At 41.4% G+C, this 72089-nt stretch overlaps 2 protein-coding genes across 5 annotated transcripts in view; one reads left to right on the forward strand and one right to left on the reverse strand.

Annotated features, from left to right (window-relative positions):
• Positions 1 to 8478: 8478 nt before the first annotated feature.
• znf804b (zinc finger protein 804B) lies at positions 8479 to 44238 on the forward strand. Of its 2 annotated transcripts, XM_086311926.1 has the most exons (5): positions 8479 to 8590; positions 8751 to 9062; positions 31392 to 31529; positions 38216 to 38346; positions 39206 to 44238. In XM_086311926.1, the coding sequence occupies exons 2-5, from the start codon at positions 8910 to 8912 to the stop codon at positions 43185 to 43187; spliced, it is 4404 nt and encodes a 1467-aa protein (XP_086168052.1). In that variant the 5' UTR covers positions 8479 to 8590; positions 8751 to 8909; the 3' UTR covers positions 43188 to 44238. The 2 variants fall into 2 exon arrangements, with proteins under 2 accessions (XP_086168052.1, XP_086168054.1); XM_086311928.1 differs by lacking the exon at positions 8479 to 8590 and having other exon boundaries at positions 8670 to 9062.
• Positions 44239 to 48952: 4714 nt separating this feature from the next.
• Positions 48953 to 72089, reverse strand: part of LOC147319367 (uncharacterized) — a 28303-nt gene continuing 5166 nt past the window's right edge. For all 3 annotated transcript variants that reach the window (XM_086311931.1, XM_086311929.1, XM_086311930.1), the window contains exons 9-11: positions 66448 to 66501; positions 59728 to 59880; positions 48953 to 50825 (exon numbers count right to left, since the gene is read on the reverse strand). In XM_086311931.1, the coding sequence (XP_086168057.1) occupies positions 50649 to 50825; positions 59728 to 59880; positions 66448 to 66501 (384 nt within the window). In that variant the 3' untranslated portion in view covers positions 48953 to 50648. The remainder of the gene's footprint in view (positions 50826 to 59727; positions 59881 to 66447; positions 66502 to 72089) is intronic.

Consider the following 72089-nt stretch of genomic DNA (forward strand, 5'->3'; position numbering starts at 1 on the left):
TCTCTCTCGCTTAAGCATGAGTCTACACCTACTTTGCTCAAGCATGAAACCATACCTAAATATAAATCATTCCCCTTTCTTTTTCTGTCATTCTGATAGGCCTTCCACAGGCCTTTGAATTTCTTCTCTTTATTTTCTCCACCACTCCAATTCCGTTTTTCTGTCTCTCATATTCTCCTTTTCTTGCTCTCCACCTTACACAAACACAAGTATAATAAATTGTGGCAGTGGTAATTACATAGAACCCACCAGTAAATTTCACTTCCATTTACATTTAGATTAAGGAATATTTCATTCCCATCAATCTGCAGTGAAAGACCAATGTGTGCATGACTTTGCCCATATGCAGACGCAACTGTTCATGGCGTTTTATATTCTCACTGACGCAAACTCTTGGAAACCGACGTTGGGTGAGAGTACAAATGCTTGCACTCAAACTGTGCAAGTGCATAGTTTATGCGCACACATTTAGGTACTGTAAGTGGCAACACACACACTCATGCTCACAGATAATAATAAATACATTCAGCGGTAAAGAAAAAATTCCCACACAGATAATTGTATAAATATTTGTATCCTAATTTCATACTAATATATGTCAATTTGAATGCACTGTACGGAAATTTGATTGATAATGGGGCAATATTGTATTATCTATGATTTACTATCGTGTGACAGCCTCAGAGACACATTCAGCTTAATAATAGAGTTTAGAGTTTCTTTTTATCATTTATCAAGTAAGCAAGCAAGCAACAAAGATGCCAATTACACTAATAACAAACGATCGATGTGAATCAAATGTGAATGACGTGATCTTAGCCTTGACATCACCTTAACAGTCAATAAATGTGGTCATGAATTTAGATTAGTGTTTCGGAAAAACAAAACAAGACAACTGTGAATTCAGAATACCAAGTTAACGGAGAAGATGGTTTGGTTACTGCACGTGTGATGCTGAGCCATGGTGAGGCAGAATCATCTGTGGATCAGCATCAAGCTGAAGGGTGATGAGCAAAAGTTGCATCCAGAATGAAGGAGTTTTCATACTCAGTTTCTGTGAAACAGAAAATGTTCAGTCCTTTAAAAAAGCTTTGTACAACCTTAAAAGGAGATATTTTTGACAGTTGGCTGGTGTTGAATGTTCAGCTGTGTGTTGACACGGTCTCACAATCATCCCTGGTGCAAATGTACATGTTTGCAACAGTGTAGCTTAACAAACTACAAGACCTCTGCAATAATGTCCTCTCGACAAACGAGAAAGTGGAGCTCTTTGACCAAAATGAAATCTTTGATGAAAACCAAGCAGAGCACATCAGCACAAACAACTCTTACCTACTGTCGAGCACAATGGTGGAAGCTGAAGATTTCTGCTTGTTTTGCAGCCATGAACTCTTCTGTATTCCAAACTATTTAAAGTCAAATGTGCAAACGTCTGTCTGACAGCTAAAAATTGGTCCATATTGCTTCAGTTTATTGCTGCCAATTCCTTCCTGCCCAATAAAGAGTCAAAGGTGATTCGTACAAATGTGGCTTTTGGGGTTACTTCTAATGAAACTATAAAAGAAACCAGACCTTAGATTAATAGTTATACTGGGGACATTTTGGGCTCTTGTTACTACTATTACTACTACTATTACCATTTTGATTCCTATGAAACCAAACATCACAGGCTCATATTTAACCATTTCCAAATTATTCAATTTAGAATAATAAAAGGAGAGCGAAATCAACATCTCTCTCTGTCTGTAGCAAAGGAAATTGGGGCCCAGAGAGAGACATCTCAAAGATATTTTTAAATATGGCCACGTTTTTGTTGTAAAGTTCAATGTGTTTCAGTCTTATTGCTGAAATTCTTAAAAGTTTTGCTTCAAGAAAAGGTGCTTCTCCTTTTCTTTGTCCAGTCTTTGTTAATCCAAAGGTTATTGATGGTCATATATCTGTGCCAGAGGATGGCCTGTCCCTGGATTTTGGAGGTTAGGTTATTATCTCCATAGCCTCCATGCTCACTTTTACGGTGAATTGAAAGGGTCTTTGCTTGAGAGTGACAGCTGCACAAAAGCCTAGAAAAAAAATAAGTAAACAAAGCAAATTCAAAAAGTATTCAGGACATTATCACCGGTAATATTGCATCAGTACATCATTATTGGGATGCCCCTAACTCTATTAATTTAAACCCTCTCCACAATTGCATGAAATGCCTAGAGCTTCGTTTAGCGGTCTGTCTGCAATTTAGATCAGAAAGTATCGGTCTATTAAGAGCATGGAGAACATCTTCTATTAAGATGTCTTTATGTTTATCTGAATTTCTTCTGGGTGCTGCAAGCGATTACCAACAACATACAGTGCGGTCAGAGCGACTCACAGATGATGGTGTGTCTCAGATAATAGCTCAGGTATGTCGTGTTCATAAACTGAGTGCGGCATTGGAAAAGAGCTTCGGCTTGCCTTGAACTGTGCAATATTTAGCTGTTAAAAGAAATCACCCTTAACCACCCCCTCTATGGAACTCTGGTCTTGTTTATACGAGTGGTACAGAAATGCTTCTGTCAGAATATTTATCTGCCTCCACACGTACACAAATTTTTTGCTCAGTATTTTCACACTGATGCCACGGTGGGTGTTTAGAGGAAACCCACTTCTGGTGTCCCACACACACAGACATACCACGGGCACACAGGCGCACACTTAACCAACACTGGATCATAATGCATTCAGAAGCAATCTCATCCGCTGTGCATAAAAGACAGCAATATGCGCCCAAAAGCTAACTGTAATATTTCAAAGGTTTATAAGGAGAGAAGAAAGCGAGGAGGGGGAAAAAAGACCCAGAGGCAGCAACAGGGGGAAATAGATACCACCACGAATTTGCCTTCTCCCTCTGCTTCTCTCTCTCTCTCTGTTTCTGTCTCACTCACTGTCTGCTACTTGCTCCAACTCCCCCACCCGCCTCCCTCCTCTCAGTATTACTGCATCATTTCCAACAGTAATGAGTGCACCAGGAGCAGGGAGAGAGCAGGGGAGAGGGGAGGTACTTCAGGGAATTAGAGTGTTTAAAATATACACATTGGCTTTCCTCTTGTGGGTGATCAGTGCAAATAGTCCCCCCCCCCCCCCCCCCCCCCCCTCTTCCTGCACATATGCCCACTATTACCAGCAGGTAGTGAATCAGTGCACAACACCTCTGCATACTGTGCACCGTCTGATCCCCAGCATTACTGTTAACATTATTAATAACCGCAAAGAAGCTTGTTTATCAGACACCATTTTTAAGGGTTTGTATCACTGTGTTGCACTACATTATTGTTTAGGTTACACTGTTTTGCTTTCACTGGCACTATAAGACGTAGAAAATGCATTACTTAGCAGTGCTTAAGTGTGTAAGACATTAACTAAACCTTTTGCTAGAAGACAGCATGAAGGTAATTTCCTGTGTGAAATTGGTTTCTTTTTTCGTGTGTCAAGGAAAAAGTATTCCCAGGCAGTAAAGTGGTTTAAAAAAAACAAAGAAAGAAAAACACCGGTTTTAGTAATCAAATCCTTTACTTAAGTTAAAGTATGGATCTTTATTGAAAATATCTGATTACAAATAAAAGTCCTGCATGGCAAAAGAAAAAAAACACTACTCGAGTGAAAGAAAATAAGTGAAAGCAAAATGTAGTTAAAATATTAAAGCAAAAGAACTATTCTGGTGCCTGTGATTGGTACATTATTTTACTGAAATGACATCATTGGATTATTATTGGAGGAAGCATTAGTGTGTAAGCAGCCTGTTTCATTTCTAGCTGCTGGAGATAAAATTAGTTTGAGCTGCTTTATAAACAGATTTATTTATTTGTTTATTTATTTATTTATTTGAATACCAGATAAATCTAAGAAGTTGGGAGGACTAATGAGAGAGGAGAGCAGAGGCACAAAATTTGTTTTCATTTTATGGACTTTATGTCCAGTCCTCGATATTTTAATTAGATATCTGACCATTCGACCTTTTATTGAAACAAAACCATGCAAAAAGCTGAAAGGGCAAAACAAAGCAGCATTTGGTGAACCAACTCACAGACATCTGAAATGTGGCTTTCATTAACTACACACTGCTTCTTTGTACAATATCAGAAGCCAAAAAGGTGGGAAACTGAGTTTAACCATGTGTTGTTTTGTATTTTTAAAAGTTATTATAGCATCTATTATGTAAAAATGTCTATGGGGACTAAAACAGACTAATAAAAGACATGCAGATTTCTCTTAGTAGAAGGAAGAAGTAGCAAAAAAGAGTATAAATAAAAAGCACAAGTACCTCAAAACTGTACTAGAGAAACATAATTGGGTAAATTTACATTGTTACTTCCCAACTCTAGAAAGATCACACACTCTGGTTCATTCAGATTGGCATTAGACACATGTGAATGAACCAAGTGCGAATATCTGCTGGCATTTATGGTCATGCGAAAAAGAAAAGATTTCACATGACTGAGGAAAAAACGAAGGACATCCAAAGGAACTAAGGGGGTAAGTTGTTCCAGGTGCTGATAACCATTAGCTGATAATTAGCAAGTGTATCCATCTCTATAAAAGCAGAAGATTTGGCAGTTTGCTGGTCTGGACATAAGCTCACAATCATCCCAGAAGTGGATGTCTTAGCAGATTCATCCCAAGGTCAGACTGTGCAATGCTCAGAGAATCTTTTAAAAAAATAATCCAAAATCTACGTCTCTACAGGCTTCAGTTAGCGTGTTGAATGTTAAAGTTTGTGACAAGAAGACTGAACAAATATGGGTTGTTTGGAAGGGTTTCAAAAAGAAAGCATCTTCTCTCTAAAGAGAACATGGCAGCACAGCTTAGGTTTGCAAAGTTGCATCTGAAGGAAAACACAAGAACAGTGTCCTGGACCCCTGACAGTTGGTATGAGGTGCTTGTGCTGATATGCTGTCAGTGTGATAAAAGGCCAGTTTAGGACTGATTAATGTCAAACTTAGATATGTTTGGTACCAAACCAGGAAGCATATAAATTTGGGGGGTGTTTTAGGTTTTTCCTTATCCAATGTTACAAACATCCACTATGAAGGACACTTAAAAATAAAGCCTCATATCACAAATATATTTTACTTTGTTTTTCTGTGCAATCACACAACTGAGTGGATTGGTAGATAGGTATACTGGACACGTTTTGCCGTTCTGATTTTTTTCCTGTGCTGATTGCAGTATTGTTCTTGAAGACCCAGCTACATGCTGAAATGCATCGGTCAATTAAAAAACTTTAAGTGCTGATGGAACGAATGGCTGGAAAAAAGAAAAGAATTAAAGTGTTGAAATGGCCCAGTCAAAGTCCGCACCTCAACCTGATTGAAATGGGACCTTAAGAGAGCTGTGCTTAAACAAATGCCCACAAAACACAACTGAACTGGAGCAACATTGTTAAAAAAAAAAGAGCAGGCCAAAATACCTCACAGTGATGTGAGAAACTGATAAAATCATACATCATTAATGCTGCCGAAGGTGACTCTACAAGCTTCTGAATCATGGGATGCATACAGTTTTTCACAGGGCTGCAAAGACTTCTGCAAAAACTTTATTTTTCACATGACTGTATGTGTTCCTGGCGCCCAGTCAGTTTTATTGTCATTAGGGGGTTGTGTTAGTATTATGAGCAGAGGCAGCTGGAGGAGAAAATTGCGACAGCAGCATGATGTTTGAATTTAGACTGCAGAGGAGGTAGGGAACAGGTATTCTCATAGGGTTTTTTGCAGCCACATACTTACATACATGTTCAAACACTTACTGTTGACCCCAGGATGTTCAGAAAATAAATTGTTCACAGGGTTAGCCTCACAGCAGGAAATGAGATTCATTTGAATGAGCAGAAGAAACACTGCTGCGATAGGGAATGTGCATGCAAACTTGAACACTGGTGGAAAAAATTCACGATTAGCCAACACTTCAGAAATATTGCCTACATGAGCCCAAGTACATACTCCTTTAAAAAAGGAAAAAGCATAGGCAGACACAGACATGATTTATATCATATAATTATTTTACTGTCACCATGAATCACCAAGTTTATAAGAACAGACATGCACAAGACTTTATACGAAGTATTACACAAACTGAAACACGATTTCTGATAGATGTCGTTCATAAAGAGATAGAAAAATGTGAATTTAATGATTGAAAATCTTGACATAACTTAGATGCGTTATGTGCAAGCAGCCTGTAAGTAAAATCTAAAACATCTTCCATGGTTAGTGCTTAATCTGGAGACCAGAATGTGCCTCAGAGAGAATCAATAAGGTTTAATTTAAGTTTTGGTTTGGAAAGATTTTTGAATAAAAGTTGTGCCATAAAGAAGTCCCAAGGTTAGGTCTGTATCACAGAATGTATGGCCTCCCATTGCTTATTATGTTGATGCATGCATCAGATTAAAAACAGAGGTGGGCTGTTGTAACCAAAGATGAACCAAAATAGATTGTTTGCTTGTCTGCTGTTACTTAATAACACAAACAGACACCCACAGAAGCAAATCTCTGCCTGTGATACAGGCTTGCACTGGGTGGGTAAATGTAATTACCGATCTATCAGCCAGCCATGCCGCAAGCACTCAATTGACCATTATGGAGTTCCAGAGGACCAAAGAGCAGCATCACACTCTCTCGGACTATAATGAACTTAAACCAAAACCCAAGTGCATCTGAGACCAGTTCATGTAATAATGCTCACACATGTTCAGGAGGGCTGAGAAGTGCAAGAAAACTGGCCTCTAGGACTAGAAAGAAACTTATTGAAGAGGAAAATGAGTCGAGTGCAGAGCCACAACAGTTTGACAAAGAGTAAGAGGCTGCTGCGGACATAATGTTTGCAAATCAAGAGCACAAGGATCAACCACAGTTGTGTGCTACAAATATGTGGAAGCCCAGATGTCTCACAAAGAGTAGATTTTGCTGCTGCTTTTAAACTGAAAGTGAAAACGGATTTTTTGTGTTGTTCGGATTTCGTCATTACATATTTGTTGTCCTTAAAGCTTTACTTACCCCTGCGTTAATAACAGCAGCAACGGCAACAATATAAAGACTGTCAAAAGTTACACGATCAGCATCTGAATCTGTCGGTTTTATCATTTATTGCAAAGTAGAAGTTGCTTAAACTTCGTCGTGGGTGTATATTACCATCCACCCACACAGAAAACACGAAAAGCGAGCAAAGTGGACTTCACTTTTTTTAAACGCGTCCTTTGGTGTCCTCTTTAGTGTTTACCTCTAAAATCCAGAGCTGTCTGCAGCGCTCAGGGTTGATGTTGAGCACAAAAGGCACCCTAATCCCAGGCTGAATATGCATGACGCGCCGTGCACTGCTGTGGGTGTTCGCGGTTTAATTTCAGCACCGCGTTAAGGAACAGCGCCATACGCCGCTGAGACACACCGTGAGCCTCAGCTGCTGCTTGTTCCAGAGCTGCTCTTTGACGGCAACCGGCGCAGTTTGACAGGCCGAGCCGGGGAAATACGCTTTTATCTGTAATCAAATCATCAGCCCCGAGATTGCAAGTGAGAGAGATTTCCTCTCCCCCACCAGACGATGCCAGGATCTTATAAAACCATGACGCTTTAACTTTCGCGCCTTCAGTGTGTGTGTGTGTGTGTGGGGGGGGGGGGGGGGGGGGCATGAGAGGGAGAGATGGACGTCAACACGGGTTGCCATCGGTGGGTTTAAATCTTTAAATCACATGAAGGATATACAGTTCAAAATAGATTCTCCCATTTCCTTGTTGATGCGCACAATAAGAATTAAAGAAAAGGGAAGAGAAGCTGGAAAAAAGAGAAAGTGCGGGGGGGCTTCAGTTCGGAGTTACTCAAGCACAACATGCACTGAAGTGATCCCCGTCCATCCCAGACCCACGCGGACACGGACTGCATATTATAGTCTACAGCAGACAGAAATCCGGTCCGGTGCAGCCCCCTAGGAGAGAAAGCAGGCACACACGCACGCACATACAGATCGCGGGGGTGAGGAGGGGGGAGAGAAGAAGAGAGAGTGTGTGTGTGTTTCTGAGAAAGAATCTGAGCCACTTCCACCTGCCTGTGCTGGAGAACGATAATAACAACTAGCTCTGCTCTGGATGGATTTACCGTCCCTCCCTCCAAGCATCGCGGAATTTCATTCACAAGACAGGTGACTGTAAACCACTCTGCCAATAAATATAGAGCAGAAGGGAGGGAGGGGGGGTGTGTGTGTGGGGGGGGGGGGGGGGGGGAGAGACAGAGAGGTCAGATGTTTTCCCTTTCTTTTCTGTTGGAGGTGCGTGAAGAGAAGGCGCACCTGCGAGAGTGTCTGCTGCACTCTTCTTTACTGAGAACTCAAATTGGGGTGCCGCTGTTGCTGTTTGGCTGAGGCTGCCTGCACTTTACAGACTCGACCAGTGGACGGGGGGGGGGGGGGGGGGACGGGGAAGAGAGAGCGAGAGGAGGGGTGAGCGAGAGAGGGGGTGTGTGTGAAACAGAGACTGGATGGATCCCTCTCTTCCTCTGGCACTCCACAGGCGCTCATTCATTTATTTAAGCCTGGCCGACGACAGCATGCCAAACGCAGACTCCAGCATCAGAGCTCGGTCAGTAGGCTCTAGCATCCTCATCTATGAAACTGTCTCTCATTCTTTTTAGTCTTTTTGTCTCTTCTGTGTTCACGCATTTACACGAACGCGCGCATCTAAGAAGCAGGTACAGTCTTAATAAACAGCAATTCTCCTCTCTTGTCTTTTTCTCGCGCAGACAGAGACTTTCCAACAGAGGACAGCAGGAGTGAGACCCCCCTCCTCTTCTCGCACCGCTCCGACAACGTTCCTACCTGCACAGCCTCCCAGCAGGACTTGACTTGGCGCTCATCGGACACCGCCGACACCCAGGACCAACGTGGGAAAAAAAACATTTATGGGCCCCAAACCTCGCGAGGCCCCCGGGATGGCGTGCAGCGCGTGCTACTACCTGGTTATCAGCTCCACACACCTGAGTAATGGACACTTCAGGCGCGTCAAGGGAGTCTTCAGAGGACCTCTGTGTCCATCCGCAAACAGTGACTCACCGGTAGGACAGCATACAGGCTCTGACAGATTTCTCTAGATGTGTGTGGGTTTGAGCAATCAAGTTTGAAAGAGTTCAAGTGAAGTGTTTTTTTTTCCCTCTATTTTTGGAGATATGGGATTTATAACGTATGTAAAGTTAAGTGATGTCATAGGAAGTCCAAGTATAGGGAGGAAAATGTGTGTGTGTGTCCGTGTGTGTAAACTGTGGGAGAAACACTCAAGTGCCCAGCAGACCCAGCCGTGCTGTCATACGGTACTGAATAGGTGAATATTTCTGCAGAGGATGATAATTTCCTGAGCCTTAAGGAGATTTTTTGATTGGGGGGGGGGCAGGAGATGTGAATATTTTAAGCTTAGGGGAAAAAATTGGTGTATCCAACCATGAAGCCATTGTCCCTCCTTGCCCCCTTCTCCCTCTCATGGCTATGGGAATTAAACGAATCAAATTACATTAGTTCTTTGAGGAGGAAATGAGTTGCCCTGACAAAAATAGGCCTAATTACCTGGGGAGTATTTGTACGTGTTTGTTTTCTCTCTCTGTGTGTGTGTGTGTGTGTGTGTGTGTGTGTGTGTGTGTGTGTGTGTGTGTGTGTGTGTGTGTGCGTGTGTGTAAGAAAGAAAGAGAGAAAAACCAGTCTAGGCTTGTAGAGTATAGTTTCCTGACCTTTCCACGCTGCTCATGATTCCTTTGAGCCAAGAAACTGGCATTCAGTTGTAAACTGTCTTTCAGTGTATTTGAGGGTCTGTGCATGTTTGTGTGCACACCTGTATGGATAAAGGAATATGTGTAGTAGAAAGGGTTTTTAAAAAAAAAAAAAAAAAGAGTAAGAGTAAGAGAGCAATGAAAACAAGGCATAGAGAGAAGCAAAAGAAATGGCAGCAAATGTAAATATGTATGTGATATTTTAGACCGTGTGAATTAGGGTGGTCTCTGCATCTCCATATCTCTCGCCGTTTGTAGCCTACGTTTTGCGTTTTGTGTGTTGTACATCCAGGAGCTGCTCCAAGGGTCTCTGGTAATCACACATTATTCATGAGCTCTTAATGTGAGACGAGACAAACTGGCGGAGCTGATGACAAGTTTGATGAGAAAGGAGGAAAGGAGCAGCTGGTATGTGTGTATAAGTGCGTGAGTGTGTGTGTGTATGTGTGTGTTCATACTGAAGTCATTACCAGTCTGTCATGTTCGGCCCGCGTTCACTGTGTGATGGGAATGAGCGAACAGTGTTGAGCAGACACAGTCAGACTGGCAGAGATGGTGCAAGGAATATTCTTGCAAACTTTTAAACACACGGAAATGATTTCTGTGCGTCTGCCACACAGTTTAGATTCAGCATGCGCAGCACATGTTTCCATTTCTACAAATTAGGGCTTCTTCTGTTGTATTTGATCATTTCTCAGAACCCTCTTATCTTCTTGTAAGATCATTAAACACTCAGTCTTTATTGCTCCTGCAACAAGTTTAACCTCCTCCCAGAAATCACTCTAAATTCTCAAAGGAACTCTTACTTGAATTCATTTGAAGCTTAATGACTATTTTAGGCATATCTATATTTTTAGACTAATGAATGCATAGGCTCCCGGGCAGCCATTCTTTTCCAAATTCGGCATGTTATGAAGAATCGTTGAACTACTTGTCACTTGTTTGGGATAAGTAATCCGTTAGAGTGTAGTATGTCTTTTAAAGATTTGTCAAACTTTCATGACACACATAGGATGAGCTTACAGTTGTTTCCCGCACACCAAAATCCGTTAGTATCCTCATCCTTAGCATTGAGAAAGTACGTGTGAAGCAGTTTAATACCAGATTATACATTGGGTGCAATTGGCCTAAGTATAAAGGATATATTGTATCCAGATATATGTTGTGTAATATCAGAGTAATTTAGAGGTTTCTGGAACAGTTCTGGTGCAGTTTTACCTTTTTCCAAGTTGTATGGAGGCGAGGAAAAACTCTAAAGAGGTCAAAGCTCCTGCAGTGGTTATGTAGTATATAGAACAACTTTACTGCGTGAATGACGCATATCACCTCCCAGGCTTCATTGGGGTTATTATGATAAAGGTTTAAAGCTAAGACATATCAGATGGTGGCAAGGATGTGTTCAAAGTTGCTAACTAATCAGTTTTATATGAATTGATGGACCCGTGGGCTATGCTGAGATCTCTGCTATGTTATAAAGTAAGACTCAGAGTGAAAGTTAAAAGCAACATAATGTCTTTTACCTGCACCCAAGCACAGAGGCTCTGTCTGGGTGCCCAGTCACTCAGCAATAAAGACAAAGAGGTGCGCCTCTCTCCCCGAGCGACTGCAGAACAATATTGGAAACAGATTTGTCACGAGGTGGTTAATAAGATAAAAAAGTGGAAGTAAAATGTCATTAAAACGTGCTTTGAGAGAGCAGCACTCAAGCTGAGATTGGATACATTTCCACATTTAAGGAACAGATATCACATCACAAAATCAATAAGTAATAAACAACAACCCATTTGATTCTCTTTTCAATAAAATGCTAATAAGCTGTAGGTTTATATGTGTATATACAACAAACCTAAGCCATTATGATATTGGGAGTTTTCACCCTTTTGAAAATTCACATTAAAATAGAAACACACAGGTGCGATCCTGGCAAAATGCTACTTGATTTATACCATATGATAAAAGCAGAAACAATATGAAAACAGCAAAACTGCCATCATCATTTTATTATTCACACCTGGGATTTACCTGATGTGATACGGCATCATGGCTTCAGCATAAAAGCCCCATGATTATAAATAGTTGAACTGTTACAGTGAACCATCAAAACAGATATGACACTGAAAATTAGGAATCTCTACAGGCCACATTTCAAATCTGTAACCCTTCAAATATCATCAAAAAGAAGAAATCCCATCAAAGAAAACCATTCAAGCAAAAAACATGAGCAGCAGCTGCTCTGAAGATTCCCTTTCACCCGTAGTATACAGTAGATTCAAGCGTTCCTGACAAAAAAAAAGAAGAAAGAAAGAAAAAACATTGAATCCATAGCAGCTTACAGGCTTAACTGTAGCTGACCTCCATGTGAACAGACAGAGACAAGTAAAAATAGAAGTTAGAATTTTACTGAATACATTTTTTAGACTACAAGCTCTGTTTTTCAGGTGTTATTCATGGTACGAAGGACATCATTTACCTCCAAGGCCATGTCCAAACTAATGAACATAAATCTACATGTGGAAAGTTCAGCAAAACGCTGGCCAAGCATGTTTAGAAGGTCAAAAAAAAAACCTCGCTTTCAGATTTATCCATATTAGTTTAGACAAGGCTCGAGCCTGTCAGCATGATACAGAATCTGCGGTCGTGGTCAAGGAGTTCAAATGTGACTGCCTGCGTTAGGTGAAAGTTAGCCCTTCAGTCAGGAACCAGTGAATTGAACGCATCTCTTCAAGGTGGTTAAACATGCTGAGCAGCATCTTTTGCCCCCGTCCGTCCTGTTGTAGGGAACGCCACGCCAGGCAGAACAGCAGACGCTCTTTGATTTAGCTCAGATCAATTGACTACAAAGGATTTTACAGCTGGGATTTGTCAGGAGTAACTTCTTGTGTCTACACTTTGATAAGGCGGCATTAAGCAAACACTGGGTGCCAATCAATGCACACATTGCCCCCTTTTTTACCACAAAAAAAAGAATTGTGTTTGTTAAAATCCTTTTGTTTTGTTGCTTAGTTAGCATCCACACAGTGTAGCATGGGAGATCTAGATTGGGATTTTATTTATTACTACTTTATTGCTACCAATTAGTCACTGCGATAGGCCCCTTGGATGTTTCTAACTTTCGGATCCTGCATGTATATTAGTACTTAATCATCACTGATGAGTCACTCCTAAATCTCTTGTTAACACCTCAAAGGTTTTTTGGTTTTTTTGGTTTCGGCGTCAACATTGAGGGAGGACAGCAGGAGCGAAAAGGTGTGTGCAAAGAGGACAAAGTCATGCATGATGCTTCTCTCAGTTCCAATGGATCCAAACTGTCTTTCTCTCGCTTTCCTTTACACACACACACATACACACACATTCACGGCTATAATATTCTACTAGAAGTGGGGGTGGACTGTGTGTATGTGTGTGTATGTGCATACTTACTGTTCATCCCCTGAAGACCACTTTGATGTATATTTCACTGCCGTTGCAGGAAACAGATCACTGGCTATCCAGCACGGTGTCAAAGTGAGTGCCAATGCGGCAGTGTGTGTGTGTGTGTGTGTGTGTGTGTTTGTGACTCCACATTTGCTCCCCCCTGTTTTCATTGATTCCACAGGGAGCTGAACAGTGTTTATGTAAATGAGGTGGCATTTAAACATATGCCCCGAACAATTACCTTGAAACAACTGTTTAGCTGCACAAAAACAGTGCCGTGTTCAGAGCGAGCCAAGTGGTTAGCTTTAAATATTAAGCCATAATAAGGGGACAGAGGTGAGATGAGCCAGCCGGTTGGCTATTTAGCTTGCTAGTTTTCTCGTGGACGCTAATGCATTCCACAAGAATCTAACCCAGGGGCCTTAAATGATGATCATAATAGTAAGTGATCCAGCCTCAGTGTTAAAAGGACTCAGAAGAGAGGATCAAGGTGGTAATTGCGGTTCAGCAAATGTCAGAAAGAAAAAGAGTTAAACGTTAGCTTGAGATGAAGAAATGTCTGTGAGAAAAGCTCAAGAGCAGCTGTTGACTTGCTGTGTTGTCACAGCTGCGGAGTCAAGGCTCTCTTTGCTGCAGTCGCTCACACAAAGTCTAATGTTATTGCACACATACACGTGCACACGCACCAAGTCAGCCATTAAGTGGCATTAGAGCCGTTTGAGAGTGAGCAGGTGAGTGCTGCTGAATGTGAAAGTTCTGTATGACTGGACCATTCCTGCTGACCACTGCAAAGTGCTCCCACTGATCACCGCTAATGTCCTCCATCACAGTTTACGCTCAACACTCTGGAGAGTGTGTGTGTGTGTGTGTGTGTGTGTGTGTGTGTGTGTGTGTGTGTGTGTGTGTGTGTGTGTGTGTGTGTGTGTGTGTGTGTTGGAGAGAAAGGTGGATAATTGGGACAGATGGGTGAGATAGGATGAAAAGAAGGAGGAGGGCGAGCAGGAGAAAGAGACAGTTGGCATCGATTTTAACACTCTCTCAAGCCTTTATTGACATTTCATTTAGCTAATGAATTCATTAGTGCTTCATAGCATAATAACCTCTACTTGATAACCAGGATGATTCCCCAGAGGAATAGTGCTGCCTATACTCTGCTGCTTCTCTATTTTCTGGCTCTTCCAGTTTGATTCTCAGCTTTCTTCATTTTATTTTTTTTTATTAATCCACCTTAGCTTTTTTTCCTTCTACCCTGCAAGTTTCTTCCCTGTTTGTTTGGAATGCATTGTGTAGCTTGTAAATGAACCCAGCGTCTGAGGTGACATAACCTGCCAGTCTCTTAACAACAGCGCAGCGTGCCCTCAGGAATGGAGAAATGAAGGAGATGCAAGATGTTTGAGCATCCTCAGCCTTTATTTATCTGTAGGTGCCTTTGTGCTTCTACTCCTGTGTGCGCGCTAGCTTTGTGGCGCTTGTTCATTGGAGATGGAGATGATCTTTATATATTTTACTGACAAGTCTTTATTTGTGCATCTTTGACTTGCTACCTCCTGACACACACACAGATGTACACACACGCACACACAGCTTTGACTTGAATGAATTCAACGACCATTTGAACTTCCACAAAAAAAGTATTTTTCAATCACAAAACGTTTGATGATTCATCCCCGAGAGATTGTATTTTTACACATTTACAACCTTCCATTTGGACTAAAAGTTCTACCTGACCTCTTTATAATTTGGAAGAATTTATTAACTCCAGTTTGGGTCCGATGTCTATGGCTTCGAGGGCAAAGATGCCTGCAGGGCTGATTTAACTTGCAAGGGCTTTGCGTAGGAGTGTGCGAGCATATCTAGAGGGCAAAGAGTGGCTGAGCGTTTGGTAATAGTTGTGGTAAAAGAATAGCGAGGGCCTCTCGTGCTGATTTTATAGCCACAGGATGAGCAAGCATCTTTAAAGCACAGATCTTGGCATTATACGCATGTTGTGGGAAAGACACGAATTCTGTAGACTCATACGTGTCTGCTCACAGGCACAGCAGATGGCCAAGCTCTCATTCTGTATATTACCTGGGGACAGATGTTTGTCTGTGTGGTCATTAGTGATCACAGCTTCAGATAATCACCTGGAGACACACCAGCACATAAACACACACTCACGTACAATTAGTGAGTGTTTGATAATTACTGGATGTTTGATGAACCATCTGGAACAGCAGCTCAGGCGGAAATTGAAAGACACGCTCATAACAAAATCATACACACAAATACCCAAATCATAGTAATCAAACGTGTATCATTGAGCTTGTGCTAGAAAAAAAATATATATGTGAAATTGCAAAAAATAAACTAAGACAGGTGAGAGAAGAGAAGATGAAAGCATTTTTGCTTCACAGTCATTAGGATGTCACGTCTCATTCTGGGTTCGGTCTTATCCTCTTTAATTCCCTTGACATGATTTTCTCTGAAGTATAAACTTTGCTCCCCGCCCACCCTCCCTTTTTTCTTTTAAACTATAATTTGCAGCTAGCTTTTGTCTTCCCCTCTAACCATTTCTCTAGCCACTACCTTTGCTCTCAGCCCCTTCTCCCTGACACACCTCTTATATCCATCTCCTATTGCTTCTCATCTCATCTCTGAAGCCCATTCATTTTTTAGCAGGTCAAAGGTTCATCTGTTTAGGCGTTTGAATTGTGTGTGTATGCGTGTGTGTGTGAGAGAGAGAGAGACAGAGGAGGAGCGATAGGTATGCTGTGTGCGTGTTTGTGTGCATATCTGTGTACAGTATGCCTGTACGGGAGCGTGTGGGTGATGGGAGTAATATTGCAGTAGCAATATTGCTGAAAAATCCTTCAAGGGACGAAAGTGCAGAGAGGGTGCGCTTTATTTGATGGTCGGTTTCTCTGTTCTTCAATAACCTCCGTTTTACTCCTCTGCCTTTTATTCTGCCACTCTACCTGGATTCATTCTTTCATATAGGTGATGTAGCTGCAACTCGCTAAATACAGCCTGCATATTTGCATGTGCATTGCCTTACAGAAATTTGCACCTGCACTCTTGATTACCTGCGTGCGTTTTGGCTGCTGACACGGAGGCCAGGGTTAAGAGCAGCTCAGACAAATTAATTATCTCTCCTCTGAAGAAGGGATGACTCACTGAAAGAGAGGCTATGAACCAGCACCTCCCAGTTGAGCAGAAGCCCTGGAAATTCTCCCAGCTTAACGGGGACCAAGGGGCTCCTTCTGAATAAAGCAACTTGGATTTCTTTCACAGCTTGATCTTCACATCTTTTTTTTTTCTCCACTTTTCATGTGCATAAGGGTGATTTATAAAAATAACTACGACTGAAAGAAATCGAGCAGGCACTTTGCATTTAGAGATCAAAGTGGCAGAGGAATTTTAATGCATATGAACAAGTTTTACTTCCCTGGATTCGTTGACATAAGATCAAGGCTTTCATGTTGTGCTTTGCTGTGCCTTGAACAGAATAGGCTGTTATGGTGCACTGCGATCTATGTGACTTATACTGGTGTACTGCTGGTACGCCAGTATAGTCACATAGATGGCTCAAAGTCATACCACATATTAAATTAACGGAGTGACTTAGATTACTGTAAAACATATGAAATTTAAAGGTTTCTCCATTGTCTAGAAAATAGGGATGTAGTGCTCTGCTATCAAGTTGCTATGATGGCACATGTACAATCGATCTAGTACAACATGGTTAGAAACCTTTACTTACTGAAAAAAGTCATTGTTGGGATCAAGGATTCAGAACGTTGAAAAGGGTATTACTGAGCTATTACCTTTCTTTTAAAGTCTCTGTGAACCTGATAAAATCATAGTACAAGCAGGGCAAAAATACATGTAGTATTATCATAACATCATATGAAAGTCCATGTGTGTTCATTCTTATGTGCTCTCATGTTTATGTATTACAGCAGATAGGACCTACTAGGACATTCTGATAGTGCAGTCGGTCATGCATCAGTAACAGTGCATCGAATTATATCAGAGTTACCTCCACCAGCAGCGTGAGCCATGATGCAGACACTAATAATTCATGCCGTTTGCTTGCGTCTTCATATCAACAGTGATGGAGCAAACAACCCGCCGTAATTATCATGAGCAGCTGTCACGGCGAGTGAGAGGAGCCGTGTGGAGGAAATGAAGGGGGATCCAAACGCAGGCAGTAGTGGAGAGGTGAAGGTGGTTTATTGAACACAAAATGAGGACAAACAGCAAATGGAGCTCGAACTAAACTATACAGGGAAACAGCTAAACTATAGCGCAGAAACCAGAACATGAACATGAAGCAGGGCGAGCAGAAGCAGACGATGGTTAACAGCAGGGTGAACACACGAGCGAGACACGGTGGTTACACAGACGGACCAGCAACTACAATGATGGAGGACACGACTTAAATACACACAGAGAAACACGGGAATTACACACAGGTGGTGGACACAGCTGGGAATAATCCGTAAGACGAGACAGAGGTAAAACTGAACACTCACATAAGACGCAGACCTTCACAATAAAACATCACACGCAGGCTCGACATAGAGAGACAGACAGGAAATGACATATGAAACTAAGCCCACATCTTAAACCCAGACAAACAGAAACATGGAACTCTCATAATAGACATCATATTCATCACCATAACACGACAAGAGAACAAGAACACAATCCCTGATGCAAACTTAAATCAAAACACAATAAACTCAAAATACAGAACCGTGACAGCAGCAGCATTCCTGCGTTTAGCAGATTGGAGATGGCAGGCGCTCAGCTTAGCATTGTGCAGAAATGCCCTGGCTGCGTGCTGCAGGGATGGCAGGATCACAGTGGTCTACGAGCAGCCTCCAGCTACGCACTAGGCCTTGGCTAACGGCTTCATGGGCAGTGTGCCTGTTTCCTCTGTCTGATTGTGCATGTATGTTTGGCATGTTTGTGTTTCAGCATTTTTGGACAAGCCGCCCCTGGGGTGGGGGGGGCTTTCTTACCCTTGCTGTGAGGTATATTCTTACCCTGTAGTACTGGATTAGTTTCAACAGTGAATGGGAAGACATGGAAACAGCAGGAGTGGAGGTGAATGGAGAGGGGAGGAGAGGAGATGAAGGGAAACCCTACAACGATGAGAAGAAATATGTTGGTGGAGTGCGTGTGTGCCTGCATGGCGTGGGTGCTCATCAGTTTCCCTAAGATTCCTCTGCCATATAACCCAGAGGCAAACTCAAACTCTGTAAGATCTATTTCTCTCTGCTTGTTTTTGTCTCCTTGTCTTTCACTCTCTCCTCTCCACTTACCTATGCATTGTTATACGATTGTTTAGCTTGAGTGCAAAACATGGTTGTCTTTCAGGAAAGGCAACACATGTTCTGTGCAGTCCATGGGATTTTGAGCATATTGTCTTTAATCACTGGGTATTGTAGGGTTGCAGCTGTTGAGTGCTATTGTCATGTACAGTATAACCTTTATGAATCTGTATTCACAGCTCAAATGAACTTGGCTCTTCAAGGTATGACACAAATGAGGTTTTTTGGGGAGGTTTTTTTGCAGAAAGCATTAAAAATTGTATGAGCCATGCCCATCAGAGAGCAAGCCAACATGTATGAACTTTGTGTATTTGGCTGTTTGTGGGTGTGTGTTTGTGTTTATGCGCAAGAGTGTGAAAAATAGCAGCGTGTGATTTATGTAAATGAGTGTCATCGGCCGAGGAGAAGGCAGAATTCCCAGGCCTGATGAGTGGCTTAATGATTCATCAGCCTGGCTGAGGCAGGCATCAATAATGGATGACAGAGTGGGTCATGCAGGATTGCTCGCCCCTTGATTAAAGTGCTCCACAGCTAAACGCCTCACTTCCTCCCTCTTCTCACCCTACCTTCTATAAGGATAAATACAGAAGTGTGCGGTACATGCACATGCACACACACACACACACACACACACACACACACACACACACACACACACACTTGTGCATGTGGTCACACACCTCTTCCTCAATCTCTTTCTGTACAGCTTAATGTCATCTCACCTCTCACATGCTTAATAAGCTCTCATCCCCTCCTCATCTCCACACTCTGTTTCTTTGGTCTTAATCCAATCATAGTGAGTAAAAGAGGCAGAGAAAGGGGTAGAGAGCGAGAACAAGAGGGGGGAAAGAAGAAGATGGAAAGTGCAGGAGAAAAGAAGAGAAAAGCACAAATTAGGGCTTTATGATTTGTACAGAAATGGAAACCTTCTCTCTGGAGATAAGACAGGAACATAAATGTTCCTTCTTTACCCACAACACACAGAGTGGAAGGAGCCATTCTGCCTCTGTCTCTCGCTGTAAGCTCTTTGTGGGTGTGACAGGACAAATCTCTGTCTATTAGGGGACATAAACCTCTAAACCCTGAGCTACACGGCCATACATACTAATGCAGCCGTACTGAGGGCTGGATACAAGTTAGGAATGATAGCACGGGACACCCAGAGAAAGAAATGAATGTGGCAAGCAGGATGTTGAAAGCAGAGAAGAGAGTCCTGACGGGATTTCAATCCTGGCCAGCTCCAGGTCTTAACTGCTACAAAATCATATAGCACAGCAAAACCAGCTTTCAAAAAGTTGGACTGTTGTGCATGACAGAGCAATTCACTCAGCTGGCGTGTAAGTCCCCAGACAGTCTCCAATTTCAGCCTCTGATCTGTAGTATCTCTAGCCATCCATGCACTCGCACTGTAATGTGCCAAAGAAAAGATCACTCACTTATTGGACACACTCGTGTTATCCTCTGATAGCACAAATGAGCCAACACACATACAGTGAAACACTCACCTACATGAAAACTTCAAAAGAATCCGGAAGCACAATGTCTGAAAGAAAGCAATCATTCCTCAGCTACTCTTTCCTCGCGCGTACTCGCCACTCATCTTTGCAAGTTTCTGACTTGGCGAGACTTAGTCGAGCATTAAGAGTAGTGCGTAATCTTCGATCATATCAATCCTCTCTTTTAAATCTGTCACTTCCCAAACTGATTACCTTCATCTCCTTAACTTGTCTTTCACTCTAATCTGTATCATCGCACTCTGACAGATTACAGCCCTTGTTTGATCCCTTTAACAGATCCTCCTCAATCCCCTTTGAAGCAGTCAGTAAGCTGCCTTGTCTGGAGTGTGATTGACAGCACACGAGTATAAAGAAAACGTGGGTGTGTGTGTCTGCTTTATGTTTGCAGGTCTAATAACTTAACAGTGCTGTATATCCATTTATCCATGCAGAGTCTTCAGTTGTGTCTGTAATTTAAATGTCAAGAGTGTATCGTCCATATATTTCTACTTTTTTTTCTTTCTGCTATCTGGGAGGAGAAAAAAATTAATTTTGGAAGTGACATTTAGCAAGAGAGGAGAAAAGCCTAATAAGCCCAAGGTTTGAAAGACATATGACTGACAAGTGTTTTTAGTGCATAAAGAAGAACCAATAAGGAGGAAAAAATTTGGAGGAAGAAAAAATATAAATAAAAAAACTGACAGAAATGGTGGGTGGAGCAATCAGAGAGAAAACAGTGAAAGAATAAGAGATCATCACATCTCACCAGTCTATCCTTCTAAAGCTCTTCTGATATCATTTTCACCCCTCAGAGCAGCTTTGGAGAGAATCAAAGAGGAAAACAAGAGTTGCCAAAAAAAGAGACGGCACACAAAGCATTGACAATATACGCATTTAGAAACAGCAGAGACGACGGGTAAAGTTCAGCTCACCCACCATTGTTCTCACCATCCTTTGTCTCCCTGTAATTGGTATATGATTTTCGTTTTGATGTGCAGTGAAAGAACAGGAAGGGAATCTTTGTCTTTTTCACAGAAACAAATGCAAGTCCTTGAAGAGCACAGCGAGTAAGTGAGAGGTAGGATCATAAAAAATACATTCAAAGCCACAGTGGAGACCACAGTTTGTAGAACACCTGGGTATTCCAGGAATTTACATGCAGGCGTTCACGCTTTTGTGTTTGTGTCTCCCAAAGAGCGCAAATTGAATTCACAAAAATCCTAGAAAGCACCTATGGGTTATGTTTGTTCAAGTGGCGAAAATGTCTTAAGATGTCCTCTGCTTTTTGTGTCTGTAAGCTATGCTCTACCCGAGTGAATCAGTTTAACTCATGCCGCACAAGCCAGAGGCTAAGTTCACATTGTATTCAGGATAGTATGAACACAGAGAGATTGAGTGAGGAGGGTGGCGATGTTGAGAGGTGGACAGATTTTAAATGTGGGCACAGAATAGGATTGATCAATGGTAGAGCGCTTGAATAACTCCGTGAAAACAAGGTAGCCCTGTTGAATAGGGAGGAGAAATAGAGAGAGACAGAGGGGATGAGGGCAGGGAGGGGTGGACACATCAGCAGTGGGAGCTTTTTGGCCTTGCATTGTGATGGACAGGGAATTAAATTTTGATTGCTTGCTGAGTGATCGTTTGGTTGGGCCTTGTGACTAATCATAGATTTATGGCTTCAACAGGAGAGCACTGCAATTTGTCGATGCTACAGACTCCCTACTGTAGCCCGACACAAAAGCAGTGCAGCTATTTTGAGGCTTTTGAATAAAGTTCTTTTATTATTTTTTTCCACTTCTTTTATGTTTGGGTGGTATTGCCTTTAAATCTATCAACAGAATATATATTCTTACAGATATGTTCAGACCAGTTTTTGCTTACAGCTGTAACATTGTTTAGAAATGTGTGAAAGCCAAACATACAGATAGACTGAAAGTATTTACATAGTAACAAATTCTAGGCTTTCTGATGTGCATTTTAATAAAACATAGACTGCAAAACTAGAATACTTGCTTCCAACTAGCTTGAAAGTCAAAATTTGCTATGGCCACTTTTATTCTTCAACACAGCCTGAACTCTCAAGCTTTTTTCATCATTTCTTTAAGTAGCTCTCAGGAATAGGTCTTCAGGCTTCTTGAAGGACTTTTAAAGCTTTTCTTTGGCTGTTTGCTGTCTTTTATTCTGCTCTTTGTCAGTATGATCCCACACTGCTTCAATTATTTTGAGGTCCGATGCCAATCATGACTGCAGGTGTTCCACTGTGTGTGTGTTTTTTATCCAGGTGTGCGTTTAGTGCAATGGCAGTGTGTTTTACATGATGCTGTCAACAATCAGGAGACTCTTTCCAGATGACATTGCATGATAGATCAAAAGCTGACAGTATTTTTTGTTGATTATTCAGTCCAGTTCTGACATATGACATAGAAACTGAACATTTAACAGTATTTCCTGAAAACCGTCTTTTGTCTGATCATTTCCTAATAACATTTACATTTACAATAATGGATTACACAGAGGTACGGAAAAGATTTCATCACAGCAGCTGTCTTTCTGAAAGAGCTGTAATTGAGTTTAAGGATATAATTCATCTACTGTTATCTTCTTCAGTGCCTTGCGCCAACACAATTCAAAGCGGCTATCTGAATGCTACTCCCACAGAGGTTGATTATCTTGTTAATATTTATACTTCTTCACTGCATACCACTTTAGATACAGTAACTCCTCTGAAAAAGAGAAGTACCTGATTTCCTAGTGTAACTCTCAAACACTCACCTTAAAGCAGATAACTCGTAAGCTGGAGAAATCATTTCTTCACAAATAAAATTCTAACCATTAGAGAAAAACTTGCTCATAATCATCTCACAGATGTAACATTATGTACAGTTAACTTCAATAATTACTTCCTCCAAACCATCAACGTGTCTTTCAGACCTCATTCCTACAAGACTGCTCAAGGAAGTCCTGCCATTAATTAATGTTTCAATCGCAAATATGATCAACCTATCTCTAATAATCGGCTATGTACAGGCCTTCAAGTTGGCTGTAGTTAAACCTTTACTCAAAAAGCCATCTCTAGACCCAGCAGTCTTAGCTAATTATAGGCCAATCTCCAACCTTCCTTTCATATCAAAAATCCTTGAAAGAGTAGTTGTCAAACAGCTAACAGATCATCTGCAGAGGAATGGTTTATTTGAAGAGTTTCAGTCAGGTTTCAGAGCTCAGCACAGCACAGAAACAGCTTTAGTGAAGGTTACAAATGATCTTCTTATGGCCTCTGACAGTGGACTCATCTCTGTGCTTGTCCTGCTAGACTATTAGAACAATTAGAGCACGCTGTAGGTATTACAGGTACTGCACTGAAGTGGTTTAAATCATATATAATGAATAGACTTCAATTTATTCATGTAAACGGAGAGTCCTCTTCACACAATTATAGAGTTCCACAGGGTTCCATGCTAGGACCAATTCTGTTTGCATTACACATGCTTCCCTTAGGCAGTACCATCAGAAGGCATAGCATACATTTTCACCGTTATGCAGATGACACACAACTTTGTCTATCCATGAAGCCAGATAACACAAACCAATTAGTTAAACTGCAGGAATGTCTTAAAGACAAAAAGACCTGGATGACCGCGAACTTTCTGCTTCTTAATTCAGATAAAACTGAGGTTATTGTACTCGGCCCTGAAAATCTTGGAAATATGGTTCCTAGTCAGATGCTTACTCTGGATGGCATTACCTTGGTTTCCAGTAACACTGTGAGGAATCTTGGAGTTGTTTTTGACCAGGACATGTGCTTCTATATTCAACTTCAATATTCCTTCAATATTGAACAATTATGTAGGACTGCTTTCTTCCATTTGCATAATATATTCAAAATGAGAAACATCCTGTCTCAGAGTGATGCTGAAAAACTAGTTCATGCATTTATTACTTCTAGGCTGGACTACTGTAATTCATTATTATCAGGAAGTCCTAAAAAGCCTCCCATTGATCCAAAATGCAGCAAGAGTACTGAAAGGTACGAGAAACAGAGAGCGCATTTCTCCTATATTGGCTTCTCTTCATTGGCTCCCTGTTAAATCCAGAATTTACAATCCTGCTCCTCCTATACAAGTCTTGAAAAATCTTACTGACCTTATACTACCCTATCCAATCACCCCATTAGAGCTCTTTGCTCTCAGACCACAGGCTTACTTGTGGTTCCTAGAGTATTTAAAAGTAGAATGGGAGGCAGAGGCTTTCGTTTTTAGGCGCGTCTTCTGTGGAACCAGCTTCTAGTTTGGATTCAGGAGACAGACACCGTCTCTACTTTTAAGATTAGGCTTAAAACTTTCCTTTTTGATAAAGTATACAGTTAGGGCTGGATCAGGTAACCCTGAATTATCCCTAGTTACATCGCAACAGGTCTAGGCTGCTGGAGGATTCCAGTGATGCACTGAGTGCTTCTTCTTCAGTCACCTTTGTCATTCACTATGTGTTTATACACCTTTCTGTATTTAACTATTTGTTATATTCATCTCATAAATAATAACATATCATTGTTGGGGTTTTCTCTGTTTTCTTTGCATTATTGTAGGGTGCCGTAAAATACTTACCCTACTTACTTACCTTACAATATAAAGCGCCTTTGTTGTCATTTTGCATTATATAAATTTCATGTGTAATTTGTCATACCTCAGCCTTTTCTCCTCGTTTCCCTTCCTTAAGAATGGGTTCATCCACCGTCCACTGAGATCATTTCTGACGGTGTCAGATGGGCCAGATGCATCTCTCAGGTCCTGTGTCAGGTCTTTAATGGATTTTTTTTTTGTTTCTGAAGGACATGATTTTCAGATACTGTTTATCTGCATTAGATATTTTTTTAGGCCTCTCACTTTTTCTTTTGTCCACCACTTCTCCAGTTTCCTCATTTTTTGTGCGTCTAGACAAAACAGAGGTTCATTGTTATTGTGAATATTACATCCAATGTGTAATTAAAACTGGAATTTTATCCTTTCCCATTTTTCCTCATTCAAAGTCCATAGAGAGACCATACAAATGTGTTGTATATATGCTATATGTGTGTAAATATTTACTGGACTGAAATAGCAACAATTAAAAATAAGAATCAGATTTAAGAGTAAACATAAATGTCCATGTCAGCTACAATGGATGCAAAGAAATTAAGGATTGAATCTATTCTTTGTTTCAGAAATGGCAACAAAGGGGGCAGGAGAAATAATCAAATAAAATCTCTCGCTATTATTTACTTATTCAGTTTGGTTTGTGCATGCAGCTCAGCTTAAAAGGTCAGAAGGAGCGGTAACAATTTGTTATACTTCACGGTACTCACTGATGATGTCATGGTGTAGAGGATTGTGCTTTAGATAGTTACAGTTTACACACACACACAAACAATGAAATATGGCACACCTGACAGAAGTTTACTGGAATACACATTGTGCTTTTATTTGCTGGAGTCTCACTTTGTGAAATATTTTAGCCTTTCTACTTTCTCTTTAACAGAAGTCGCTGGTAGTTTGAGAGATTATGAAACTCACTGGTACTAAAACATCTGTCCTTTTGGCTGTGAAAAAGCCCTAATGACCATATGTATGGTCAACACATCTGTGATTTTGGCTGTGGTTATTCCATCTACTTGTTTTGGCCATACCTCTAACTGGCAGTAACGATCTGGAGTAAACAAAGATATACAAACACACGTACAAACAACATCAGACAGTTGCGCACAGACAAAAACACCGTAAAGCCTGGGCGTAGATTTTTCCACAGTAAATGGAAAAATGTTTGGGTAGCACAGAGCACGCAGGCATATTAAAGGCAGTCAAGGGAGATACATCGGGGCTGCAAATATCAGCTCATTAACGCTAAGCTATCCTGCTTGGCATGCATGTTTGTGCACAAAAATGTCTGCCACTGAGCTTTACAGGTCATTACAGTAATGAGTAATTTAGGCCTCGGGTCAACAACTGTCACCGGCTACCGAAAAAAATGCAGGAGTGTGAACGCATCTGACGGAAACACGTCACAGCTTTAGACACAGGTAGAGAGAAAAAAGAGTGGCAGATTAATGTAAATGATTTGAGAGAGCAGAGCGAAGCACAAGGCAAAAAAAAAAAAAAAAAACTTGCTGAATTATTTTTAATTTCAATTCATTTTTTTTCTGTTCATTGCCGTTGCTAAGTTAGGGTGATAATTATAGCGGAAGATAATTAAAGATTTAATTGGGCTTGATAAAACTTTTGGAATTGTTTATTGAATTGTTCTCAAAACCAGAGGTAACAATTAGAAGTTCTGTAAAGTCACATGTCTGTTTGTCATAGTTTATGCTTCTCACCTCGTCTCCTTTTCATCTCTTTACCACTGAAACATCTAAAACCTCCAGAACAAACGAGAAGAAGAAAAAGATTTCAGCCAGTAAGAGAAAGAGAGAGAGCACTTTTGGATATCATGCTTCATATAGGCCATACACACATTCATGTGAATAACAAACAGGAGCATCAGCTGATAACATAGTGATCAGTCCTTTTATATAAGTCAATTAAAAGAACAACAGCACATTATTGAAAAATTAAAATATACTCTCTAATAGTAAGATTAAGGCATCATCACAGATGGCATGCATAAGCGAAGCGAAATTAGCAATAACGAGAAAACTGCTAATTGGCCTGTATTTTGTATGCTCTGTGTCTGCAGCTGCTCTGCGACGGTAAATTCTATAACAATAGTTTCTTCAAAGTTGGTCATACTCATCAAGTTTTTACCATATTTTTTCCTCCACCCCCTGCAGTAGAAGTTCTCTTCAGTGGAAGTTAATATATATGAACAGAGAGAATCTGTTTCTATCAGTTCTGTGCTACAAGGCTCGCTCTCGCTCTCTCGTCGTGGATTTATTATGCATGCACGAGTGTTGTTTCGCCCTATTTTTTGGATTTCACACTGAACCGGGATTGCGATTAAAGCTCGTGTTGCAGTGCTGTTAACAATTATCACATCTGATCAGTTACATTCGAGTAGGTCCGAGCCAAAGTGCCTCGTAATTTTGAGGAGATGCAAAATTTGCACTTGTTTTCCAATACTGTTCAAGTGCTCTCCACTCAGATTTGTATCTATTCCCGTTCATTTTTAAGCACACTGACGAATATACAGAGAAAGGGAGAGGCAGAAAATAAATAAAGTGAAAAAGTACATGAAATGCTTCCGAAATTTTCAGTAATACAATTACAATATTTTTATATCAACATCTCTGTGTTGGCTGTGTGTATATCTCAGGGTGTCATGTGGTAAGTGTAAACATATTGCTTTTTTATTTGGCCATTCCACTTCTTTAGTCAAATAAAAAGGTGTTTCTTATCAAATTTAGTCTACAGTTTTAACTAGTGGGGCACAAAGTAGGTGCCAGCTTCAACAAATGCCAATATCCTGACCAAATGTCCAACTGGGTTATTAACAAATAATAACTATGTACAACATAACATCAAATAGCAACTTACAATAAAGCCTATTAGAGCTCAGCACATGCTCACAATCTGAAACAGCTGGTGTTCTTAGCACACACCCTAAGCAGGGCCACCATTAGGGAGTTTTCCCACTAAAATGTCATTGCAGATTGGCGAGGGATAAAATCTGTGGTCCCCCTTTGGGCCCGGGTCCCCAAGCAGCTGTGAATAGGCACGCCTATTCACGAGACAGTGTGACTGGCTTCATCCCTCGATCCTTATCAAAAATGAATGTTTTTCCTTCGACCATGCTCCACTTGGAAACTTCCCTGGCAGTGAATTCATCATGTCCTTGGAGGAGGTCATGATCTCTCCGCATATGTCTCACCCAAACAACCACTTTTGTTTTACATTAGATCAAAGAAGTGAATGGCTCTCAAAATAATGTTACAGTATAGCTTTAATATAATACCAGTGCAAAAGCCTGTAACCGTTCTTCATTCTATCACTGAGTTGAATCTACAAGAATGTTGTTCAATATTTAATTACAACTTACAAGAAAGTGACCAGTGAGGAGGGAGAAACAATTTAGCTCGAGGGCAGCAGGCAGGGAATGAGATTTTAATTCTTTATTATAATGCATTTGATTAAATCATAACAAACTGTCACGTCAGTCACGCAGACAACAAATTGTAAACGACTACAGACTATTTCTCCCACTGTTTACCACGCCGAGCATAAAATGAAAGCTTCAAGTAAAGTGTTTTCAGCCCGAGTTTTCTTTGATTTTTCAGAATACATAACCACTCATACACTCTTACACAGACACCACATAAATTTGTTTTTTGACTCAAAATATTTGACTATCCTATTGAAATTAGCTCAAGTGGCTTTCAAAGAGTCATATTTAAGTTATAATATATTTCAGAGATATGCCACCAACTCCATTTTGTATTTTTAAAGGGTCCTAATTATTCTGCAAGAAGTTTCTCATTATGGCCTGCATGGTTTGCTGCTGTAATTCAGCTCAGTCAGTGAAGTATCCTATAGCTGTCTTTAGCTGGAAATCTTATTAATTAATTACTTGAAAACCTCATAAATTCATCCAGCTTCCTCTTTGTCCTTGACATGGTTCCACCTGAGTTCAATTCAATGTCAAGATGTAAGAGTTACATTATGACACTGATAAGCATATTATCATATGGTTCTTTGATTTATGGTGCTGTTCAGCAGTCTTGAAGGTCAACTCAGAGATGAAGAATTTAAAAAAAACAATGTAGTTACAGTTATTTAAAAATCATCTCCACAAGCCTCAGTGCAGCATGTTCACTGCTAATGAGCATTTTTTGATTTTATATACCATAGGAGTCATCAAAAAGAAAAAAAGGGGCAGTCTGAACTGTAATGATGGCAGTGAATGGTGCTGCCACAGTTTAAATCTCTAGAACTCCCAGACGTTCCCAAAAGGATATTCATGTTTGGGGGCATTTTTCATGAATATATTGTATATCATTAGTTTGCAGTGCACATATTCTCAAATGCTGACAAACCACGTCTGTAAAACACTTTAAGCGTGACGTGTTCATTTCCACAGCAGCTCAAAGACATTAAACTGTGTGTCTGAAACTCTGGTCATGGTCCAAAACGACTCCTATTTGTGGCACAATTTCAGTTATAAAAAGGGATAAATTGGCACTTCTCCTACAAACTGTGGATAAGCGCAAAGAAAAAGAAAAAAAGCATGGAAGCTCACAGCTCTGCACAAACACTCACACGCATAATCATGCAAACAATCAATGTCCATTCAGGTCTGCAGATACATCAGTTGTGCTTATTCTGCAAACAGATTCATGCCAGTGAGGTAAATTGAGGTCTAGATTAATTTGGCACCAGTATATCAGGTTGACACATTATGTGTGACTGTGCATGCATAAGTGTGTGTATAAGAGGGGACTAACTATGTAGAGGTGTTTCTATAAGAGTGCCTATAGTGGAAACTTGTATGAGATGTGAACATTTAAACCAAATGAAAGCTAGCGCGCTTGATTTCAGCATTCAGAAGAAAAATGGGCAACCTCTTGCCAAGACGCTTCTGACATAAACAAATGGCCTCCGAGTTGGCCCACGCACGCACACTTAAGTGCACGTTTCGGCTATGATGCGTTCACACCTTTTCTCACGTCTTTCTATGTATATTTTTCTCGTTGTTAAAAGTAATTATCCTGACAGAGTCAGAGAGGTGAGAAGAAAGGGTTTGGGAAAGGCAAGCGCACAGAAATATACAAAACCTCTCATGTACACACATCCACTGACATTCACTTACACGGTTCCTATGTAATCTTGCATAAGCCATACAGTTGACCAATTCACAGCATTCATTATCTCAATCTTATCACACCGGCAGCGCTCAAATGAGCACTGCTCCGGGTGATTGGATCATTTTCTTGCAGTGACTTAAGCCCGCGAGGCAGATCAATACCATGCACTCTTGGAACGTCACAGGATCAATGTATATTAGTTACCTTTGTGTTGATTTTAGTATAGGAGAGTCCTACCACCCTGTCCTTCAGCCTCCCTTACCCTTCACACATACTGGATAAATTCCTGCACAGCCAGAGGAAGAGCAAGTTATTTTGCAGGTTAATGTATGTGAGTAGAGTACCTGGATGTAGCAAATAACGCTTAATGATGATTGTTACTGGCAATAATAACGCTGAGGTGCTTGTGAGAGTCTGTATGTGTGTTTGTGATGCAGGCAGGGGTTATTTCTCCTCTTGCCTGCACTCTTATCCTCCCCTTCTTTTCCTCTCACCTCTGTTCCTGTGTGCAGGCATATTACGGAAACAAATTGGGGCCAATAGACTCTGTCACTGCCTGACCTGGGACTCAAACAGAAAAAAAGAGGATGCCAGAAAGGGAGAAAAAGGCAAATAGAGAGGATGAAAGGGAGTGGGGAGTGTGAAGTGAAAGAGAAGAAGAGTGATTTGAAGGAGGAGCATAAAAAGGAGGGACGGAATAAGTGCTACAAAAGAGAGGGAGCGAGAGATAGAAGATGGACAGAAGGAAAGGAAAGAAGCAGAGAGAGAGAGAAAGAAGTGACAACCTCAAATTAAATTCCCATCATGTCAGTGTAGAACAGAATTCAATAGTGTTTATTGGCAGCCCCTAGCCTCAGGGAAATTACATTCTGAAGCAGAGCATGGCATGAATGCACACACTCCTCAACACACACACACACAGTCACACACAAGGAAGCAAACACATCTATTGTACACAACACTGTGCATGTATTCAGACCATAAAAAAGGCCCTCTGGCTGATGTGAGCATGCAGACAAGCGATTTACTCCCTAAGGTCCGTGTGCCATTTGCATAGCGGTTGTGTATCTGTATCTCTATCCATGTGCTATTTACCTGCATGTCTCTGTGTGTATTTGTCTGTACAAAAAGTCCAAGTTGTGCGTTTTAGATGCTTAGGGGTTTTTTTTGTTTGGGGGGGGGGGGGGGGGGGTGTCATTTGTCAAACATCAGTTTCCTCACAGAGAGATTCAGACTATTTGCCATTTTAGCACATACACAAGTTTCTATTATAGCGGCTGTATTAAACGTGTCCCCCGGCTCAAGTTGCCATGAGCACAGGGCTTTGTCCAGCCTCCAGCAGTGGCAGCAAAGGCATCATGCATTAATGGCAAGCCGTTTAACAGTTTTATGCAGAGCACATGCGGAGGCTAATATTGCTGATTTCTCTGGGATGCAGATTTCCTCTAAATGGCTAACAATTTTCCATTCTTGATCCCCCCCCCTCCCCACTCCCTGACTCCTCTTGCTCTCTATCTCTACCTCTCTAACCCTTTATATCGCTGTCTGTTTATGCCTCTAGCTTGAGTCTTTCTCATTTCTCTTTCCCAATCCGTCCAACACGTTCACTCATTCTTTCCATCTCTTTCTCCAGGAATGCACGGAGAGGGCTTTGGGTTGCTCGGTGGAGGATCTGAAGGCTCTTTTCTACTGTGAGCTGTGTGACAAGCAGTACCTCAGACACCAGGAGTTTGACAACCACATCAACTCCTACGACCATGCACACAAACAGGTACACGAGATGCACACATACACACTGTGTAGGGACACAAAAACTAACACACGGGTTCTCTCTCTCTCTCTTTTTTCTTTTTAACCGTATTTTCTTGTAGAGTTTGGGTGCGTTAGTATTATGCGTTTTGATGGAAAGCTGCTTTACATGTCCATGTCAGTCTGCCCATTGGGCACAGTTTCTCACCAGGTAACAGTAGGAGTGTGACAACCGCATCATTTCTTACAAGCACACATACTGAGGTGCCACACTTCAACTTGAAGAAAGCACACAAGCAAACACAAACAGCCTATACGCACACACCCAGCACTCCAATTATATTTTAGATTTCCAGTTGAACAGGCTGATATAAAATTAAATAGCCCACATTGATCCAGCACAGGGTAATTGAAGTCGTAGCACCTAAAGCAAATATCCAAAGACGCTATAATAAAAACAAGATAATAATAAAAAATGAGTCTCTAGTATAAATGCTATAGTAGAGTTAATAAAGTAACTGTGGTGCTGTATATACTAGACATACACAGTAAATAAGTATTTTGCTACAACAAGTTTTATGTTTACAGATATTAATAAATGGGTCATTTTGTCTGACAATGTGCGTTATAACTTTGCAAACTGGGCATGAATCAAAAAAGGTAATATTAATGGGAATTATCGGAAAGTAAAAAGTTATTCACAAAGCCTTTCTTATTGTGTGATGGCAAATAGGGACATTGTTATGACCCAATAGAGTTGTCAGTGATCTGACAAATGTTAAGAACTTTATCCAAGCAGCATGTAAAAACCAGGGCGAAGTCCAAAATTTTCTTGTACTTTATCTTGTTTCAAAACTTCTAGATTTTCAAGCAAAAAAAAGGGTGGGGGGTCATTTATCTACCTATTGATTTTTATCTCAAAGAAGTCAGACTGTGCATTCTTTGAAATACTGTAGCTCAATAGCAATGCCAACAGATGAATACTCACTTATAGCACCTTTTGTAAATGATCACATTTCTAGTAAAAACTCTACTCGGTTTACAAAAAACACTCAATCGATTGCAATCCACACAGCACCATCACCACAGGCTAAACACGGAAAAAGTCACCAGCATCATCACTAATGGGGCAACTTTCACTGACTGACTGGCCGGCCCGCATAGCCGGAGTTTTCCCCTCGAAGCTGAGAGGTTTGCTGGATGAAGGTTTGAAGCAAAAACAGCATGTTGTTTATTTTCAGTTAACACATCAGAAGCTGTTCAAAATACATTTTTCAGATATAGTTTAGAGAAATATTTGCAGACAGTGAGGTTAAGATAACAAATATTGGAAAGTTCGGTGTTCTTGATGGTGTCTTAGTTTTGGTATGCAGCTGAGATTCTAGGTCTGTGTCTTTGGCTGGCTTTCATTGTGTTGCACATATCAGAAAATCACCGATAACAGAAGTAACAGCACACTAATTTGGTAATTTGGAATCTAATGTCTCCGTGAACCAAATAGGGAGAATGATTTAGCAGAGCATTAAAAGCAAAGCAAATCTCCTAATTTTAGAAATAAGGTGATAGTACAGTGTGTAGTATGAGTGCTTAAAAGGGTCTCCAGGAATTTCCAGGAAAATTTCAACATAGCTTCTGAGTTATTACTGCATGAAAAATAAAATGACTATTTTAAACAAATACAACACAGTATTGCAGATGTACACCAGGCTTGTAAGCCATAAATTCATGATAGAATAGTTCTTTTTTACCTCTAGGCCAAATCTCAGAGCTGTTGATTTGTATGTCACTGGTACATAAAAATGCATCTAAAATTCACTTTATTCCTCAGCTTGTACTTCCTTCAAAAAGAAAAATATTCAGTACCAAATAACACAGAGCTATTAGTCATAGCTTAAGTATGATTCCATTATTCCAGTTTGGACAAGATAAGGCCAATGGACCATTAGAAAAAGCCTCAGCAGCAGGTTTTCTTTTGCATTCTGCGTTCACATCCATTTTCATACACAACCTCCACTCTGGACTAACAAGCTGTAGGTTCTTCTGATAGCTCATTCTCCTACAGCTATCTGTTGTCTTGCCAAGGCGTACACTTGCACGCGCAAACATACAGACATGCACTTACCCGTGTACACACTCATCTTCAAATGCAGGCAATTTCTCAAACAAGCCAAGCCGCTTCCCACTTCTGAACACCCACACTATGTATCATGAAATAAACATTAAATAAGGCTGTTCCTCCTCTGTCATTGTTCTTTGAAAATAAATTGAGGCAACTGCAGGCCAATGTTAATGCTTTGTTTTAGCCAGCGGCAGGCACATGAAACGAGCTGCATGAGGCACTGAGCTGACAGTAGCCACTGGCACTGTAGGAACACACACGCGCACACACACAAGTACAGAAATGCATGTACACTCTGCCCACAGAGCAGACAACAGATGAAATTCTAGCTGAAGACAGTTTCCCTGCAGGAGTATTGGCTTTGGAGAATGGAAGCTGATTGCGTTTGCTCTGTCTTCTTTCGCTGTCATCGATTCAGGGATAAACATGTCTGAATACAGGGCTTTATCAGCATTTACTGCTGATTACAGAAATTGCTCATTACAACAGAATTACACTCCCTTTTAAATAAAAGGCAATCAGCCCATTAGCATGGCCACTCAAATGCTACCTAAGAATACATCATCCTTCATTCTAGGGCCCTAGTGGATATGAATCAACTCTGACTCATCCATAGTTGCCTCAGCCTGAGCACTCCTTAACACATCTAAAGGAATATTGATCGAAGCTTTGACAGACGCATTGAGCTTCACATAGGGTTGCCAACTCCCTGAAAAATAAATAAGGGACACCTCGTGGCCAGGGCCGGGCAACCTAGTTGTCTTCACCCTTCCCAGTGTGGTAGCTCTTTTTTGTGTGTGTGAAATTATTTTTTAACCATTTGACTTGAATTTGATTTAAGCAGATGCATATTCTTTGTGATATGACCATATGGGAAACAAATGATCATTTAGCCATTTATTTTTAGCTCAAAATGACAACATTAACACAATAAAACAGGTCTCTTTCTTAAACAGAAGCCTGTCATGCTTAACTTTTGAGAATAAAAGTAAATCTTTCTTTAAAAGAACTCTGTCCTGCTTAACTTAAAATTATATAAATTAATAGAAAGCAATAGAAAGAAAAATATTCTTGTAACTGTGCACATTTAGTGCATTTAGTACAATTGGCTTCAGTTGAGGTATTAGTTCAGCTTTTCTAATGCTAATCAGCTGCTCCCGTTTGTAAACCCACTTGTTCCCATGATTACGCATCATAACTCATCATCATTATTCATCTATGTATTACTTTTATGTATTAGTCATCTATTTGTTGTAATCATCTATCCTTGCAGTTGTTTATTACACAAAATAAATTATATTATCACACTTCTGGCCACATAGCGCTGATATTCACTGCACATGCCCATATTAACCTTAACCAGAGGGTTTAAAAAACAAACCAGTGTTTACATACCATATCTGCTTCTACCGTGGCCTGGTGGACAAGAAATTGGTTAAGGGTTCCCCGAGCTTTCACGCCCCTCATGTTCTTCATGTGCCCACCATTAGAAGCATGCCTATGGAAAAAGTGCGCCGGCACACAGTGCAGTGCGCTTTATAGGTGTTATGGTGACCTTTTCCAGCCAGGTGTTTCCCTTTTCCCATTCCTCCCTGTGCTTTTGCAGCCTTTTTTTCTTTCTCTGAGCGAACAAACATTGCTGCTCTAATGCTGGGCTCACACTGTGCGATTTCTGGCCCATTTTGAGACGATTTTTGAGTCGTGCGACCGATTTGGTGATCGGCCCAATTTTGGCCTTCATCGTGCATCGTGTAGTATACGTGGGGTAACGAGAAGCGATTAACACCTCGAGCAGCTCCCGATCATCAATCGCTCGTGAGCCGCTCACACTGCTCACGCGCAAACACGTAAACGTCGGTGAAAAAGACGGAGCAGCACGGCTGTGCAGCGTGTGATCTGGACACAAGCGATGGAGGCACAACTTGTAGAACTTCGGAAAGCTCATCCGAGCCTTTTCGATGTGGCATCACAAAATTATCACGACCACAACAACCGTGAAAATAGTTGGATTTACACTGCTGCTCATTCACAGCTGCCTGATCAATGTTTTTCATTAGCAATTTAGCAAAGTTGATGGTGGTGGTTTGTGTGTCTGTGTGAGTGAAAGACAGAGCGACAGATTTTCTGTTATAACCTTCATTTTATGGAGGCACAGTGTGAGCACTCGGGTCGCATCAGAGCATCGGGCCGTATAGTGTGAGACCTGCATCGTGACCTACCAACTTCTAACCCCTGCGAGTCAATCGTGCAGTTTGAGCAGGAGCTGAATAACGCGACTGAAAAAAATCACACAGTGTCTGCCCAGCTTTAGGTGTACTGTCGTCCGAGACTTGCACCGCAGTGTCGGCGTTTGTTTCCCTGTTGGCCATGCTTCTTGTTGTGGTCATCTGTTGTCTTCCGGTATTTTCTCCGCAAGCGACCTTTCCTCGACCAATGAGATGAGCGGTAATCTGAATTGTCATAAGTGTGCTGTCAGCTCATTGGTCACAAAGCAGGAGAGGGGCTGGGAGTTATGCTTTCAAACAAAGCGTTAATTCCATTAACATTTATAGACTACTTTTGATTCTCACTGTATTACGGGACAAAGTGCGTCCCTTATTAGCTCAACACGGGACGTGTACTTTTGTTTCTAAATACGGGACGATTCCGTTTTTTAAGGGACGGTTGGCAACCCTAGCTTCACAGCACATAGCAAGGCTTGCATGTTGGAGAGCAGGAACATCATTTCCTGCAGTTGGGGACATGACATCAACTTTGAAGACAAAAGTAGCCACTTTTAAAGTTGAAGTATGTCTGTCCTGTGTATTGAGCCAAAATGGTACTGTGTGCAATATTTGATTTGTCTCTAAATATAGTTTCAGGTCTGCCTGCAGTAGGACATGGTTTAAGAGAGAACAATAACCTGGAAGAGTGCAAATGCGGCAGGAAGCAGGAAGTATTTATCCTCATATATTTCATCTATTACAGACTGCTCTCTCTCTCAGGCATTGCCACTGACATTTACAGTACAACAACTCTTTTTTTATAGCACAATGCAGTGCAACAAATTTTTCATCCTTAGGCCTGCTGGCTCCATTCACAGTTGTTCATTATGAATGCCTCCGTGCTTGAACAAGATTAATATTTCCCATAGAATACCATTGGCATCACAACGACTCAGGGCTTTTTGATGTACACTAGCATATGATTGCTCACATCTGCAGACATTCCACAAGAACTTAGATAGTGTCTTTAAGGAATACGAACCGCATGAGTGTTGATTCTATGGTATATACCTAATGCTGTCTTCAGTGAGCTGACATGGATGCTAAGCATTGAGTGATAATGTAAAAAGACACCAGCTTGTGCAAGACTCAGCTGGGATTAACCTGAAAACTGTCCACTCCTGCACAGCATCTGGGTGTGAAAGAGAGTGACTGTATAAATAAATCTGATGCGTAAGAGCCTAATCTGATGCATGCGTGCGTGTGTGCATGTGTGTGTTTGAGTGTGACACATATTGCGTGGATGGATAAGATAATGGTATAACATAATCTAAAAATGAGTGCAGTGTAATCCTGTCGCAACTTGCACTACAGGATAAGAGTATATATTGTAAACAACAAATCTTGGATGCGTAAGCTATGGAGCAGCTGAGATTATGAGAATATGTGATTCAATAAAAAGGGGAAATAGGATGGATGGTGGTGCACAATACTGCAGCTATCCCCAAACTCCCGAGTCCCTCCTTACCCTTCAGACATGCACAGACAAAAAGAAAGACACCAGCATCCGTGCACATATACCTGCCAAGCATGGATAAAGAAGGGATTAAAGTGTGTCAGAAAATGGAAACTGGAGAGAGGCGCATGAATCATTGTTTCCCCAAGAGAACTGGTGCACCTATGGCTATAGACATATAATTTCATGTAAATACACACATGTGTAAATTGAACTAATTAATAATTATCCTGTAATATAATGGAGGTAAAGACCAACCAGTTTGCTTACAAAGTGCCCACAGACACACACAACACAAAAAGCAGTCTAGAAGAAAATGTCAGGCCTTTACAGCATTTAATCTTGTGCCTTTGTGTTTGGTAGTGTGTCATTCTAACATCATCAAACAAAATGTCTTCTTCCCTGTTTCATAGATTCAAAAGTACTTCTATTTGAGCTGTGATAACTAATAAACTGAATCTATGGCACACAGTAGGACTGAAGGGCGCTAACCAAAATGAAAAATGTTGCTCTAATGGTTCAGAAAGAGCAGCAGCATCATGAAACTGCCTATTCCGCTCATCTCAACCACACATGTAATCTACTATTCACTAGTTTTGGTGTTTGGTTTCAAGCTGTGTGTTGAAGGAAGGGTCCTTTCTTGAAGACTGAATGGAGTTAATTGGACATGAGGTTTGGAGGAGAACATCTGCAAACACTGCTGACTGATGTGTATGATCTGAAAGACAGCTGCCTGCAGAGAGCTTCCTAAAACTAACTCTTTCTTACTTCTCCTCTTTCTCCCACCCTTGCATCTCCCCTCTCCGTCCACATATGGATTCTGTCCCTCTCTCCATCCCTCTTTATCTCTTTATTGCCATTTCCTGCAGAGGCTGAAGGAGCTCAAGCACAGAGAGTTTGCTCGTAACGTAGCCTCAAAATCATGGAAGGACCAGCGCAAGCAGGAGAAGGCTCTTCGGCGTCTGCACCAGCTCGCACAGCTGCAACAGGAAACTCAGCGGTGAGTGGGAGGAGTGTGTATTCGTGCATGTGGCAGCATGTGTGTAATGAGACCAGGGGCAAGAGTCCTGGGGGAGGGGGTCAGAGTGCGTCACATCCAGTCAACAATTCGTAGGCTTGATGGATGCGTCCACAGATGTGAGAGCGCTCAGCTGGCTTAGCTAGGCCACAGGTCCACAGGTGAAGTAAATATATCATGAAGACACACTCTTGCTGACACTCGGAGCATCTGATTCATTTGTAGGTGGAGGACATGAGGTTTTAGTGAAAAATTAGCAGCAGAATAACCATGAGTAAATAAAATGAGCAAAGTGAATTGTGAGAGGAAACTTGCTTCCCGCCTTGCTCACCTAAAGCAATCAAAACAACTAATACAATAAGACAATACATCATGCAATAATCAACTTGATTGCAACTATTCCCTGTGCAATTAAATGTGTTTCCTATAATCAGGTAGCAATATGTGAACAGCATTACTGTGACTACCAATAGAACGCACCTTTCCTTTCCTTCTCTTCTTGCTTTCTTTCTTTTTCCTTGTTAGGTTATAAAGATAGAGTCTATACTAAAAATTTAGGTCCCTTTCCTTTTTATATACTCTGCCATCTATTAGTCTAAAACTCTATCGATTTCCATATTATTCAAACAATTAATGTTTTCATGACTGCATTAAATTTAAGAGTAAGTGTCGTAACAGCAGCTTTGAGCTGTGGTAGAAAAGTTTGCATTGTTGCATAACCTCACCCAAAAACGATGCCACAGTAAGTGGCTTTGTGTAAATCTAGAGTGATGCCAGGAAAACTTAGACAAGTATTATCAGCTAAAGTCACATATGCTTGTCCTATCACATCTCGTTGCAGAGTCCAAAGAAGGACCTATGGCCTAAGACGCACAGTCAGAGCTGTGAGTCAGAAGCGTGATAAAGATGTGACACAAAGAGACCGCAGCCCTAAGGACAGACCTGAACCCTTGTGCCAGCCCCAGCGATCCACTTCTACACAGCCCAGGACAACTACTGTCAGCTACCCGTCAGAAAATCTGTGCAACTCTGTTTCCCAAGTACCACCGGCCACTGCTCTAGCAGAATCCCCACTAGTGACTGAGACAGCCGATACAAACACTCCTGCAGTGAGCCCCCAGTCTTGCCACAGCCTGTATCCTCAGCTGCCTCTCTCTTCACAGGGGAGAGTGGGAGGCAGACTTGGAGTATCCTTCTGTTTCTCACGCAGGGGGCCTAGGCTGGAGCCTTCTGCCTCTGTTTTTTCAGACCTGGAGGAGGAGGAGAGAGAGAAGAGGGAACAAATGAAAGAAAGGATAAGGGGAATAATTGAAGATATTGACAGGGAAATTGAGGTAGCAGATGAGAGGAAACACAGCGCAAGTGAAAAAAAGGATAAGTCTGGCACTGACAGTGTCTTACCAAGCGACATGCACCCGTTCCCAAGAGAGGCCATAAAGGAGGAGGAACAGATTGAAAAAAGAGACTTAGTAAAAGAACACTTTCCTATTTCCACATCAGCACCTGATAATCAGAGTCATGATTCGCTGTTCTCAGCGTCTCAGGTGACCGTATGGGGCATAGGATCAGCAGTAGCACACACGGATACCAAACACACAGAAGGCAAGTCAGAGGAAAAGCAAGAAACGGAGAGCGAGCGGGAGGCGAGTCAGGATGTGTGTGTGCTCGGGAAGGATGGCTCTACCCGTCTGAGATGGCCTGTCAGTTTGCTTAAGTTCACCAAGTCTCAACCACACATCTCCTACAGCTGCAACCCGCTCTGCTTGAACCTTCAACGGCCAGAAAAAGTCGCAGAGGATCTGAAGGACTCACAACAAAATCAGTTGTGTTCCCTTTCAGATGAATCAAAACTACGTGTACCAGCTATTCTTAAACCAGACACTCAATCGTGTTTACAAAGACAGATAAGACAAGAGTTGAGAGCACACAGGGAGAAAAAAGCTGCGGAAATTTTCAAAGCAGAGCAACATATCGATGTGGAGACAGAAGCACACCTGTTCCTAAAGAACAAAAACCTTTTATCATCAGAAAGAAGACCAGAAAAAGAACGATGCATGCTAAGTATGGAGAACTGCATGCGGGCAGCTCCCCATCCATTTGACCCCACTCATAGTGACAGCTCTGACACAAACTTCCAGAATCCTCTGGGAGGCAGATTAGAGGGTGCGAGAGGGATCAGGGAGAAAGCCATCACAGCCCTGAGCTGTAAATTAGAGTCTGTCACCCAGCCTGGCACACAGGAGATGTGCATCAGTCCATCCAGGTGTGAGTGTGGGAGTGAGACAATGTGCAAGTGTGCCAGTGCTCCACAGCCGTATGTGGGTGTCTCTGAAGTATCACACAAAAAGAGGAAAGCCAGCACAAAGAAACACAAGCTGGGGAAGAGAAAGATGGCTGAGAAGGAAAAAACTTCAGACAAGCGCCAATCAGCAAGGTGCAAAGTGAGGAGTGTTATCTCTACAGTCTCCACTGGAAGAGAGAGGAGAGGAGAAACTGGAGGGAGATGGGGAAAGAAAAGGAGGCAAAGAGAGACGAGGATGAGGAAGGTGGGGGGAGCAGGGAGCAGCTGTCTCCTGGGGAGATGTGAGGCTGAGCCAGTATCTGTCTCTGTCAGGAAGAGGAGGCCTCATAGGAGCCACAGCACTGAATGCCAGTCACAGCCAGACAGAGAGCAGGCAGAACACTCCAGCGTCTACTCCCATCTCAGCAGACACACAGCAGACCGAGACACCGAGAAGGAGGGAAAGCGAGACGGAGACGCGGCGACTTTTCCCTGGCGGTCTCACTTCTCCTTACATTCCTTCTCACCAGGATGTAACTCAAAGCTGTTTTGGGAAAGGGGTCACCATAGCAACCCCAGGAGTTTCATTGACTGCTGTTACCCTGACAACAGCTGCTGTAACAGCTCGATGAAAAAGCGAAAACTCCTCCACGGGGACAGGAAATTCATTCATAGTAAGAGGAAGAGTTTGAGGCATCGTGAATTCTGGGAGGAGAGGGGGAGGGAAGCACAAGGGCATTCAGGTGGCCGAGACAGAGGCCTGACTTCAGGTACAGAAGAGTGGGAGTGGATGAGAGGGGCCTGTCCTGGAGGTAGTGAGGAGGTGAGGTCAAGGACTGGGTGGAGCTCGAGGAGCAGAGCAGTGGAGTGGGATAAGGCTGCAAGGTTTAGCCCCAGTCCTAAGCGCTGGGGCAAAAGGCGCAGACATCTTAGCACTGAAGATGTCGACTGGGATAGATGGACATGGGGCAGCAGTGACAGCTGGGAAGACAGGGGGACACACAGGTCCACATCAGGCTCCAGGACAGGAGCTGACAGCAGAGACAGCCCGGGCGGTGCAAGGATATGTGCAGGCACCAGACGCTCAAGTTCAACACACTTCTCGAGCCCTGAGTGGTGGACAAGCAGACAGACGTACAGCTGCCAGAGTGTGATCAACACACAGGACAGCAGATGCCACAGCCCACGCTCTTGCAGCCCTTGTAGCAGCACCAACATGTCTGAGCTGAGCTGGGAGTGGAGCAGGAGTAGCACCTGCTCAGGAGTCACTATGGATGGGTTGACAGTTAGCTCCTGCAAGACGTCCTCGGGGGCTGCAGAGGCCAGTCAGCAGGCAAAAAAGCAGAGCAGCCTCACGTCTATTTCATCTGCCCTCTCCTCGAGCCCGTTCACACATTCATCTCCCAACAGATCCACTTTTTCACCGACAGTTCCAAGTGTCAACACACATAATTGTGACCGAAGTCTTTCACAGCTAAAGGATTCACAGTCTAGCCAAGGGCCCTCTGCCTCTGTCAACACGAGGGGCCCAGGCGCAACCCTTTCAGCTTTATCCCCCAGTAAGTTACTGCTACAAAAACCATCTAGGTTGCTTCTGCCCCTTATAGGAAAACTACCTGCAATTCAGCGAAAGGCTCAGAAGAAAAAGGGGCTGCTTGAGAAGAGTCAGGAGAAGGAGAGAGAAGAGGAAGAGGAAGCTAAGAGTTGTGGCACAGATCCTGGAGCAACCACTAACAGTCAGAAATGCTCTCCAGTTGGGTCAAATCCCAGCAGCATGCCAAATGCCTGCCCATCACAGATTAGAACTGACGATGAACAGACAGGTGGAGAGACAGCGCCGATCAGCTTTACCGCTGAAGAGATGGACAAATATCGTCTCCTGCAAGAGCAGGCAAGAGAGCACATGCAGAAAGTCCTGGAAAACATACAAGAAAACACAGACAAAAACACGCAGGCAAACTACACACACAACCTGCAGACAGAGAACTGTGGGAATTCAGAGGAGCAATACTCATCTCCGCAGCCTCAAGCCCAGTTAATTCACACAGACACGATGCATAAGCAAGTACACCACACCCTCCAGGTCAGTCTCCCACTTCCACACGTCAACCCACAAGAGAACTTTAGTCAGCCCATAGCTCTGGGTGTCCCAAACCTCACCCCACTCGCACCATCTTCCCCTCTCTCGAATCTCCATCACATCATTTTACAGCACACAGGCCTATCCATGCCCCCTCACTCTTCCTCGACTTCCAGCTCACCCCCCTCTCCTGCCATCCACCCACAGCCAGTTCCACTTCCTCACCCCCTCACCCCTCGCCACCCTTCCCTCCCTCATCATGTTCACTTCGCCCCTTTCTCCATCTCCTCCCTGTTTCCCTCCATCCTGCTATCACATCCTCCCACCCTTCTCCTTCCCCAGTCGCCCACTTTCCACGCAACCCCAATCTCTCCACTCTCCCCAGTAGCTCTGCAACCTTTGAATCCACAGCCTATCATGGACAGATCGTGGCAAGTGAAGTTTCAACAGAAGGCGTTATGATTTTGAGAGTGGGTGCCGTGTTTATTAATCTTTCTTGGCAGCACTGGCTTGTGGGAGAGAGAAAAGAGGAATGTATGGTTTGAAGAAAGGCCTGCTATTTGAAATCGGGATGTATCAGTGCTTTTAGTAGTATCAACTCCAACTCTTATTGCACATATGCCTTCAGACACAGATACACACCGAGACACACATGCTCGTTCGCATGCATACACACAAACAGCCAAACTATTGACTGTTTTCAAATGAGAATTTGTTTCTCCATTTAGCCTTTGCTGTGTTTAAACAGACAGTGAAAGAACAGACTTTGATCCCTTGCTTTTTCCATCATTCCTCATTCACAAGCAAAATAAAGAGAAAGGTGCACCTGCTATTCAAAGACAAGCTAAGCTTGTGTCATCTTCTCTCTTTCCTTCTGAACCACAGACAGACCAGCTGCCTTTTGAAGTATCCTTCATGCCAGGGACAGAGACAGTGATAATACTCTCCCCTTATCTCCATTTCATACAGGTTATCTGAGTTAGAGAGTGACTTTCAGCTAACATAAATAATGCTCCAGTGGCCGGTGAATATGGCAAAGACATTTTAACCTTCTTGTGGACTGTATGTGCGGGTGTAAGGTAATTCTGATGACACACACTCATTCACAGCAGGAAGAACAACATCTAATTTCCATATCTGACACGTGTAAAGACCTGCTTTCTCTCTATAGTGTAAATATTCTGACAGTATATGATAATATTAGAATGATGAGAAACACCAAAATAAAATGTGAATTTAACCTTGACCAGTAGTACAATGCTTACCCCACACTCCATGGCTTCAGTGATAGACCTTTTACACAACCTTCCATGTGTGACATTAAAAACTGTTTTTTTTTCCTCCATGAAGCATTTAACAAATCAGTTTGTAAGACAGAAATGAATGAATCTGATAAGTTACAATAAAGAGTGAGTGAAAATAAATGGGCTTTCATGCTTTTTTTTTCTCCCCCGTCTCATTCTTGTTGATAAAGTCCAAATTAAGAATTAATACTGCATGGTTTTTCTGCAGTGGTTACATCTTTCATGCAAGCCTTTGTCAAAGAGTGCACATGGATGATTTTAAAATGGTACAAAATTATTAGATTTTTATTCTATCATAATGTTTTTTAGAAATGCAGCAATTTGTTGATTTGGAAAGCAGTTACTGTGTGTCCTGACCATCCCAGAGGCACGAAAGAAAAACTAATTGTGACTCTTTTGTCAGCCGTAGAAGAAGACTCGAAACATTCTGCACATCTTATTATCCTTTACAATTTTTTAAAGATCTGTTTATTCTTTAACCAAATTTCACCATCTAGCTGCTTCAAAACAACACTTTTTAAAAGTGTATATAGAAGAAAAAACTTATTTAATCACTAAAACAAGAATAAACACACACACACAGATGACTTTCTTACATATCTCGCCAAGGGATGCTGGTAACTGTTGCTATGTATTCAAGCCTGGTGATTGGTGATGTGTCAAAGCTGCTTGCCAAATAGTTGATCACTGCAGCGGCCGGCACTCGGGGAGCAGAACACAGAAGAGAACAGAGCGGTATCCAGATGGTCTATGGGCTTAGACTACCCAGAGCGCTTTGAGAGATTGGATTGATTTGCCCTCCGTGATATCAGTGAACACAGCCCAACACATGAGGGGGGCTTCAGCAAGGGGTGACATAAATACAGGCTCAAAAGCAATACACAAAATGTACACTTTCTGTCCTGAAGCGTTGGCTACAAATAAGTCATCTCTTGCAGAGATTCGGTAATTAGAGCATGGGTCTGCTTTCTCCTCCCTGTGACCCTTGAGCCTGTGTGTAAAGCGCGCGAATTTGGGAGAAACAGAAACCGAGAATCCCTATCTCTCTCCACAGGACCAGAGATCAAACAGACTGTGTGAAATATAGAGCAGCAATAATTAGCAGCTGTTACAGCATCAAACCTTTCTATCGCTACCTCTCCCTCTCTGACACGCACACTCACTATTACCCCATTCTTTCCCAGAGTTTAATTTGGAGACACTCAAATGTGCTGCAACTTCTGCGTCCTCAAATGCTGATAATCACAGAGATCATATAAAAGCAAACTGCTCCAGTTCATAACTCCGACTCTCTAATGGGGAAATCCATGAAAACAGTCGCACACAAAAGAACCTAAGAGGTGGAGATTGAACGCTAAACACAGCGTGTCATTTCAAAAGCCTATTTATCCATGAATAGCGAGGCAATAGCGGAATCTTCACATTATTATATCACTAGATTTTTAGGCTCCCACGCACACACTTATCCAAACTGGGGTCACATGAAAATTAGCAATCGCAATATCACTGTACTTTCTGTCAGTGACTGATTAAACCATTACCTAAGCCCCAAGATTCGCCCCCTGGTGTGTACATGTTTTGCTGCTGTGTGAGCACACACACACACACACACACACACACTCAGGAGTGTGAGTTGATTTATGATGGAGAGGAAGCGGTTTCTTCAGTCAATCGCTTCTGAGAATTAATGAGGAATAAAAACTAAAGCTGGCACTCGGTCAAAATACACCAGCAGTCACAGAGAGCTCACTGCTGAGGCAGGGTCGCCTCTATTGGCACCGCATTTGATTGTTAGATTGCGGGTAGGCTATAGATTGCACTGAGCAAAAAGAGCCCCTTACGGCTACTGAAATGCTCCATCGACCTAAATTGCAGTGTTGTATAAATGAGACACTTCCCCGTCTCTTGCTCGCTTCCTTTCTTTCCCTTTTTTGCGATCTCGCCTCCTACCCTTCTCTTTGATTCAACCAGGTCAGTGGGGCTGCCTTCAGCTCCCCCGGCTGTTCTCTGACTGTGCAGAAGGAAAGGCACCATTACACTTTGTCATCTCAATTCCCTTCATTCAGACCATATCTTTTACATGTTTGAATGCTGTTGTACTGCACAGACCTTTGCAGCGCAATGTGCTTTTGTGGTGTTATTATTACAGCGCCCTTCCTATTCCTCTTCCCCCCACAGTGACATTCATTAAAAGTTTTCCTTGTGCTGTAAAAGAGACTGTAATACAGTTTCTCTCCAATTTTCCCTCTTTTTACTGGATCTCTGTACACTCCTAGGTGTAGGTGTTATAATAACAGCAAGGGTATTATTCTAACTGTTTTATTCAACCACCAAATGACACTGAAGCAAAAAGGAAAATAATGTAAAAAAGAAGAAGAAGAGGGTAGAAATTCTCTTTTTCGTGAGTTGAATAGCGAGATGATCCTTTAATCACATATTTTATCATATAGGACTCTGAATTTTCTGTGATTTTGATGCATCACCTTGTTAGCTTTTGTGAGCTTTTGAACTTCCATAAAAGAGTACACTTCAAAGAGTAATCTGTCACCACTGATGCATAAGAGATACTGCTCAGACAGGTGTAATATATGGAAAGCTAAGCGGATCCAGGCTGTTTAGAGCTTTTACATCAAAAACGTTGCATTACTGTGTATAATTCTGAACCACGTAAAGCCAATTTATCATAGAGATTGCTAGTCTATTTTTTTGTGTTATTTCAATTATTTACTTTTTGCTTGGCTTTCTCGTTGAGTCAAAACTTGTTTGCGTAAGACTTGTATTATGTGGAAATGACTATGTGAATTTTGGTCTACAATGGATTTAAGGATTAGGGAAGGTGGTGGGCTAAGCGATACTCTAACATGTGGCACAGTCCCCCAAGGACATGACACTGTCAGCACATTGCTTACACTCATCTGCACACATACACACACACATATACACAGAGAGGTATAATAGGGTATAATTTAGGGGGCTGTAATAGTGAGATGTGATGCTCGGTGGTAAGACAGCATGCCTAATTCCTCGGTTATGTTATCTCTGAGAGACAGATGTTCCCACCAAAGATTACTATGCACACACACACACAAACTGCGAGCGTGCAGAGATGCACAAACCCATTCAATCCTCAGACAATAGCAGCAGTGGGAAGAGTCTAAAATAGCCATATTGACCAAAAACACAGATCAATGATGAAGATGACTTTTCTGAGAGTTATTTACGAGAGTTTCTCCAGAAAACTAATGAGGAAAAAAACCCCTCAAAGTTTTCCCTCAACAAATCTTACATTTAAGAGTCAAATAAATCATAACGGACATAACCTTGCGCCTCACTGAATATTTTAATGATCACACAAGTCCCACAAAGCTGTGGGGTTTGTGTGTCAATTCATCAGCGGGGTTTTCCAGGCCGTGCACACAGTTCATCTATTAGGAAACTGTTCTATAGGCGAAATGGTTTCACAGCAGAGGATAAAGGTCAATGTATTCATGGCTGTCAGGAAAACCCTTTGGTTAGATAACATCACTTGCATTACGTTGTTAATTCACAATTTGGATGCACAGCCACAGCGTTAAGAACATGATGGGGATGAAGGACGCACAGTTCCTGTCAATCCTAAAGTCAGTCGAGACGATTTTGTCCGATCGTCTTTGTCCTGCTTATCTGATTTTCTGTCGCCTCCTAGGCTCTTGCTTAGCATCCCAGAATATCCATGAGCCTCTCCAGCATCCCGAGTGCCCAAGACTCAAAAAGAGCAAAAAAACAGCAGCTTTGAAAGGGTGAACAAATTGCTTGTATACCCTAAACCAAATATGAGTGCTTAAGCGTGACTTCAAGGGGACAGTTTACATAAATGAACATGTGAATGTGCGTATAAACAGTCAAACTACCTCTCAAACTCTTTTCTCCTCTGAGCTTTGATCCCCCTCCTCCTGCTTCCGTTTAACTGGTTTCAGCATTAAGTCTCCAGATTCTGATAATTTCCCCCTTAATCCCTTCAGAGGAGCACCCTGCTTAACTCTCTAATTAAGTCAACGACACATTCACCAGCACAGGATAAACAGCACACGCACACAGCTAGGAGTATCTAGCGATCTGATGCACGGACAACTGGTGGTTCCTGGATTGGGGAGTTTGTGTGTGTGTGAGAGAGAGAGAATGAGTGTTTGTGTGACTGTATTTCAATGATTAAGTCCCAATCAGGAGGTTGTTATGACAACACATGCATTTTTAAGCTGTTAATCCAGGATTATTCTCCCCTCCGCTCATCTCATTACCGTCGATTATTAAATAAAAAAAAAAAAAAGAAAGAAAGAAAGAAAGAAAAAAACCCACATACAAATGCACACAGACACACACCCTAATTATGGACTGGTTTCTCTGGAGATTGGAGACCTTTGCACTGTGTGTTCAAAGACATTTTTGCACACAGGTAAAAACAACTTACTGCATCTCAGACATTACCTATATACACAATGAAGCGATCACACTTCATAGATAAAAAGGCATGGCCATATATTAATAGAAGTATGATTATTACTGTATTTTTGGCACACTCAGAGACCAATTCTGGCCTTTCAGAGAGGAATTTCCAGCCAGAGCTGGAAAGAAAGCAAGCAAACAGTGAGTGTCCTTTACCGGTGATTGAATGTGTGTCCTTGTGTAGTATCTGCACACCCCTCTCTCAGCGAGAGAAAGTATTCCTGCGGTGCTGAAGCTGATGCACAGGTGAGAGAATGGCCAAGGATTTTGAGATCACCTAAGGCTTTGTGCCGACTATGGCCCACTCACACTAGGTCAGCTCAGAATAACCAGAAAGGGCTGACCGCCAGTGCTCACTCGCCCCTGGAGTCATTAATCACACCACACCACAAATGAGCCGCATGGACGGACACACACACACGCACAGAAAAAAAACACACACACAGTGGAGCTTGTTTTAATTATAAAAGGCAAATGCTAGATGACAGCATCGCTCCAGGTAGTCATTCCTCAAGGCCTGCACTGGTACATTACCATGTACCAAACATCACAGACATTGAATATTTCTGAGCAAAGCCCAGTCCACAAATAACAACACATCAGATCACATTAAGCTACGATAATCTGCTGCATATACAAATACACACACAGCATTATATCTGTAACTTTTCTCCTGAGCTGTATTTTATGCTCCTTAAACACTAACGCGCACTATCAACTCACACTATCTGAACCCCCGCATTCCCAAACAGACCTCTCAGCTTGCAGTCGGGTCACTATCGGGATCGGGATCTCAGATAACGTTCCCATTTACCGGTTATGAAATTCTTCAAAGGGGCCATGCAGCAGCGAAAGCCTGTGGTGTGTCATGTTTGTTAACAGGCATGGTGCATGGAGAAATACTCCGTGGAGGTTGTGCGTTGGTGAATGTCTGTCGCATGGAGCAGTCCCTCCTGCTAAAGGCATCTAGGGAGAAAAACTCGACACGCACCAAAAATATATCAAAGCGCAAAAGTCACAGCTCATACACCTACATAGAGACACGCATTCTCTATGCTAAAAAAATCTAATCAAACAGATGCTTAAAACTGAGGCAGCTAAGAGACGCCGACTGACTGCCTGCATGTTTGAAAGGCAACAAAAGGATAATACGATGTTGCAGTGTGGAAAAACTCTATCCAAATTTTTCATACATTAGCTTTCAAACATGTCATCATCTAGTTAACTGCCATGTTGTGAATGTTTCACACTTTGGGTTTTTCTGCTGTTGATAAAACTGTTCGAGCGACATAATTATCTTGCCACACACATGCACGCACGCACACAGTCACCCACTCAGATTTCAAAGCACTCTCTTCACCTTGCTGCACTCGGCTCTAAAGAAAGTGAAAAGCTTCTGTCCGTTATTGAGGTACGACAAAACATAACCCTGCCTGAGCATTTAAAAGCTAGTTTCTCCTTTCTGAAAGGGCTCAAGTCACTTTCAACAGTCAAGCTCAGAGAATCGCTTTCTGCATCAGGTAGTCAAATTCTCTTTTATGTCTTGTTGAATTAAATGAGCTCTAAAGCAGGAGAATGAAATGAAATGCACATAAACTTAACATAACAGAGCTGCATGTAAAGTTGGCATTTCGAGTAACTCTTACATGAGATGGCTCACTCTGCACTCTCAGAGGGGAACGCTCCTGCTGTCGTACTGAGGAAGAGCTGAAGTAATTAACATGCTCCCTTTGTGTTGTTGTTTGTATGTGTCGTGTATGTTCGCTTGTAGAAACCGAGCGTGGGTGCGCATAAGAGGTAAAAAAGCCTTCAAAGGTGCTCAGCTTCTGCTGCTGCTGAGATGTAAAGCTTTAAAACTCATTTCTTAATAAACTTCTGTCAAGGAGATTAAGGGAAGCATTACTCAAGTACGGACTTATTTCAGTGAAAGCATTAAACAACTGGCTGAAAGAGATTGAGGAGACTGCTGCTTTTAATGCCGCTCTTTTGTGCATATCAGTGGATTTCAGATTTAATCGTTGATAAGCAGGTGGAAGAGGAAAACCATTTAAAAAAAGGCACCTTTGAGATCTCATGAACTAGAGAGAGACATGATGGGAGAAAAGTGAAATCACAAAATACAAGCAGGGAGGTGCGGTCAGTGTTCCATGGGTGCTTCTGCATCCTCCTCTTCATCATCATCACTACAGGGTTCAAAATCTTCATCCAAGGCTGGATCTGCATCCTCTCCCTCCACCTCTCCCCCCAGCTCGCCCAGAAGCTGCTCCACGTGCTCCAACATCGGCTGGTCGTCACATCGAAGCTTATTGTACAGCTGGCAGAGCGAAAAAGACAAAAAACAAAGAATGATGCAAGCGTATAATAGAGTCGTGGGTACACTGGAAAACATGAAAATGTTGACTAGAACGTAGGTTATAAAGCAGAGATCCAAACAGAAAGTGCAAAATTATACTGTAGAGGCAACTGAAGTAATGATATGGTGAGTGAAAGGCTCTCAGCAGAAGCTTGGTCACTACTACATTCATAAGCAGGAGATTTGAGTTGAGGGAAGTAAGCAGCCCTCAGGTTTTAAGTCTCTAAGTGCCGGTTAGGACATTTGAAATATCCAAAATCATCTGCATTCTGTCAGCACAGCAGCCCACAAAACGCTGGTAAACAGTTTTTGTCTTTATTTTGGCAAATCAGCACATTTGATGCACAATCCAGCCGAGGAGGCAGAAAGACCATTTATCTTCCTCTTTCAACATGCATGCACACACAGACACGGAGAAATGTATCCTGAATCGAAGCGCATATGGTTGTGTTATAATCAGAGTTACCCCAGTGAAACACGCTGTGAGAAAGCAAGATAGAAAACTCCCATTCTCCAAGCAGCTAGTAGATTTATCTCTGGTAAAATACTCTGCTTGTGTGTAATTGCTGAACTTAAAATGGAGCTGGGTGATAAAACTACTCGGGCTACCAATAAGGACAGTGAGCACAAGACTACGCTTCTGTGTGCAAATACATTACATAAACACGGGAGAGAGGATGCAGCGATTCATATTTTTGCTGCTCTTTCCAGAAACAAAACTAGAGAGGGGGGAAAAGGCAGTTGGTGGATTTATATAATCTAAGAATATAACTCTATTTCGTCTACCAAATGCAGTTAAAACCAAGCACACAGTGTTTTATGCTCACGGACAATCAGCAGCTGAGTGCCATCATTCTTACTAAAAGTGTAACAAGGCCAGGAGAGTGAAGAAGAGTGTGTGTGACTGCTTTGCCCCAGGACCAGTCTCTAAGCAACAGCAGGTCCTGACAGGAGACATGCAGTCCCATGGGAACTCATTTGGAGCGTTAGAATGTGCAGAGTGTGTGTGTGTGTGTGTGTGTGTGTGTGTGTGTGTGTGTGTGTGTGTGTGTGTGTGTGTGTGTGTGTGTGTGTGTGTGTGTGTTTGTACTTAAGTGGATGCTGTCTCTGCAGGTTGGAGCTCCAAGGAGGTGGAGTGTGACCTAGGTCCAGGCACAGGGTCTGATGCAGAGGGGATTTGACCCTCTCAGACTCTTTAGAGACACACACACACACACACACACACACACACACACACACACACACACACACACACACACACACACACACACACACACACACACACACACACACTCTGCCAGTGTCACTCTGAAATGCCTAGAGATGTTTTTCTACACCAAACAAAGTTGGGTTGGGTTTATACTAGATTTGCCTCAATACCCAGAATAATTGCACACTGCAGCCTTGGGTAATAAGTAGCGGGCAGTGGATGTCTTTCAAAAAGGAAATAATCTAGCAGATACAGTGAACATCTGCAAAGGTGCTCTATGTTCTACCATACTGAGCGTTACTTGGAAATTGTATTTATATGTAGATATACGTACTACAAATCAATAGCACATTGTGTCTGCTGGACAGGGTGCGATTATTCAACGTGATACTTTCAGCTAGCTAAACAAACCAGAGCTATTCTTTACACATTCCGCAATGAGTGCTGCTGAGATCAGCACTGCCGTCGCAAAAAAACAAGCATTTCTCATTTACAACAGCCTATGTTTTTTCTTCTCCCTTTCACGGCTCAGAGAGCTGCCTGAAGAGGGAGGGAGAATGCGGCTGATCGTATAACTTTTTCATGGTCCACTTTGCTCTACTTTCAAGCCCTAAGTCACTGCCCAAAGCACGCTTGAATAGGGACATAACGACTCAGACACACTCACATACATGCAGCATATTATACACCTGCACATACAGAGGTGTACCGACAGCGATGCGCGCTTGCTATTCCTTTTTTAAGCTGTTGTTCAGAGGTTGGTAATGTTGATCTGTCTGTCAGATGTGAATACAGCTCCATCTGATGTTTGTGGGTCCAAATATCTCAGCAATTATTAGATTATTTGCCATTACATTTAGTGCATGCATTCAAGAGGGTAATGACCAAAGACTTGGCTGTGCCCCATATTCAAAGATATATCTCAGTATCTATATAAAGGATACGTACCAAATTTTGTTCTACCAGGGTGTGATCATCAAAACAAAATGTAACTTCTGCCAACATATATTGGTTTATAGCAGCATACCTGCAAAAGTAATGATACTCTTCAGCCTGTTAGCATCTTTACCAACACTGACAAGTGCCTTAAGTATTTATTTTAAACTGGTTGTTTTCCATCAACTGGTCGTCACAGCGGTTCATCTGCCTCACCCCATCCCTAGCATCCTCTTCTGTCAAACCAACTCTCTACATGTCCCCTCTCACTTCATCCATAAACTTTCTCTGAGGTCTTTCTCTTTCCCTCCTGCCTGGAAGCTCCATATTTAACATCCTTTGTCCAATATATCCACTACCCCTCCCCTGCACATGTCCAAACCATCTTGCCTCGCTTACTTTGTCTTCAAACTGCTCCGCCTGAGCTGTCCCTATGATGTACTCATCTCTAATCCTGTCCCTTCTGGTCACTCCAAACTAAAATCTTGGCATCTTTAAGCTTAAACCAGTGTTATGACTAAATAGAGCCTCAAAGAGTTCAAAGTGTGGCCACATATTTTGTTATTTCATCATGGGACATTCCTGAAATGACAATTTTAATTAAAAGATGGTGAGTTGTAAATTTGATCGAATATCTTTAGAATTAACTTAAAAAAAATATCGAGTGCACATAAAATGTATTAGTATTGTATGTTATTTCTTAAGGTTCAAGAATGTTTCTGCTGTGCCTGTTGCCAGTGCATGTTCACCTGGGAACTGGAGAAAAATAAATTGAAAGTTATAATTCATCACTGAGCTCCAGGTTCTCCGACATTTAGTAACGCGATCCACTATAAATCAACATGGCAGCACTCAGTGAAGAAATTTCTGCTGAGAAGAGTTGGCAAGTTTGAGCTCATGATAACGACAGCATCAGCTCCGATCACCGGTAATAGAATTGAATGGGCCCATGAAATTGAATTCAAAACAGAATTATGTTTATTTCAAGTAAGCAACGGTGCTTTGGGAGCTGAATGAAGCCTCATTCTGTTTATGGTCATTAAATAAAACCTGCAGGGGCCTTCTGCTTGTTTTGAAATATCGAACAGTAAAGAAGAAAAAGTCAAAAATGCATTAACTCAACACTCCAATTAAGCAAAGACAAAGATGTCTGATGTGTTGTTCCTATGGTAGGAGTCAGCATAGATTAACAGGATTGTCCAGCACGAAGTGGACGAAAGTCTATTAAGCACAAACGTACCCTTCGCAGAAAATATATTTTCCTCTCATTTTTTGGTAGAAACCTTTTTTTTTAGAACTCGCACAAAAGGACAGGCTGATTACGCAGTAAAAGCCTAATCATTCCATCATTGTTCAACTTTTGCTCCACACCTGTGCTTAACTTCCACTTTCATCTCAGCCTTTATTTCATTTGGTAATACCTTCATTCTCCCAGCTTGTGTCCTGACTATTTTCCCTCAGTGCACTTTCCTTTTGCCTTCTTTCACTTACATTCTTGCCAAATGACCTTCCTGTCAAGGAGGCAGACAGGTCTTCTTACGCTCATCAAGCACTTGTACTGATGCGAGCGCACACACACACACACATATACTATTTTGAAGAATGATGGTAAAATCTTACTCTTCTTTTAAGTTTCTCCGTGACTACAATCAAGTTATCACCATCTTTTTCTTTGCCAAAACACAGCACTCCCAAAAACATGAGAGCTATAATTAAAGTAATTGTTTCAAAACATTTTCTACCTTTTAACTTCTCTGTATCACTGTCAGCAAAAACATCAACACACTCCGTCACCAGCAATGGTGCTTAGAGCTCATCATATCATCCACGATAACAACCCCTAATAATTTCAGACATGATGGAAAAGTGTGCAGAACAACCACATGTCAGCCTCAGATGACAATTTGCTACTTAAAAAAGAAGCTGCTTCAACAACCCCCAACATCTTTCGTGGGAACCCAGAAAACAGTTCCCATGAAGCAAACATGCTTCAAGGCAAAAATCACTGTGGATTAGAACCACACTATGAAGGACGAGGAGCTACTAGCAGCTGCAGATGCGCGACCCAAAGATAAACAACCAAGCATTGCTAGCTACTGATGAAGCTACATGGTAGTAAAGGAGGGCTTCAAGCAGCTGGTTAAAAAGATAAAACATTCCCAGGTATAAAATGTTTCTCAGTTGTATTGCATAGCTCCTGAACACTCACAAGGTTAAGTTACTTTAGTCATTGTTTTTCTAAAGTGCTACAATTTCCAGAAAAACCCATAAATTCAGCTACTTTTATGCTTACATTTAACTTGGATATAATGGTGTGTCACCACTAGGGATGGGTATCGTTTAGGTTTTATCCGATACCGGTGCCAAATCGGTACTTTTGAAACGGTGCCGGTGCTCAAACGGTGCTCAAACCGGTGCTTAAAGAATGGAGAACACAAAATTGGTCCAAAAACCTCTCATGTTCAGCTGTTTTTTGTAAAAATATAACAATGTTAGCCTTTTCTGCAGCTATGGGGCATATATGGTATCACTCTTGGCTGGAAGTAGTGCTTAAACAATGGAAAAAACACAAACTTTGTCCTAAACCTCTCATGTTTAACTGTTTTCCACTTTTTCTTTGGTCATTTTAGCCTTTTTAGCCAGGGTGAAGGGAGTATCTGCCATCAAACAAGAAGACAGCAGCATGTAGCTATGATGATGTTTGCTAGTTCACCTTACATGCATTAATGTAATAACGTGGTTAGCCTACTCACGCAGAGAAGAACGGCTGCTGCTGCCGTCATCATCCCTGCTACACTGGCAGGGCTAGGGGCCAGGACTCTCCTCTTCGTGTTTTTGGGGGATGTTGCATAACAGGCAACCCACCCGCAGTAGATGCGCTCGGTGTGAGGTCTCGCAGCAAGCTATCAAATACGGCGCATTTCTGGGCTTTTTAAAAAAACGCTATGCGTCGCCAGGTGTTTCATCGGATTTGAGGTGTTACCTCCTTTGACAGTATCACAGTATCAGCTTAAAGCACTTGTTGCAGGCTGCTGAGTTTGCATATTTTGCTATGAAGTACAGCCAGACTTTTAACCGCTTCGCCTTGGGCATTTTTAATCTGTAGCTCTGCTTTAACAGAACGTACGTACGTACCTGGCCCCGCCTACTATCCTCGGAAACGTAAAATGATTGGCTAGAATCTAAAGTGTATCACAGCTCAGGAAAAAAAAGCACCGAAATAAAGCACCGAAATGTGCGCTGCTTTTCGGTCTGGTTACTACCGTTTATGTCAGAACCGGTGCCATCATGCACCGGACCACCGGTACCCATCCCTAGTCACCACTAATGCTGCTGCTGCTGGTACCTTGACTGAACAGATTCACACTTTGAATTAGGAAGCGTGCCATCAATGACAGTAGCTCATGTGAAAAGGAAGATGAAAATTGCCCTTCATTTCTTACATACACAAATGCTGGTGTCTGCAAGCATCGATAAAACTTTGATCAGTATTTTTTGCTACATCTTTAGATAAATAACCATAAATAAATACGTTTTCTTGTAATATTGTGATATAGTTTTGAGGCTGGCCCCTAATTAGAGCTCCTTTGAATGTGAAGTGATGGCCAAAAACTCACACACACACATATGCACACGCACACGCTTACAACTTAACACCTCAGTCCCCCAGTCACAGCCTTGCAGGGAAAGGCATTAAAATTACATGACAAGCACACCTTACACCAATCCTACCCACAATCTGTGCTCATGGGATACCGTCTCAGACACTTCAAATAGTAAAGCTTTTGACCTCTGTTTGCCCTAGCTGCCTTGCAGCTTCTTTGCACACGCACACGCGCACACGCACACACACACACACACACACACACACTCACACTCACACACACACACATATATAACATTGTCCTCTGTGCATACACTGCAGATCCCTCTTCAATCGCACCCTATCTGGCTGAGACTCAAATTCCATTTCACGTCCGGTTTACTATTGATTTTACCCTCGCCACTATTCACCAGCTACACGCCCCGCACCTACACACACCCAACATCCAATCTGTTCCCTCCTCACCCCCCCATTTTTTATTTTTCTACTCCTGCTCTCCCTCCTACACTTCCTATTTGTCCTCTTGACCCATCCATTCTTGCCCATCATTCCTTTGTAGAGCCTCACAGCTGAATATAGTGCATGAGAGTGAACAAGTATCGATCAGGAAAAAAGATGAATGACAAACAATTTCTTAACAAATAATATGCATGCAAGCTGGCACACACAACTAAATTAAATGTATGCATCAACATAAGAGCACCTATGAATGCCTGAATGCTCAGTATATCATGCGCGCACACACACACAGACAAAGCCATAAAGTATGCACAGAAGTGGACCGGCGCCAAAACAAGCCATTGGGCTTTGAGGCCTCATTTCCATGTTGGAGACCATTTTAACTAGCAGACTGACTCATCGTTAATTATTAACACTCACAGTAATGCTCAGAAACAAAGCTCGGATATATTAAAAAAATGTTTTTATATCCAAGCTTTGTTTGCACATCGCGGCTACACAATGCACAGATGCACACATCTGTACATTGTGTACCAAGCTGTGGAATTAAATGTACCACGAGGGGGCTGTTTTCCCTCCACATTCCATCTCACCTTTTCAAGGTCTTTGTGCATTTACCTTTCACATTATTCTGCGCCTGTTGCTTCGCTCACTCTACAAAGAAACTGCTTTGCTGTTTACTTGTCATGCTCCGATGCCTCACCCAATTCTTTGCCAGTTTTTCACCTTTTTATTCCTTTGCATTCTTTTTTTTGTCCATGCAAAGAATGGCTTAGTACTTAAATGACCCTATTTCTCAGTTCCATTTTTTTTTCTGATTGTTTTATTTTTTCTCCCCAGTTATTAAATCTCACACACTGCACACACTTATTTTTATCCTGATAGATTCTTCCATTCTCCTGCTTGGCAGCTCCAAGTCCACCTCGCTCCCATCTCAGTTGTGGACATCACCAGTGGAAGCCTGTTAGATAGGCCCATCAATACACCGCTGGCCACAGAGACAGACGTCAATATATTGTCACTAAGCTGTCCCTACTCATCTCTAGAAGAACACGGCGGGGTAGGAGAGAAGGAAAAGGGGTGTGTAGTTGGGTGAGGAGGTGAAATGGAGAGGAAAGCAAAGAGTGGAAGAAAAAAAGAAAAAAGAAAAATCAGAGGTGGGGCCTGCCATCCGTCACTCCGTGCTGTCTGATTTACAAGCCTATTGGATTTTAGACTAACATGAATCACTGCTCCATAGAGGCATTACTCCCTGACAGAACGACAGAATGAATTAGACAGTGTGCTCGTGTGTGTGAGGGGGAATAGGAAAGAGAGTAGGGGGTATATTTACACTTCTTTGAGATTATACAAAGACATTTCCGCAGCAACAGTGAAGCTTAGCTAGGATCGTCTCACATTCGCAGTACTGCATGTACCCTTTCTATGACAACCAGCTCTCAGAAGAATTAACTATTGTGACAGTGTGCTGGATATAACCATCTGTACCCACAATTACTACTCAGAAACTACGAAAGGAAACACATAACTAGAATATAAAAATACAAACTGTATATTGGTCTGCAGCTAATCATGCGTTAATTATAGATTGATCTAAAGATTGTGTTCTTGATCTATTTGGAAGAATTTTATTTTTAATTACAGAAAAAATAGGAAGAAATGTTCATCACAATTAGTCAGACCTCAGAGTGGCATCTTCATGTTCTTTGTTTTTGCCGAACCAGAAAAACATTTCGTTAACTGTAATGTAAGACAAATAATCACCATTGAGAAGTCGGGACCATAACATATTTTGTTCCATTTTTGCATGTATACGGCCAAAAGACAATGAGGCACTGGCCATGGGATTCTGATAACTAAGATGGATAAATGTGATGTACTAGAAGTTAAAAAAAAAAGTCCTGAAAGGACATGCTTTAGTGAAGTACACACACATGTGTTACAATGGCAGTGCAGTGTCAAAGAATCATTTATTTTGAGATCACAGATAATTGACAGCTATACTGAGCTTTAGATTTAATGGCTCATATTACAACCCTGTTTGCTTTTATGTAAAATGCACATTTAAAAAAATGACTTGCATCATCAAATAGCTGAATAATTGTAGCACACAGACTTTCAACAAATGTTTAAACCTGCTGGAACACGTCTTAATTTAAGTTATGTGGTATTCCAAGCAGATTCTAAGGTGGGTTTGGAGTTCTTTACAACTCTGGTTGAATAAATGATTCAAAAGTTTAGGAACAGTGCTTGAAAAAAAAAATGGTGGATTTCATCATCTACGCAACATAACATTAAATTATGCAGAGAATCTGAAGGAATCTTTCTAAGCAAGGGACAAGGCTAAAAATCAGTGCCGAGTTGCCTTGCTCTTCAGACCTTTAGTCAGTACTACATTAAAAACAGATGCGACCGTGTAATGAAAAACACTGCATAGACTCAGGGACACTTCCAAAAACCACTGCCAGTGAACACATGTCATCAGTGCATCATTAAAGCAGTCATCTTAACCTTTTATTAACTTTGTGTACCAAGTTTAATAAAAGGGTTTGGATAATTTCAAATGACAGCTTTCAGTTTTTATTCACTCTTTCCACTACACCCCAGCTTTTTAGCTTAGAAACATATATATGAGGTCATTATGACTGGACTACCTTCTTAGCATTAGTCAAGTATGATCTGGCAGCTTCCTTCAATGCCGTCCCCTCCTCCTTTTCCTCTTCTGTTGCTTCTCTTCCTTCCCTCTCCTGCTGCTCCTTTGCCTTTTCCAACTGGAGGTAGCACACCCAGCCAGAGAGATACCACACCTGCGAGGCAAAGCGACACAGACAGTTTATGTGTTGTGAGGTGCAAAGATTTAGAGTGACAGTCAGTTACGACAAGGGGAAAACATTTTCTGACCCTCAGAGAGAATGAAATCCAACATCCGTCTTTGACAAACGGGTTTCGCACATTTTACATGGAACCAGAAATACACAGTCTCAGACACGCACAGGCAATCAGTCACTCACATAATAATTCACCCTGACAAAATCATGACATAATGTACTCATTTACAAATGATAGCCCATAAGTGTAGCTTCCCATTAACTTCAAAATTCTTGTTTTCACAATTTTCAGTTTGTTTTCCCCCTCTCTGTAGCAAAAGATGCAATTAGTAAAATAAATACTCAACTGTAACATAATATAACATAATGAAAAAATGAATTGCCTCAGGAAAATAACATCTGGGCCTTTAAATTCATATCATGTTCACAATTTAGACTGTTGGCAGTTTTGCACTAGCCATTACATTAAATGATGGTTTTAATATGGTTTGATTCCACAAATAATTCGAGTGTTGTACCTTATTATTCCTCACAAGTATGTTTTTGTGATCCCAAACATATAGCAACAGACTCCAAGAACTATCACACTAAAATAAGAACAAGGAGTCTCAACACTTTAGACTCTATCTGTGACTGCATGATATTTCACAAAGCAGGACGTTCTACAATCTGTTGATTTTTGTAAGCGACAATACTGAAAGGAAGAAAAGAAATCCCTAGGAATAACTATAATTGCTAGTTTAGAAGTTGTGATGATTAGGGTATCATTTACACAAACATCATAGATGTTTCTGTTTATCAAATGCTCAGAAAAGCAAGAATATACACAGATTTCCCTCAAATAAAGTAACACCGACTCCCTGCCTTTACTGTGTCGTGGCTTTTTGAGCCTAAGCATGCAATCACATCCTAAAGGTTTATTCTGAGACAGAATAAATCCTGATGTCACAGATAAACAACAGCTCTAATGCATCTAAATCATAGATAAGCTGTTCTTTAGCACAGGCTGTTATTAGGCTACCACATCCAAATACCTTCTTAGAATTAACCAGGTAATCTAGCTGCCAACTGAATGGCCCCATCTCTTTCACTTGGCTCAGTATACGATCATCACACTAGTCAAACAAACTGAGATGCATCACCTACACATTGGGAATACATGAAGAGCCACTAAATGAAGTGAACTGATAAACAAAAAACATTTGTAGTCGTGAATAAGTCACAGTCATGAGGCTTATTAAAACCCCTCCCTACCTGGGAAGTTGAGCAGGTTATCAAAAATTAGACTGTTGATGGTTCGACACCTTAGAACACACCCACACCCACCCACACACACTTCCAAATGCATCCATCCATAAGTGTATAATAAACAAAGCACTGTACAAATTCAATAAAGACCTTTATAAGGGCGTGAATAGGAGTAGAACAATGCAACATAAATGCCATTTCATTTCTTTAAGTGTCTAAATGTTTTCACAGCATGGTATTTTTCTTGCTCATAAACTGCAAAGAGGGATTTTCTACCACTTACTACTTGCGTCTGCTTTAGAAGAAAAACATCTGTTCAGTTGTGCAATACTCATTTACTGAGTCAAGCTTTTAAATACCATACAGTTTTAAACCAATAAATATGATTGTGGATTTTTGATTTGCCCACCAGAGAATTACTAGCTCACTATCAATGTGAGAATATTCAAATATGTGCTTTAAAATATGTTTTTATCTTTTGACACAACACCAGATTAAATAAACTGCATTTTGAAGTATTACTTAATATGCTAAAACAATTATTTATCATGTATGAATCAGAGTTTTGTACCATATACACCAGACAGTTTATTAGGTACACCTTGCTATTACTATGTTACTCCACTTCACAGATTCAACAAACGTGCTGGAAACATTCTTCCAGAGATTTTTGGTCCATATCGACATGATAGGATAACACAGTTGCTCCAGATTTGTCAGCTGCACGTCCATGATGAAAATCTAATTTTCCACCACATCCCAAAGCTGGTTTACTGGATTGAGATATGGAGACTTAGGAGGGCAATTGGAGCACAGCGAACTGTACGTCACTGTTCACGTCACACCACAATATCCTGGTGGAAGCAAACTGTGACATGTAAAAGATACTCATTTGGTACCAAAGGGCTGAAGTGTGCCTAGAAAATATACCCCAAAATCATTAAACCCTCACCAGCAGCCTGAACTGTTGATACCAGGCAGGATGGATCAGTGGTTTCATGTTGTTTACACCAAATTCTGACCTACGATCTAAAAGTCACAGCACAAATTGAGACTCATCAGACCGGGCAACATTTTTCCAACCTTCAGTTGTCCAATTTTGCTGCTGCAAATTGTAGCCTCGGGTTTCTGTTCTTAGCTGAGCAGCTGGTGTGGTCTTCTGCTACTGTAGCCCATCTGCTTCAATGAAGAGCATTCAGGGATGTTCTCTTCCATACCTCTGGATTAATAACTGGGTATTGAGTTATTATTCCCTTCCAGTCAGCTCGAAGCAGTGTGGCAATTCTCCTCTGAGTTCTGGCATGAACGAGGTATTTTCATCCAGAGAACTGCAGGTCATGTCTTGACCGTGTCTACATGTCCATTAAGCTGTGGCCACATGACTGGCTGATAAGATATTTCTGTTAATGAGCAGTTGAAAAGGTGTACCTAGCAAACTCACAGTATTAGAATCAGTTCACTAAGATTCGTCTCAGCTGAATATATATCAAAAAACCTAGAGCAATATTTTTAAAATAGATCATTTGCTCCACAGAGTTCAAAAAGGGAATGATATTTTTAACTGTAAGTTACTTTGCTGTAAGACACCAAAGTACCTAATTTTCTTTCTTTTTCACAATAACACATTTTTGCCTCTGCATAATCTCAAACACTAACTTGTGCTTCATCCTCTACCTCTAAACACTCTCACGTTCAACTCTCAGTGAACTTGGAGGTGTGAGATCGCCTCTCATCACAGGCCAAAGATCACCCACCCACTGTTCTTCAAGCATCAAGACACAAATATTAGCTTTATTCATTATTCACTGAGAGCAGAGGCAGTAGGGACCAGCGCCCCTGCCAAATCAACCATTTAGCTAACAAACACATCAAGGCATGGCACACTGAATTCAGAATTGCCACTCAGCATGCTGAGTGGGAGGCTACCCCCTGCAGCCATACTTATCAGAACAACAGCAGCATTGGAGAAATGTAGTGTTGTTGCAGGCTCAGCGGTACGACATTTTTATCACTAAAACATTTCCCTGAATGCAGAAGTTAGAATAAAATGTGTAAATTCAAGTGAGACAGTGTAATTGGGTCACTTAAATTCAAAATTTTAACTTCAGAAATAAGAAGCCTGTCTTTAAACACTCAGAACAATGCTAGGAAATTCTGTGCAGATGGTCCACTGTGAAATATTTGCGTCTGTAGTATAGTCTGCCTGAGCATCTGCACTCAGAATTAAAACATGTGAAAGTTTGCTAATTAAGAACTTCAGAGAATCCACTGTGTCCTACTCCAACCCCAGACCGAGGCACACGTAATAAAATACATTTTGTGTGTGTCAATCAAATCGCTGGGACTATTGAAATTTCAAAGTGAAGGCACATCTCAGTTTCCATATGGTGCTACTGAAGGAAGAACAAAAGCATCATGAATCAACAGAATACCTTTGAAATAAGATTTGCAAGAAAGTAGCTCACTTGTTTTTGCAGACTTAACGTTATATAAGTAAGGTTCCAACTTTGAGATATGCAAGAGAAAGAAGAAGGAGTAGAGCGCTAACCTCTTATCTGCTGCACTTAAGAGAGAAATAAGAGAAAAAGTAAGACAAAGAGGTGAAAGAAAGGGAGAGAGAGAATATAATGCTTTTAAATGTGTCTGTCATACATTTCTGACATCACAGATATGACTCTAACAATGTACCCATGTTGTGATCAGACGATACACTTTCTGACCACCAGAACTGGTGACAGTACCAATATTTGATTGGCTGTGGGCATGCTCAAATTGAGTGTCACAGCAGTGCGTCTCTGAAGTGAGTTTAAAAGTTCAGCCCCCTGATGACTGCTCTCAATCTGTCAGCTGAGGGGTGTGTGGGAAGCTGAGCCTGAGGGGGAGTGGGGGAAAGAGAGAGAGAGAGACACGACCGTGCTTTTCTGTCTGACACTTAGTGGCACACCTTCGCTTTCTATTGCAGCGACAGTGGGGATTTTGAGCACACTGACAGCACAGAGCTCATACTAAAGCACAGAAAAATACTGCAATTCACTCTAATAAGTTCAGCGCCAGACTCTATGTGTGAGCACATAAGTGCTGAGATGAAGCAATGCAAATGCAGGGAGTACACAGAGCTCAGCAGAAGGAACTAAGCTCTAGATGTGTGAACCGCTATGACGTCATCCAAAGATTACTGTATTTCTGTCTTGAAGCCTTGAGGTGAGCATTTTGGTCATTGCACTCTTCGCATTTTGAAACTGAATGTGACAAGTTCTTACTATAGCCAACACAAGATACGCTCGCCCAAACTGCTTTATCATAAAGTCCAAAATTTACAAAATTCAATAATTTTGCGAACCTGGAGTCTACATTCATTTTTTTAATATACTGTCTAAGCATATAAACTGAGATGATCCTTCCCACTGAAATGAAAAAGAGTTGCTTTTGCTTTATACCTACCCAGCAGTTTCTACTGTATTATAAAAAGACTGTATGCAAGAGGACCAATGACTGTATATAAACATCTTATCAACTGGACTCAAAAATGACATCAAATCTTATCGCACACATACAGTAGAGAGCAAAACTCACAAGCACTCTAATCATTTTTTAGATATTTGCTAGGAAAATGGGTAACAAGTGCAGTGACTTATTGACACATATGCAAACACACATGGGAATCCTGTATACAAGGCAAAAACAGAGTTTGCGCAATTCTAACAAGCTTGAAAGTCAATATTTGGTATGACCTCCTTTAGCAACCTTTAATATTTGTTTGTCAGGTCCTTGATGTTTGCTTATTTTTTATTTCTAAATCATTTGACTTTCAGACGCTGTTCATTTCCTGCAGGTACTTTTTGTTTTAGTCCTTTTGTTGTCTTTCTTTGCATTCTACTTGTCCAGCTTCCTTAATTTTTCTAAGGACACACTACGCACCATATCGAGAATGTTTTTCAGCTAATATCGCTTGTGAATCACCTTGCTGTTGTAAAAATGGTATGTTATGCCTGTCAAACTGCGTTATCTTTGTTATTTTTCATCGATTCGACAAAAGAAAGGGGAACAAATTATGTGTTTTTGTGACAGACTGTTAGTAATAAAGTGCCTACGGAAACAATTTAAAATTGGTTGTTTGCCAAGTTGTCTGTTATATGTATACACAACACTGGATCTTTCCCTGAGTAAAGGGGCTTTTTTGTGCTTGATGATTCATAAGTGGTGTAACAAATGAAAATGAGTGAAAAAGTAGCCAATCTCCAAAGAACAATTTTGAGAGAGCACAAGAAAGCCTGGAGAACTATTGCTCTAGACCATGTTAAAAAAATTTACCAAGAGTTTGGCTCATTGGAAACAAAATATTAAAAAAAAAAAAAAAAAGTTTTAAAATGGGCAACTCAGGATTAAGATTAAGAATCGCCAAAGTTAGTCTGGACAGACTACCCTGAAATTCAGACTCAGCTGCTTTCTTTCCCCACTTTGCCTGGCACCAGTATTATGACAGGTAAATAGTAGAATGGTAGGTATTTTTGGTTGTATTCCCTGGTCAAACTGAAATCAAGTTTTTCACATCTGCCAATTTTAAAAGACATTCGAGCGAATACGTGAGTTCAGTTGTCTCTGCAGGATTACTTACAGATGTATCAATCACATCCACACTTTGATCCATACAACACTGTTTCTGCTGTTTGCAAGTTTGTACATAGGTACACAAAAGGTATAACAAAAAAAATCTGAAGCTGTTTGCAACTGAATTTTGCTGTTTGCAGAAGCTGAAATCACAGAGTAACACCTCAGAACAGGACTTGATCTAAAATTAATAACCATTCTAGAAGCTGTCTTGACATAACCATGAAGATTGGCTAGTCTTACATTTAAGGCACATTTTAAATCAGGCAAGTTTTTGTGCTACTTTTTGATCACACCTCCAACAGGTTGGTAGCTTATGAAGTTAATCCTGCCTAAAAATCTGTGGTAATGTTATCCTTTCTACAACCAAAGCTGGTAAGCAACCTGGAAACAAGAAAAATGTGCTCACAACAACTTCCTATTCAAATCAGTTGTATTTATATAATGCCAAAAGCGCTTTGGCGACAGTAGGAAGGAAAAACTCCCTTTTATCAGGAAAAAACATCCTGCAGAACCAGGTTAAGGGAGGGGCAGATATCTGCCACGACCGGTTTGAAAGACCCCATAACAAAAGAGAAAACATGCATTTAAGCAAAACGCTACATTTTCAAGTTCAGAGAGAGAAATAATTACGATGAAAAGTAGAATAAAAAAAAAAGACCTTAAATTACAACAGCCTTCATCGCTTACCTGGACAACTTCGTCATCCTCTTCTAGCAGACTCTCCAACACATCTACTGCCATCTAATTTAAAGAGAGACAAACAGATAGTTACCATTTTTAAAAATGTATTAAAATTACAAACAACAATCATACTACACTCATTTTTGTCTGTAGAAATTCATCAGTACTCCCTCTATTCTCAGGTTTGACTGACAAACCAACATGCATAAAGGTAAAGACAATATTGTTGCACACAATCTAGCACATCTTCCAGTCAGCCCAATCAATCAAATGGATCAGAGGGTCTGATAAGCATCGAACAGGTCAGCAACCCATACACAGCACCGTCAATACCAACAAGACAACAGACATGATCATCAATAGATACACTTACAAGTACTTATCACACAGTCGATAGTCACTTTAGCCACCGTCTACCATTGCCTTTTTTCCCAGCATTTTGTCTTTATTGGAGACGAGCAGCAGGGAAAGACCAGAGCAGTCAATACCATATATTCATAGTAGCCCCCTCCACTCCTTAGGATACACGATAAACCTAAAGACCAACCAAACCCAGAGCCCGTATTCCTCTTCCTCTAAAGCATTTGTCTGATTTCCTCCCTGTAGTGTCCTGTGGAGGCGATGTGAGGTCTCAAAGGGGTTTAATGTTAGGTGACCTTTGTCACAGCACTGTCTGGGTCAGTTTCTGTGGGAAGTTTCCATTACAGAAATCAGACCTTGACTAAAGTAGGCTGGGTGTTTGTTTTGCTCTGTCTCCCTCCTTGTGGAACCTGTGGTTGTGGTATATGTGTGTGCATGTGTTTGTGTGTGAGGCCCCAGGTGATGATATATTGATTTTTGTCTACTTCAGGTTGGAGGCGACTGTTAGCCAATCACCCGTGGTGAAGGGCAAGAATAAAAGACACGCACAGACCTGTGCATTCACACACACACCACTTTACAGTCACACACTACAAAAAAGCCTGCACACAACAATGAGCACAACAAGCAGCACTTGTTTCTTGTTAAGGGAGTCTTATTAGCTGGAGAGCTTCCTAATTCCCCCCCTCCTGCTCGTTGGAGTTCTCTGCTCTTTTCATTAAGTCTATGCGGTTCCGGTGGCAATAAAGAGGTCTGTTGGCTGCATAGAGTAAGGGGTGTCAGGTTAATTGAGAGTATCTCATTAAGATTGTGCAAATATGCATGTCAGGGAGTCAGTTGATTGATTGCCAGACGAATTATCAGCTGAAATACCATTGTCCTTAATTAATTAATGACTGATTAAAAATACACAAACAAAAACATCTAATCCCAGCCGATGATGAATGGATTCATGTCCAGCTTCAGAATGATCTACTATCTACTTTCACTGTATCACTACAAAGTGACAGACACACAAGCTGCACACACACACACAAGCTGCACACACACACATAAGCTGCACACACACACACACACACACACACACACACACACACACACACACACACACACACACACACAGTAAATCGAGCCAAGCACTAGATATAAAAGATAGGAGAAAAGATCTGCTTGGGTATTAAACAAGTGATAGAACAGGCAGTTTTGGAGCTACAAAAATAGAACAAGAGATATCTGGGAGCCAGGATAAGTGAGCAATGATAACCATTATATCGTCTCCAACTGCACATCTTCCTAACTACACCGGTCAGCCCAGGGGCGAGTAATTAAAGATTCAGAGATTCTTAGGCCGCTTCATGCTCTAAACAACAACAAGATTAATATTCCCATGAAGATAAGGAGAAAAAGAGGCTGTACTATGAAGGAGGATGGGGGGGAGGCAGAAAATTGGACGAGAGGTTAAAAAAAAAAAATCTTAATAAACATTGCAAAAGTGGTTCAAGAAAAACAACAGTGCGCTACAGAGACACACAACCAATAACACATGCAAGACGATACATACATGTTGTCCTCCTTATTTTAAGGACTGTTGAAGGAACCAAAAGAAAAAAAACCCTGCATTCTGTGGAGGAACCCATTTATAATGTCCATCGTGGGCATGTGCACAGTGTGTGTGTGTGTGTGTGTGTGTGTGTGTGTGTGCGCGCACTCATGTATCCATGTATCAGGCAATTTTGTTTAACAGAATCATTTTACTGGAGCGCACAGCAGAGACAGGAGAAAGACAAATCACTTTACAAGCAAGGGCAAGCTATATCTCACACACATGCACGCACACGCACGTAAACAGGGGCATCGAGACTTAAGTAAATAAATCCTGGGGATGTCACTGCTAACTGTACTTGCAAGCAATATAGGAAAGTACAAGCTGTACATTGTGAAATAAATATAAGAACAGAAACATTCAATAAATAAAATACAGCCAAAGAAGAGTGACAATGACAAGGTGCGTAACTACCCATCAGCTTCTGTGACGCCTCAGCTAAGAGACACTTGAATGGCTGTCAGGGGAGGGTACCTGTCTGTCTGTCTGTCTGCTGTGTGGCAAGTGAATCAGTGGTTGTGATGGGTGATCACGGTAATGTTTGTGCGCGTGTTACAGTAGGGAAAACGCTGTCACCACGCTGTTTTTTGATTTTTTAAATCAAGACTATAAAATACATCATTGACTAGCCACTTTATTAGGCACACCTGTTCAAACTGCTAGTTAATGCAAATATCTAATGAGCCAATGATATACATTGAGGCTACAGACTGTGCATCAGAATGGAAAAGAAAGGTGATTTAAGTGACTTGTAATGTTTGGTTGTTGGTGCCAGAAGTATTTTTACAAACTGCTGAACTACTAGGATTTCCCCACACAAATGTGTCTAGGCTACAGACAATGCTCCGATAAAGGAAAATATCCAGTGAGTGGCAGTTCTTTGGGAGAAAATGCCTTGTTGATGAGATATCAGACATCAGAAGAGAATAGTCAAACTGCCTCAAGCTAATAAAAAGACAACAGTAACTCAAACAACCACTTATGACACCCAAAGTATGCAGAAGAGAAACAGAAGGCCAGGCCTGGTGTCTCTCCTGTCAGTTAAGAACAGGAAACGGAAAATGTGCATAGTCTCATCAAAACTGAACAACCCAGGATTGGAAAAAACACAGCCTGGTCTGATGAGAAGATAAGATATGCTAAGATAAGTGGTGGTGTATTGTGTGGGAGATATTTTCTTGATATGCCTTGGGCCCCTGAGCCTCATTTAAATATCATAGCCTACCCAAGTATTGTTAGTGACCATGTAAATTCCTTTATGTGAACAACACGGTGTACCCCAGTGGTTTGTTGAACATGGCAATACATTCAAATGGCCTCCACAGTCAACAGCTCTCAATCCAACAGAGCACCTGTGGGATGGAACAGCAGATTCAGAGATGTCTGGTCTAAAATGTTTGCAGCACCTTGTGCAAACTATGCCATAGAAGAATAAAGCAAAATAAATTATGTATGTAAATAATATATATATATTAACATAATTCCTATAAATCACTGATGCCCCCACTCCCATTCAAAGGTCAACAAACTTGAAGACTGATGTGACTATTTTAATGATATTTCCTACCATATACTACAGAGACCCTCATATTGGAAAAGATGGGCACCATATGATAGTTGGTATTTTTGCTTGATAAACAAACAAGTAAGCAACCAATCATCTCCACACTGATTGCATTAAACTGTTTAGAGTTTATTCTATAAAACATCAGGAAACCTCAGAAAACATGGTCTTCAAACTGCTTGAAAATATCAGATATATTCAGATTAAAGATTTTTAACAGCAGCAAAGTATCCCATATTAAACGCTGGAACCAAACATTAATGAAGACAAATGACAAAAACCAAATGAAAACCTAATTAATTTTCCATCAATCAAACCAATAACAAACCTGTTTAAGCACTGCAAGCGCTCTCACAAATATGGGGATATTTGACAATAAAACCAACACATTTGTCTCACTTCTCACTTCTTTTGCTTTCAAGCACCCTCGTGCGCTCTTAATCTATTTCCATTCTGGAAATCACAAACAAACTTGGCAGTTATTCAACTAATCAAAAGAGGGAGGAAAAAAAGACTCGCAAAAGCCTTTTTGGTGACTTTTTTCTCCTCTTCTAATTTAAGTGGCACAGATCCATGTTTTGCAGAAACAGCTGACTGAAGAGAAGAGCAGCAATTGTGAAACTGATGTTTTCATGAATTTATTAACACGGTGTGTTTGGTATGTTTTCTATCACATTTTTTAAAGTAAACAAGACAATCGCACAATGGAGCACAAGTACAACCAGCCTATGTCATGGTTTTCATGCTCTTATCCCTTTCTCAGTCAAATTTACTATCACATTCAGCTTTTCATGTGGCAAAGGTTTTTTATTTTTAAAGATTTCCTCCAAAAAAGAACTGAAAGCCACAGTCTTGACAAAATTTTTATTATAAAAGATAACTATGTATTTTAAAAATAAATCAACTGTAATATTTGCACATGCTCTGAGTTTGACATTATTATTGCTGACGCTTTTTAATGACAACCACCTACCCTCATAAGAAACCTTGAGTTTTAAGACGGTGGGGAGACGGGTCTATGACCTAGTAAAGTGCCCAAGAGATGTGACAGTGTCTACCCACTAAAGACAGTTTGTCTTGAAAACATCTTCCCAGTGTTTTTCAGCAAAATCTTTCTCATTTTGATGAGAATTGGTGGAGGGAGATAGAGCATAAGGCAAAGAAAGAACCCGCTCAATTTTGGTGCTGATCTGAATTTGTGGGGTGGAAAATAAGACCAGACAGTGGAGACTTCTGGGGAAGAGTGGAGACTTTGAGTAAACTTCTATTTCCCACCACTATGCACTATAATAACCACACTAACACTGCCTTATTGTGGCCTAGTTAATTTGAATTCAATCCACATAACACAAAAGTACAGACAAAGACCATGAGATGAAGTTTCTGCCAAAGAACATGGTAGTACCGCTACACCTTGTGCCATTCTAAAATTAACATTTATTTACTAGACGTTGCTGTATGCAGTTACAGAAAACAAACAAAGAAAAAAAATTATTTAATATGTTTGGGGTTATTTTTTGGCAAATATATTAATGCAAATTTCAAAGCCTTGGCCCAGCTTTGGGGACCAAACAAATTATTCAATGGGGAGAAAGAGACAATTGGTTATATTCTGGCACCATTTTCGAAAGACAGCCTTCCAACTAATAACTCTACTGGAAGTAAACAACTTTACGCAAAGTTTACAAAGAGCATAAAACTGTGCATAGATCCTTCTAAGTGAGAGATGCTAAATGTGAAAGTGAGAGAATGTGTGTGTGAGTATGTGTGACAGAGAAGTACCGGAAGCAAAGAGCTGAGAGGATCCTATCAAATCCAAGTCCCAAATCCCAGGCTGGGAGAGACAGACAGAAGATTGTTTGCCTTTACTCTACTTTCACCCTTAAATGCAATTGCCAGAAACTCCAAATAGCCCTTCACGTACGTGCGTGTGTGTGTGTGTGTGTGTGTGTGTGTGTGTACACATACTTGAGCACATGGCAAAATATTTGACGTTATAAAGCAGTAGGAATGGGTGCGGTTTGTGGTTCGGGTTTCATGACACCAACAGCAGGATGAAGACAAACGACATGTCAGAAACTGTGGACCGAGACGTTGTCATTTTACTGATACACCTGACAG

This window comes from Aulonocara sp. 'chitande type north' Nkhata Bay, linkage group LG11 (assembly GCF_057382095.1).
Source record: "Aulonocara sp. 'chitande type north' Nkhata Bay isolate Kocher_YH1m ecotype deep benthic linkage group LG11, A_spYH_male_GT1.1, whole genome shotgun sequence".
Lineage (NCBI taxonomy): Eukaryota > Metazoa > Chordata > Actinopteri > Cichliformes > Cichlidae > Aulonocara > Aulonocara sp. 'chitande type north' Nkhata Bay.

Excerpts from the sequence above, each read along its gene's own strand:
- znf804b (XM_086311926.1), top strand. The coding sequence starts at position 8,910 with ATGGGCCCCAAACCTCGCGAGGCCCCCGGGATGGCGTGCAGCGCGTGC. Across the intron at positions 9,063-31,391 it reads CCGCAAACAGTGACTCACCG|GAATGCACGGAGAGGGCTTT; the intron begins GTAGGACAGCAT and ends CTCTTTCTCCAG. Across the intron at positions 31,530-38,215 it reads ACGACCATGCACACAAACAG|AGGCTGAAGGAGCTCAAGCA; the intron begins GTACACGAGATG and ends CATTTCCTGCAG.